Source organism: Microtus oregoni, unplaced genomic scaffold, assembly GCF_018167655.1.
Source record: "Microtus oregoni isolate MIOR12 unplaced genomic scaffold, Mior012 000040F_ref0000088, whole genome shotgun sequence".
Classification (NCBI taxonomy): Eukaryota; Metazoa; Chordata; class Mammalia; order Rodentia; family Cricetidae; genus Microtus; species Microtus oregoni.
In genome coordinates, this window is record NW_024543207.1 from 21,864,153 (window position 1) to 21,934,786 (window position 70,634).

The 70,634-nt window shown below is 48.7% G+C and overlaps 2 protein-coding genes across 4 annotated transcripts in view; both read left to right on the forward strand.

The window, feature by feature from the left end:
• Positions 1-6,161: 6,161 nt before the first annotated feature.
• Lpcat1 (lysophosphatidylcholine acyltransferase 1) lies at positions 6,162-56,086 on the forward strand. The gene is made up of 14 exons (XM_041632226.1): positions 6,162-6,424; positions 26,147-26,289; positions 31,417-31,631; positions 37,456-37,568; positions 38,713-38,773; positions 41,039-41,097; positions 43,304-43,338; positions 44,594-44,648; positions 47,042-47,124; positions 50,445-50,570; positions 51,120-51,273; positions 51,589-51,687; positions 53,006-53,147; positions 54,049-56,086. Exons 1-14 carry the CDS (start codon positions 6,290-6,292, stop codon positions 54,231-54,233), a joined length of 1,605 nt encoding a protein of 534 aa, XP_041488160.1. The 5' UTR covers positions 6,162-6,289; the 3' UTR covers positions 54,234-56,086.
• Positions 56,087-67,505: 11,419 nt separating this feature from the next.
• Slc6a3 (solute carrier family 6 member 3) overlaps positions 67,506-70,634 on the forward strand; it is a 33,019-nt gene continuing 29,890 nt past the window's right edge. The window contains exons 1-2 of one of the 3 annotated variants that reach the window (XM_041632166.1): positions 67,506-67,581; positions 69,225-69,553. In XM_041632166.1, the coding sequence (XP_041488100.1) occupies positions 69,268-69,553 (286 nt within the window). In that variant the 5' untranslated portion in view covers positions 67,506-67,581; positions 69,225-69,267. Of the gene's footprint in view, positions 67,582-68,732; positions 68,898-69,224; positions 69,554-70,634 lie in introns of those variants that run through there. The other 2 variants (XM_041632165.1, XM_041632167.1) reach the window with 2 other exon arrangements.

The window sequence follows — 70,634 nt, forward strand, 5'->3', positions numbered from 1 at the left end:
TTAAGGCCATTGTAAAGTCAGTTTGTACTCATCTTAAGGTCTCATTGCTGGAGGGTACCCCAGACCCCAGCCTTAGTGTGCTGAAGCCTAGGCAGCAAAGGGCCACACAGAGATTCAAGGACTACATTTTATCCTCGAGATCCGTCTACGACTTTAGATTTGCCTGGATTAGATGACTACCTTGATTTGGAATGTGCCCCTCCCAAAGACGCCCAAACGCAGACTGTGAATGAGACCCCCGGGAAAGGATCTTTGCAGGTGTGGTGGAGGAAGGACCTCAGGATGTGACCACGCTGAATTTGCCCTCCAGGAGAAGGGAAGTGTGGTGGGGAAGCACAGACTCAGTAAAGAAGGCCACAGGGCAGGGAGGCAGAGGGGGAATGTGACGCCTCAGCAAGCTGAGGAGCGTGGTGGGCAGAGGCAGGAGCCCAGCTTAGACAAACTCCCTCAGAGACTCAGTTGGAACCTCTGGAGTTCTAGCTACTTGGTATTTAGACCTCTCACACACAAGCGTGGTGCACACAACCTGCTCCACTTCCTGAAAGACGTTTGCAAACACAGAACACGTGCTGGTTCACCTTCCTTGTCAGCTTGATTGGATTTAGAGCAGCTAGCAGATACATGCCTCTGGGTCTGTCTGTGAGACTGTTTGCAGAGACCTTTACCTGAGGAGGAAATGCTGTCCTGAATGTGACTGTCACTGTCCCAGGAGGTGTGATCCCGAACTGAACAATAGGGAACAGGGAAGAAAGCAAGTCTCATTTCTCCATGTTACCAGCCACACCATACCTGCCAAGATGGACGGATTCTCCTCAAACCATTAGCTTTCTTTAAGTTGTTTCTGCTAAGTATTTTGTCACAGTGAGAAGAGTAATTAAAACAAATGTCCATAAATTTAAAGAACACACTAAATATGTTCTCTGACTACTATGGAATTAAATAAGCAGCCAGTAACAAATCTGGAATATTTCTGAATATTTATGTGTTTGGAAGTTTTATATGAGCATGTGTGCACGTCAGGGTGGGTACACTTGCCTGTGTATGCTCTGGTGGCGGCCTGAAGTCAAAGTTGAGTGTATTCCTCAATCACTCTCCACCTAATCTTTAGAGAGAGCCTCTCAGTGACCTGGTTCTTCCCTTTACGCCAGTGGTCAACCTATGGGTCGAGACCCCTTGGAGGGCATTGAATGACCCTTTAACAGGGCTCACATATCAGATATCCTGCATAACAGATATTTATATTATGATTCATAACAGTTACAAAATCACAATTATGAATTAGCAACAAAATAATTTTATAGTTGGGGTCACAGAGACAGAATTAAAATGGGAAACAAGCTTGTTTTTGTATGCTCGCAATAAACAGTCAAAAATTAAAAGGATCGTCTATGATAGCTCAAAGCTACCACACATGGCAGAAGTGAACTGTCTATGCATGGCAAGTCACAGAACATTGTGGAGTGAAATTTTAAAGGCCAGACAAATTGTGTTTTGTCTACTGGGTAAAGAGTCTTTTTCTTTCAAGATTCCCATATGACAGCCAGGTGTGGTGGCTCAGGCCCACAGTGCCAATTACTGGAGGCTGAGACTGAAGGATCACTTGACCTGTGAGTTTGGGGTCAACCTGGGCAACAGAGTGAGATTGTGATGTTATTCAAAAACAAAAAAAAAATACTGTTCAAAAGTTAAAAGACAGCTAGAGGATGTTAGAATCTATTGTTAAGTCATATAAGTCATAAGGAAATGAATTCAGGATATATTAAACGTCACAGGGTGTCTGTCTGTAATCCTAGCACACAGTAAGCTACGGTAGAAGAATAATTGGGTTTCCGGCCACCTGAGCTATACAGGCAGACTCTGTCTCAGAAACAAACAATCTCATCAGATCCACTACAAAAAAAGGTATCTGAACAGATATCTCATTGAAGGTGAGTTACATATATAAATAAATACATCTAAAGAGGCTCCCACTGCAAATCCAGTCAGGAACCACAACAAGGATGCTGGTCTAGGGACTGAGTGTTGGCAAGGACCTGGGAGTACACAGAAGCATAAGACACAAACTAGCTGCTGCAGAACTGTATGGTCATCAGAAGAAAACTCACAGAAACAAAGGCAAGCTAAAAAAACACCTCAGATAACTTCAGTGCATAAAATTATAAACAAACAGGTCTACACTTCAAAATATTTAGTAGAATTTCCTCAGGAGAAAGGAAAACAGCAACAGAAGAAAATTCAGATCTGCACAGGGCAATGAATGAGCTTAAAAGACAACCATTGGCACAAATACAAAAGTCTTTTTTAAATTCTCTATAATCTCTTGGAAAGATAATTGACTGTTCAAAGCAAAAATAATAATAGTGTGCCGTAGAGGTTTAGAGTATATAAAATTAAAATATACAAGAACAGAGGCAGGAAGGGTGGGAAGGAAACGAAAGTGGATATTGTGAAATCTCACATGTTAAGTGGCATCATAGTACTTGAAATGCCTTCAGAGAATGCATGTTGAGCCCTACAACAGATACTAACATGTTAAAGGAAAGATGTATAGCTGATGAGCCAACGGTAGAGATAAGATGGAAAGCCTGCTAAATTGGCCCAAAAGAGAAAAGCACAAAGCAAAGCCAGAGAAGTTAATTAGAAAGCAAACAGCAGGACCGACTATTTAAACCTTAGTCTGCTGGCACCTCAGACACAGGAGATCTAAACACGGCTGTTTTGGTTTGCTTTGGGGAGTGTTTTGTTTTGGTTTCGAAACAAGAGTCTTGCTATGTACATTAGGCTGGCTTTGTACTCACAGAGGTCCTCCTGTTTCAGCTTCTCAAGTGCTAGAATTATCGGATGAATCGGCAAGCCTATTTGTCTAAACACCGTTGTGAAAAGACTAGATTTAGAGGTTGATTAAAAAGCAAAATACGTAACAAGATGGGGAAACATGCCAATAAAAGTGAACAACAATAAAGATGGGCCAGAGGCTCCATCGTAATAAAGAGGTTGATTAGTGGAGGAACAAGCCCTCTGAGGATGTATGTACCTAAAGACACTGCAGGAAAATACAGAAGACCAGAGCTAAAAGTAAAATAAAAAAGTGCCTAAATAAGGTTGGCTTCAGTAATGAGCAGAACAAGCAACACACGTGTAAAAAGACATGGAACCTGCACAAAACTATGCACCGATGTAACCCACCCGCATTCACAGAACTCTCCACCCCAAATGCATAATTACAGGCCATAAATGCAATGAGATCACGGAGCCTGTGTCGGGACCACAAAGGAGTTATTAAAATTAATGGCAGAAATGTGTCTGGCACCTTTCCAAATATTTTGGACATTTCTTTGCATCTAACTAAACAACACATGGGTCAAAGAGACCACCAGGAAAAATAGAGAGTGAATTAAAAATCAAAGGAAAGTAGTAGAAAACCAGCAGGCCAGCGTTCGCGGGACACAGACAAAGCCGCGCTTACAAGAAAATGAACAGTGTTGAATAAGAAAAGTCTGCACTCCTGCCTTACAAAGGCAGTGAAAGAATAGCAAATTCAAGTGAATGAGAGGGAGGAAATAATTACTGCCACTACAGCTATAAAAGGGCTTGCGATATCCACTCAGCCTCTCTCTTGCTATGTGAGGACTTGGAGTCCCCTCTGGGGACACCATGCTCAAGTGGAATCTTGGAAGCAGAGATTGGTTTCTCATCAGATTTTAAACCTGCTGGCTCCTATTTTGGACTTGGAAGTGCAAGAGAATCATTTTCTGTGTCTTATAAACCGCCTATGTTTGGGTGTTTTGTTACAGTGGTACAAAGGGGCTAAAACAGAGGACTTCCCACCTTCCCCTCCGATGTACATTCATCTGTGAGCAGGATTGGCTCCCTTGACAGCCACTTCCTTGCCTTTGTGTCTCATCAAAACCTGATCTAAACAACTCATTTCCTTCCCCCAGCCTCCTCCAAACAAGCCTCATTGACCCAAGGATCCACTGTGGGTTTCCACCAGGCCATGCATCTCATGGGGCTTCCACAAATGCAGGCCAGGGCAGGTAGCTAAGGCAAGTCCTCTCCTAGGACTCGAACACGGATCCTGCCTGGCCTAGTCACTCTGCATTGACTGTGGAGCTGGGACAGGGTGCCCAGGGTGTCCTTCTCACCTCATCCTCTCGAGGATTTGTAATGTACTTCCTGGGGGTGTGAACAAACAGCTGTATCTTCTCACAGCCCAGAAAGATAGAAGTTCAAGATCCAGGTCTAGGCAATTCTTCCTGATGTCCCTAAGGGAGAACCCTCCCAGCTCTCTCCAGCTCGGATGGCTGAGTAGCCTATATCAGCAAAAACTCTGTTCTTACCAGTGCTCCCCCCCTCCCAAGCGCCTGTCTCCTTGTTCAAAACTCCCACTTATAAGGACATCAGTAATTCTGGATGGGTCCGGCCAACCTATAAGATTCATCTTGATCATCTGCAAAAAGGTTTCTTCCCACATAAGGTCACCTCCATAGGTACTGCATAGCAGAACTTTGTGGAACACACTACAGTTCACAACATACTCTAACAGTTCCCCAAGCCAAGAGCTTTAATTGGACTTCTGTTCATCTCAATAGGCATTTCTCTTACACACTGTCAAGCACACTACACACACACACACACACACACACACACACACACTGTGTAGCTATTTTGATTTTTGAGACGGGTCTCCTTATCTAATTCAGGCTGGTCTGGAATTTGTAATCCTCTTACCTCAACTTCCTCACTTGTGCAATTACAGTGATGAACCATCACACTTATATCAAGCAGGTAACTCATCCTGCCCTCTGTGGCTGGAGGACCTGGGCTAACACACTTACAAGACGTCCACAATCTTGAGACCCAACTTTGAGGCTACAGGAATCCTGACGCAGGACACCCTCAGGTCTCTTTGCCTACAGACTTTAGGGGGCACCTAGACAGTCTGTCTTCCTTAGGGTAAAGATCTGTATGCAAACACGCCTTTTGGTCCTGGGGTTTTCTTGACAAGGAGCTGAATGTCCTTAGACGCTGCACTCTTGTGTCTAAGGCTAGAGCAATGAGAATTGAAAGCTAGGGTCAGTGGAATGCTCATGGCTCGGCCACAGGGCAACACAACAGAGCATTAAGCCTGTTCATAGTTCAAGGGCCTCCACAGGCTTCGTAGCCCAGAGAAAAAAGCTGTGTGAACTGCTGTTTCTGCAAGGCTCATCTTAGAGCAGACAAAGAGAGTCTCAAGGTGAAGGAAGTCAGGTGTGGAATACAAAATGAAGCTTTGAAGGGACAAGACCTGCAAGTGCACTTTCCTCCTAGCCAACTTCTCAAAACACAGAACAGGGCTCAGCCTGGTCCCCACTTGTCAGCAGGTATCAGAGGCTCTGGTCACCCCATGAACAGGCTTCTGTGAGAGGATGTGGTGGGGTCTCAGAGCTCTGGTATCCACGGGAACACAGGGCTTTGCAGGAGGTAAGACAGGAAGCCGAGGGGGTTCAGAATTCGGCAGAACTTGGCTCAATCTGGTGACTGAGGCTGGACCCTCAGTCTCCCACCACCTGCCTTTTGAGGGTTCCACGATATACAAATAAATACACCTGGTATTGCTACAAAAGACATTTTTTGATCAGAAAGCTATTTTGTGTCCTGGTTAAAAACAGTGATACAAACTACAAAAGGCATTCAGGGAGTCAAATGTATATATTTTAACAGGAAGGCTATTTTGAGCCCTAGTTAATAGCGTAACACAAAGTAGGGTCCCCCAACGCAACCATTTCACCCACAATGGCGAGTGATAGATTACAGTGGTTAAGGGAAGGAAACTGCCTGCCAGGACAGTGCTGCGCAGAGAAGCGGGCCTGGCACAGTCTCGGGTCGCTCCGAGAACCTCTTTCCAGGGTCGCAGGTGCGGGTGCAGGCGGGCTCAGATGCGTCGGTGGGGTCCTAAGCGGCCGCTGAGCCTACAAGCCTCGTTTCTGTGGTCCAAATCTCAGGGTCTCCCCACTCATGGGAAACCGCAGGTTGCCCCAGGTTCTAGGAAAGCCCATGAGCCTCGAGCCGCGCAGGCGCAATCATAGTCCAGAGCGGTCGGGGCGGGGCATCCCGTTGGCCCCACCCACGTCACGCCGCCCCTCCCGCGCCTGCGCCTCCGGGCGGTCGCGCATCCTCGGCCCTCTCCCGCGCGCTCTGCTGCTACCTCTGCCGCCTTCTGCTCCTCTGCGCTCGGCTCTGCTCCGCTCCGCTGATCTCCGTCGGCTGTGTTCCGTCTGCGCCGCTCGGTGCTTAGGCGCAGGCCGCCATGAGGCTGCGGGGCCGCGGACCACGGGCCGCCCCCTCCTCCAGCTCAGGGGCAGGCGACGCGCGGCGGCTAGCGCCCCCGGGGCGGAACCCCTTCGTGCACGAACTGCGGCTGAGCGCCCTGCAGAAGGCCCAGGTGGGTTCTCCGCGTTGCTTCTGTGCTCTGCCCAGGATGCGCCTGGGATGCGGTGGGGAGGGGCTGGGCGCCGCCCGGTCCTTGGAGAGCCGCGCCCCTCCCCTGCAGCACCCTTTGAGCCCGCGCCAGGGTCCCGCTTCCCGCCGCCTGCGCACATGCTGACTTACACCCTCTGTGGTTTAGGTACCATCCCCTGAACTCCATCCCTTGAGCCCCACAACCTCATCCCGGGCCTGGCGCGGGTTCCCGCCAGTAGGAGGCCTGGTGGTGGGCGGAGGGCGGGGGGTTGTCCCTCGCGTCAAGCAGCCCCTTTTGAGCGCCTCCGCACAGTTAGGAGGCCGACTGTGTGTCTCGGTGGCCTAGTGCCCGAACCTGGATGGTCCTCTTGTTCAGCAGCGGACTGCGAACCTCTTGGCATAACCTGGCGGGAGGATTTCCACATCCATGTTTGCAGATTGTTTCCTGTGTCGAGTACACTATTTCGGCTGTTAGTAACGCTCCCTGAGGTGGTTGTGCCCGGAATCAACTTTATACAACCTAGTTCCCACGTGAGAGGGAACCGGTGTGCTGCGGTTGGTTGGTGGGAACCTGGATCCAGGCACAGTTACCATCTGTTCCTGTGGCTCTCCCTGTGAGACCTGGCACGCGGAACCTCTCCTACTCTGGGACCAGATCTGTGGTGCTATGGTCACTTTGGGGGCCTTTCTTTGCTTAATGAGTAGAGCTCACGGTTTCAGACGTCTGTGACCCTGTGGTTTATAGGCTGAATAGTATTTCCAACTGTGAGGAACCAGCTCTGAGAGGAGATAGTGTTTTTAAATGTGTAGCTTATCAGACGTAATATTAAGGTGAAGTCTGTGAAGCCCGTTGAAGTTGTCACTTTCCCAGGCAAGGGCTTCTTCTCAAAGCCTCTAATGGGGTTGGTTATCACCCGTGGGAGCTTGATGGTCGACAGAGTTGAACACGGAGAGGGGGGAAGGCAACCTTCATATCAGGCCCCAGGTCTTACCCCGTTCCCTGCTTGTATCTGGAGCCAGACAGATATGAGACAAGGCAGCTGCCTGTGGGACTCAGCAAGGCTGCTATCAGTTGGTCCCTACTGCCAGGGGCTGTGCCCAGCAGGAGGACTTAGGGTACATTCATCTCTGAGCCTAATTATCCCTCTGTTCCATTCCACAACCTCCTACCCTACAACTCTTTCCAGAGTCACTTGTGGAACCAGTGGGTCTTCTTCTTCCTCCTGGATCTGCTGCTTGGAAGCCTAACTGAGATTTTCATCTAAGGGAGCCTTGATCCCTTCCTTTGGATTTGGGGGCTCCTCCCTAACCAATTCCATTCTGGTTTACCCTACCCCAATCCAACCTGGTCACCCTGCTGCTGCTCCACTCTGGTCATCTTAAACAACCCATCCCTAGTAATTCTTTCCAATCCTCACCGTATTAGCCTGCCTCTACCCCCATCCTGATCTGGTCTGCCTTATTCTGTCCTGTTGCCTTTCTGTTCCTGCCCCTCCCCTTTCTACTCAGGCTGCATGAAGCATCTTCCTCTCCGAAAGCTAGCTCCTCACTCCTTATGCACCCGTCCTTGCTGCAATCTTAACCCACTTTGTTTGATTTTAGGGCCAGGTCTTTTTTGTCCAAAAGCATGTGCCCATGAGGCTCTGTCCAGAACCTTGGTGTGTATAACTGTTTGGGCGTCTGCAGCCTGTGGCTAAAGAACGTATTTGTACTTGTCCACAGAATTCTCTGCTATACATCCCCCAAGCCATGCTTTGCAGAGCCTTTGCCTGTATGGAAGGCTTTATTGAAAAGTTTTTCTAGAGGGTAGATGGATAAGCCGTCAAGCTTCCCTTTCTGGAGGAAGTCCCTTAAGTCTGAAGCTCAGACACTTCCTACTCCAAGTGACTCTGAACTGCCCTGGGAGGGGTAAGTATATAGCTTTGGATTAAGGACACACAAGCCACCTCAGCCCCTAGCAGCCCATCTGTCACTTAACTACAGATTTAGCAAGCAGCTTAAGCATTTAGTGGACAGAAAATAACAGGCTAGGATCTGCACACTGGAGTCTGACGAACTCGCCACTTCCTGTTACAGCAAGGATACAGATGAAGGGCAGGCCCTAGAAGGGTTTGGGCTGTCAGCTAAGATTCTTCGCAGTTCGCAGTTTGTTATTTTTGAAGTCATAAAGTGGTTTTCTGTCACAGGGTTTTTGGGGTACTCCCCATGGACTCTGTGGTACAAGCATTTCCCGTCCCAGCTCTGATGGGTTTTCCCAATTGTGAAATTTAACTAGATCCGAGTTTGCTTCCTGGACAGCAGAGCCACCCTCTACTAGAGCCAATCCTAGTATGATGCAGGTTCGGAAGCGGCTGCAACCCCACCACCCAAGCCCATCCCAGAGAAGGCGATGGTGTGGTCAGGCAACTGACAAGTCTCTTCCGGCAGGCTGTCCTAGTGTCTGAGTTAAGGTAGAGCACAGATGGGCTGTCACTGTGGCCTGTCTCCCATAGGAATGGTGATGCCAGAGCAAAGTCCCGACAGCACACATCCTGCCTCTCCTGCACATGACTCCAGGCCCCAGGCATATGGGCACAGGGAGGTGCCGCCCACTGGGCACCTGGACACTGCAGGAGACCTAATAAAGAGGGGTGCTCTGTATTTAAAAGGTCCTGTTGCACACCAGCATGCTGTGTGGGGTGCAGGTGTTCTACCGACTTCTGGACTAGGTGAGCACTGGACTGGGGAGATTTATGGGAGGGGAAGAGAGACACTGGACCAGCTGGCTTGGCTACACAGTGCTTAGCCCTTCCAGGAATGCTTGGAACCAGTGTCAGGCTTGGAATGCATACTTCCTGCAAGAAGCATGGCATCTGACGGCCCACCTCTGTTGGTGCCTGTGTGTCTCAGGAAGACCCAAGCTTGTTTCCCTGACTTTTGTCTGACTTTTGGTCACTGTTAGCTACAGCCCCTAGACTCGTAGAAGGCCAGCCTGAGTTCCTGTGTCACAGATGAGGTCTGAAGTATCAGGTGAGGTTCTGAACTATCCCTGTCTCCCAACAGTGTGGAACCTTCGTGTGGATGTCTGCCTGCTGTTGTAGGGAGCCCTCATCTGTAGCCCACCTGTAGTCCTAATGTTCTAGATAGTGGTAACCAAACAGTGGGAGAGATGGTGTCCAGGGAAAGGCCTAACTTTTATAGCCTTGTAGAATTTGGGCTTTTAGCCTCATGCGTGTTTATTTATATGTGCATACTTTACATGTAAATGTACACTTTTGTTTCTCAGCTGACTGGAAAGCACATGTGTGTGCAGTAAGTAGTTAAGGCACGGAGCCCGTTCAAACCCAGTGTCAGTCACTATGTCAGCTTATAAGGGGCAGCAGGTATCTTTGCTGTCCTCACTGATTTGGTACTGGTGTGTGTGTGTGTGTGGTGTACATGAGGCCAGAGGTTGACATTTGATTGTTTTCATCAGCCCTCGCCTTACATTTTGAGACACAGTCTCTTACTGAAGTTGGTATTCACCAGTTCGGCTAGACTGATTGGTTAGAAAACCCCAGAGAATGTCCTTTCCACCTTCCCAGCACCGGGATGACAGACACCCACTGCCACCACTAGCTTTCATGTTGGTGGGTGCTGGGATTGAACCCAGGTCTTCCTGCTTGTGCGGCAAGCACCGTACTAGCTAGACCATCTGCCCAACCCCAATCCTTCTGCAGCCCTTAGTGTTAGCAGTGGCCGCTGGCTTTTGTCCTGCTGTTGACTGTGCTCTGTGCTTTTCTGCACACACAGCCTGGTCCCCATATAAGGCATAGGTAGAGTGTCATCGTCCACAGCACAGCTGGGAGCTGACCCTGGAGAGCCTCCTTTCACTATGGCCTTGGTCATAGCACCCAGCAGAGTCCAGCAGAGCACATACCTTTGATAGTATGAATATAATTTGAGCCTTTTGCTGCCTGGGGCTGGCCTGGAGATTGTTGTAATGTCAAGGCCTACCCCCTCTCCACAGCATCCAGGGCTTGGTTCCCTACTGGATGTAGCTGGTGTCACAGTTTCCTCCACAATTGTTTAGGTGCTAGTGTGCCAGGGGGAACCACAGGCTGGTGTCTTATATTGTGTTCTTTTTCAACTGCAGCTCCAGCCCTTTCCAATTAAGTCTCTTTCTCTCTTTCTCTCTTCCTTCCTTCTCTCCCTCCCTCCCTCCCTCCCTCCTCCTCCTCCTCCTTCTCCTTCTTTCTCCTCCTCCTCTTCTGTTTCTTCTGCTTCTTTTCCTTCTTCTTCCTCTTCCTCCTCCTTCTGTTTACATTGAACGTGACCCGTTCCAACTACAAGTGCTCAATGAGTCAGCTGTGTGACCCTTGGTCATCACCACTCTTAGAGAAGTAGCAGTGACCTATACCTAACCTCTGAAATGCACTTAAGAGTATTCAGCCTAAGGGAAGCTGTGGTTCCTGGAACCCCAGGTCAGCCACCAACCCTCTAGGCCTGTGCCAGTTTTGTGCAATCAGGCCCCACTAGCAATCTCCGTAGGCTGGTGCACATTGCAGCCTGATACTTGCAGGACAGACATGGAGCCCGAGGCTGTTTGCAGGCTGCTCCTGGAGGCAGCTCTCCTGTCAATATCTCCTTGTGGCAACATGTGCCAATGTTGATGTAACTGTGTAATTGAATTATCTGTTTCTCATTTTCTTCTGTTTTCATTTTTCATGTGTGTATGCATGTTTACCTATGTCAGGTGTGAGCATGTAGGGGTACATGCATGTGGAGGCCCAAGGATCATCTTGGGAATCATTTTTAATAGCTCTTCCACCTCTTCCAGTGAAGTAGGGTCTCTTAATCATATCCACGGCTCAGCAATGTGGTCAGCTTGGCTAGTCAGCTCACTCTGGGGAATCCCATCTCTGCCTTAGGAGGCTAGAGTTACAGCTGAGCTGCTACACTTACTGGGTTTCTCTTGGGTTCACGGAATCTCAAACTCTATTCCTCATACTTCAGTGGCAAGCACTTAATCAGTGGGCCATCCCCCTAGCCAGCATTTCTTGTTTTTAAAGATTGAGAACTTTGTGCCTTAAATAGTGGCCTTCTAGACCCAACCACAGACCCCAGACTTGGGGCCCACCTGCTGGCCTTATCAGGCACTGTGTCCTGTGTGTCCCTTTCCCCCATGTAGCAGAGTGCCCGTAAGCCCAAATATCTACATTGTTTGTTCCCCGGACTTCCTTTCCCAGGCCTATGAAGCTTGCGTGTTGAGTGTTAGGGAAAATCTTATATCAACTCCCATCTCTTGAAGCTGCATTCCAGCATGCCTGACCCAGTGATCCAGGAAGACTTACCTAACACGAACCCAGTTGATATCTGGTTTCATTGACCGTAACCCAGGGAAAGTACAGCCAGCCCAGATGACCAGGGCTGCCACTCAGCACTCTGTCCTTGTGGGTCTGCTGCAGTACTTTAGAGTATCCTTATCACTCCTGACTGGAATTCCTAACATCTCTTTTGTTCCTCAAGCCTGTAGTCCAGATGTGAATGATGGTGGAAGTAAGCCCAGAGGGACGTACCCAGTGTTGGAGAGGGGATGCACACGTACAACGCAGATGTGAATGATGGTGGAAGTGAGCCCAGAGTGATGTACCCAGTGTTGGGGAGGGGGATGCACATGAACGCCAATAGTGTGATGAGGCCCATATCATATTGTATTGCTATGGCAATTTTCTAATGCGTTTCCATGCGATAGCCCTTCAGCATGCTATATGGACCACTGTGGGAGGTACTAGCCGTGCCTTAACCTGGGACCAGCCACTGGAGTAGGCCATTTGTCTTGGAGACAGCTCCTTTCCTGAGCCACCACAATACTGTTCAGTCCTGTCTGCTGCTGTTCAGTCAGAAGAGTGACTTATTTTCCCCAAGAACTCATTTGTCATCTGCAGGCTTTCCTCCCCCCCCCCCCATCTACAGGCTTTTTTAAACCACAATTTAACTAGTAGACAATAGAGCTGGACTAACCTAAAGTCTGGGAGGATAAGAACTGACTCTTGCCCAGTGATGGAGAGGAGATCATGTGCTGGTCTGTGTGTAGAGATCGATGCCTGTGGGCTAGGCTCAGGCTGGATCAGGTAGCAAGTGCCATACTTTTCAGGAGTCTCTTAGGGTCTTTTTGCCTACCAAGTTATCAAGTAAGGGGACAGCTGTGGACAGAACAAACCCTGGGTCCACTGGTCCAACAGGAAATCTCTCACCTGCAGGAAGGGGTCCTTGATTACTTTGTCGTATGTCCTGCCTGTTCTTTGACTTTCTCATACAGCCTCAGAAGTCCCCAAAAGCTCAGACCCCTCCTGAACTGACTTTATCTTCCCCTACTCTTCAGAGACCTCTTCATTCTGGCCAGCACCATGAGACTGTGTACCTCCTGTGGTCAATGAGGTGGTAACCTTCCCTCTAGCGGCATGGGGTCAAGTCAACTCTACCCTTCAGAGGAACAACCAACCTCAGGGACACAGTCCCTGTGGTGGTGGAAATAGGAATGGTCCCCATAGACTCATGTGTTTGAAAGCTTGGCCCACGGGAAGTTTCACTATTAGGAGGCGTGTGTCATTGTGGAGGTGGGCTTTGAGGTCTTATATGTTCAAGCTATGCTTGGTGTGGTACACAGTCTCCTTCTGTTGCCTGTGGATCAAGATGTAGAATTCTCAGCTCTTTCTCCAGCACCATGTCTACCTGCACACTTCTTACCATGACAATAATGGACTAAACCAACCTCTGAAACTGTTAAGCCAGCCCCAATTAAATGTTTTCCTTTATAAGAGTTTCCATGGTTATGGTATCTCTTCATAGCAGTAGAAGCGCAAACCAGTCCCAATACACGTCCTTCCCTGTCCAGCTAAAACAAATATGATGTATATACGTGGTATAGACTTGGTGGTATTTGTGGTCTTCATCGGAGGACTCAGAGCGTGCTAGGGGCAGGGGTTCCCACCCACAGAGGTTGTATAAGCTTCCCTTTTACCAACATTAGAGCATGTGAGCCGCCTCCTTCCCAGATAACCTTCCTGTGAACAGTGAAAACAGCTAGAACACCCCTGGGCTTGAATCTTCTGATTCCCTCGCTCAGCCGAAGACAGTCACAGATTCAGGTGGGTCTTTCTCCCGCCCTCAGCTGAGTTCTGACCGCGCAAGGAAGATGGGACCAGAGTGAGTTCCTACACAGCTCTCAGGCCTGTCTGCCCCGCTCATGGTGGACTTCAACTATTGATGCCCTCCTAGGGGTCCCCTCCCTGTGTTGTCTGATATGTGTGGTCCCAGCCCCCATGATCACTGACCTAGAGGACACATTGCTGTGGAACTCCCCCTGCATCTCAACACTAGGGTTGGGTTCATCCTGAGCCCTTTCTGGCTGGTGTCCCTAGGCAGGGCTTCTATGTCCCGGACACTTCCAGGAAAGACTTGATGAAGGAATAGTGTGTTAATACGCAGGCACTTCCCTGCCAACTCATACTGGAAGTACCTCTTCTTGGAGCCACCACCCTCAGCAAGCAGGGGCAGGGGCAGGGGCAGGGGCAGGGGCAGGATCTGTGGGAGCCCGTAGAAGCAGGTCCTTTAACTCAGGTTCTCTCTGGTCCCCTGAGGCCGGACTGTTCGCCTATCAGAAGCTGGAGCCTCCTCCAGCGTCACATACCCTGGGAAGCTGTTGGCGGGGCTCCTGCCTCAGTTCCACCTGATCCTGGTAGCCTTGGGCTGTTCGCACACGTGGTACTGAGTGCCTGGAAAGCTCTCTTGGAAGACTGTAACTATAGGGAGTCCTGCCCCTGGTGTTCCCTAAAGTAGGTCAACTGCTGCTAAGTCTCTGCAGCTCTGGAGAGGGACTTAGAACCAGTTTCTGGTTTTGAGTCTCATTCTTAGGAGGTAGTGCATATAGCCCCCAAATATATGTCTTCAGGACTTTTCTGTTTTGGCAGAGCCCTTGGGTGGAACGCCACCTTGGCAGGACCCCAGCTTCAGTCTGTTATGCTGTAGTGGTTTACCTCTTAGACTACAAGATTGTCAGAGCAGAACCATGGGGACCAGAGAAAGGACAGAGCCACTCCCTGTCACACACGCGCGCGCGCGCACACACATACACACACACACACACACACACACACACGACGTGTGTTAACCATCGCATGTGTAATAGGAAGGGTGGAGAAAGCAGCCCAGTCAGAGACCCCTGAAGCCAGATGAGAGGCTCCCGTCATGCCTGCCAGGGTGCTCCTGAATCAGAGAATAAGCATTGTCCTGGTATGCTGCTCAGCCTGGGCCTTCCCACCCAAGAACTCTGCACTTACTGCTCCTTGTGTGGGACACTGTCATCTGCCCATTTTCTCCAGTCCATCTGGAGTCCTGTAGCCACTGCAGAGGCTGTCTACACATGTGCTCTGTGTGCCCTCTTCGCCTCCTGCCGCACCCTCCCTCACATGCTCATCAAGGCAGATGGGATCTGGTCGGTGTAGTTCTTGGTCATATCAAGTAGACTTCGACATCACAGGTATCGATATGTGTCTGGTGAGTGCAAGTCAGCCTTCCATCATATGTCTCTGTTTAGTCTCATTACCCATGTGTTAGCACAGGGGTCTGCCAGCAATGAAGTTCTCTACTGGTCTTTTAGGATGCCGACTGTCCAGGCAGCCTGTAAGAGGCTGGAAGTGGCTCCCAGCTGAAGGAAGATAACACAGTCTGGCCAGAGGGAGGGGTGCCTAGGAATCTGTATCTATAAGACACAGGGCTTTCTAAGGGCTGGGCATGTTCTTGACTTTGAGCATAGCTATAGGGCTCTCAAAGCCCAGAGGCCTACATAAGGAGGCTAAAGAGTAGAGTTAGAAAGATCTTGTCCAGTCGGGCGGTGGTGGCGCACGCCTTTAATCCCAGCACTTGGGAGGCAGAGGCAGGCGGATCTCTGTGAGTTCGAGACCAGCCTGGTCTACAGAGCTAGTTCCAGGATAGGCTCCAAAACCACAGAGAAACCCTGTCTCGAAAAACAAAAATAAAAAAGAAAGAAAGATCTTGTCCATAACCCTCTCTTGGCACTTGGTCTATTTTACCCTCTGGCCTCAGGGGAATCCTCCCCTAACCCCTGCCGTAAGGGAAGATAACTGTTTCCAGTGTGATCATTTCTGAGATGCCTGCAGCCTGGGTGTTTAGGGTGTTACTTCTAAACTTATCTATGCTCTTGTATTCTTTGACACTTCAGTGTCTCTGATAGAGCACGTTCTTGGGGGTTCCCAGGCCTGCACTTACTCCCCCCATGTGTGAGTGCTTTGCTTCTTCCCTGCCAAAGGCTGCACTGTGTGATTATGGAGCTTTTCCCCTGACTGCACAGGTGTTAGTTAGGGCCATGCCTGGGTCCTCCTGCTGAGATAGACGGCTACACAGCCTACACTGCTGTGTGTGGGGCTTGCATAGGGTGAAGGTTACCTGTCACATTAGGAGACATGGTGACATAGCGTGGTGTCGTTACCTGTGCCGTGGAATCTGCTGAGCTAGATGGATGAGCAAATGCTCAGTGGACACCAAGTCCCAGCACCTGCCCATAGGAGCACAGCTGTGAGCAGGGAATGGCCAGGTGGCTACGTACAAAACGGCCTGTGGAGACCCTAGTGGGTAACCAGGGTGACGTCCTAAGTCCTTGTTTGTTAAGTTATGGAGTTCCAGAGCCATCTCGGGGCCTGAGGTTTTCTTGACTTAGCCCTTCGCATGCTCATAGGGCGTCTCCAGCAAGAGGTGTGTTCCCAGTCTGTGTTGTAGATTGCAAAAAAGTCAACTATGTGTGGTTAGCCATGGGGAAACATGTGCCTGAGACAGAGTGATCATCCCCCTTGCATCCACATGAGCAGTGTGCCCTTCTGTAGCCTTACTTAGTCCTCAGCCTTCCATGGTCACACACCAGCGTCACCAGGATCTAGAGCAAATGCCAGGATGTTGTGGCACCACCCCAAGGGTGCTCTCCCTAATAGTGCCATTTCTGTCAGTGAGGCACTATACACAGGCCTGAACTGGGGGGATCCAGCTCACCGAACAGCTTCTGGGATCTTCCCACCAGACCCACAAAGGTTGGTGAAAGCCATCTACCCAAGGTTAGTCAGCTCTCCATAGTTCCATACTGGGTACTAGACTGATGATTCTGTAAGACCAAAGAGGCTGTGAGGAATGTTCAACAGCGGTGTGTAGTAGGGATAGCCCTCTAGGAAATCACTCCTAATGGCCCATGTGGTTCTGAAGGTGTTTCTGTAAGTTTTGAGTGTTTCTCCCAAAGACAGGCTCACATCAGTCTACACCGAGAACCGTCTGGATTGCTCTGATAGGCTGAGGCTTTACTGGGCAGCCCTTGCGTGGACCTGGTGTAGACCTGGGGAGTTGGGACTGAAGGTTTGGAAGAAAAAATAGCTCCGTCTTAGAAAAGCTATATTTAATTTTAGATTTGAGTGGGAGAACTAAGAAGCACTTATAAATAGCCGTAGGCACAGCCTCCGAGGAGAGTTCTGGTGGAGACGTGGACGCTGGCTGTGCACGAACATCTGAATACTCCAGTCCAATACACAACTGGGAACTAAGGCCATCATGACAGGGACATTAACATGTTAGTGAGAAACGGGTGAATGAACGCAATGTAAATATGGGCGAAAGATTTAAATAAATGGGCAAATCACAGGAGAAACACAAACATCCACCAGACAGTATAACTGCTAAAGCCGTTCTTCAGATGTCCCCTGTGCCCTGTATCAAGCCTCATCTTGGGCCTCTGGGGTGTATAGGATACTGAGCAGTGGGCAGGTGCTATGGAATTGCTTTTGCACAGTGGCTAGTGTCAGATGAGCCTGTTTGATGGAGCTGTTTGTGAAAAGATAAAACTGCCCAGAACAGCTTAAGTATCCTCGTCCTCTTCTAGCTTCTGTGTGGCAATAAGCTTTGGTTCTGAACGTGACCATTGAATGCTCCCTGCCTCAGAACCGTGTTCAGCTAGGACAGAGTCACTCTGGACCTAATTAAAGTATTGGGGCTACACATAAGGCAGGAGGTGCCTGTTGGCTAGTCCGTGTATGTGCTTCTGTGTGGTCTGGATCTAGTTGAAGTCACCCAGGCTTCTGGATGGCTGCGTGGTGTTAAACACTGGACTGTGGACTTCAGCAAATGTGCCTTGGGGTTCCAGCTGAGGGTTGTGTGTGGGATTTATAATGCTTTTTAAAGCCTGCCTGTACTTTAAAAGGAAAGTGTATCTTAAATTGTGTGTCTTTCTTGTCTAATTTGGGGCAGCGGGCTCTAGTAGATAGGTTTTAATGTTCACACTGCTGTTAAGAAAAATCCACATGTGTCTTTTAAAGAGGTATCAAGGATTTATTAAGATATAAAGGGGGGGGAAATATACTCACGAAATATACTTCCTCTCTCTCTCTCTCTCTCTCTCTCTCTCTCTCTCTCTCTCTCTCTTCTCCCTCTGACCAGATAGCCCAAGGTCATGGATAGAGCAAAAACCTAATACCCATTGCTCCAGACATTGATCATTAGTTCCTGATTTGGGTTGTTGGCCCACAGTTGACCCCAGGGCTAATTTTCCCAGGTGTCTCAGTGCCCTAGAGACATCCCTGTAGTTTTTACCTCTCATCTCTGATGCATTTGGGAGGTCCATTGCCATATCTTCAGAGCCTCATCGACTACCAGCCTACGAGGATAGCTTTTTTGAATGCCCAAGAACCATATCTGCCTTCCCTTCTAGACTTATGTAAGTCCTTTCAGGACAGCTTTGCTTACATCAGGGCTCTGACCTAGACACCTGCTTCTGGCTCCTGTCTGGTACTGAATGTTTCACCCATTACTTCTTGTCCTGGGGTCATACAGACCAAGGACATGTGACATTTGCAGCCTTGTTTCCACCCCCTCCTTGGCCACTGTAGCTGTCCCAAACCCAAGAGCCAGAGGCCCATCTTGGGCTGTGTTCTGAATTTGTTTTATAGGAGAAATCAAAAGGAGCTGGTAAGTGAGAAAGACAACTGTGGCTGTTTGTCCCTCAGGTAGGATCTGTGGGACAGGACAGCCGTACCCTAGAGAAGGGAAGCTGGGAGGAGGGAGGACTCAGCCACCATGCTGGTGACTCTTACTTACTCTGCTGACCACAGGGGTCAGGAGGTCCAGGGTGGTGTCATTGTGGTAGTACTGGCCCTGTGTCAGAGATGGGTGCATCCCGAGAAGGGCAGGGGTCCCAGGACCTGATGCCTGTTGTGTCCCCAAATGGTTTCTCCTCTTGCTTGGCCTTGTGCTCTGGTCAGCTGCTGCCTTGTTTCACTCCTGGCCAGATTCCCCTCATTTCCTCCCCTCCCCCTTTGGTTTGAAGTACAACACTTCCTCCCAGATAAGATTTTATTTGTCCTCTGTGGGCAGGCTGGTTCAGTGGCGTGAGGGTACATGGTCAGCTGCCCCATCTCTGTTTCCTACTCAGGGTAGCCCACCTGAGTTTCTCATTCCCCCTGGTGTGGGTGAGAGTTTAGGGCAGTTCCTCTTGTTTTGTATTCAGGCTTCTTCCTGTGGTTGCAGCAGCCCTTCATTTGCATATCATCTCCTCTAATCCCTGAGCAAATCTCCTAGCTCTTACCCTGAATTTCTGGGTGAGGAAATAGCATGTGAACCTCGGGCTTCTGATACATCCCCTCAGGAGCTGGTAGCAGGTCTTTGACACCAGGTGCTTTGGTGACACTCTGAGAGTGATGGCTAGCTCCCTGTTACAGTTCTGCATGCCCTGACTTGGATGTTGGTTCATTGCTGTGGTTGGTTCATTGCGATGGTCTCAGTTAAGTTGCTGGCTGTGTTGTAGCACTCCGTCCAGTCTCTGTATCCTGCAGACTGCTGCACCTGTCAGGGATTCCCCCAGTTGGCCATCTCTGTGACCCTTGAGCTATGCTTGCCCCAAATGCTGAAGTCATCTAGGCCGCTGGAAAGCCATCTCTGTTTGTTTCACCATCTCTATGCTTGCTGCCTCGGATCAATCCTTGGTGCTTTGTGTAGCTTGAAGCTCCACCCTCAGCCAGCCCACAGAGAACCCAGACTCACCTATCTTCCAGTGGTGCCCCTGGGGTGGCATCCAGCTCCGCTGCCACCAGCAACAATAAAGTTGGCAGTCTCAGACTGTCTCCATGATCGATGGAGGAGTACAACTCCCCCGAGTACAAAGCTCACACACATCCCCACTGAGCATACAAGGCCTGCATCACCTTCCGCACGGAACCATGTAGCATGAAGTACTGGATGCTCACTTGTCCTGGAACCTTCCAGGCTTTTCTTCACGGATCACAGAAGTTTGCCCAGTCAGGTGGGATGGTGACTTCTTAATAGAACTGGAACAAACTTGGTAGTCAGAGAGAGACCTTCAAGGCTGTGGGACTATGGAGACTCAATGTATGGAAGGGCCTTTGCCCAAATACTGGACAGTGAGGCAGAGAGAATGACCACCGTCAGAGTGTTTGGACACCCTCTGCCAGTGGCTCTGGGTCATTTTGGTACCAGCCTAGGGCAGGGACAGAATGGGACCTTGTCCATCAACCTAGTTTGGTTGATATCTGCCCTAGACAAACTGGGAGAATTCTAGCAGCCTTCCAGGAAGGATTGCTCATGAGAGTGTCTGATTGTGACCCTTGGTTGGTTTTTCTAAGGAGTCAGAATGTGGGCCAAATTTTTAGTACTATAGTGTGTGCATGCATGTGTGCATGCATGCATATGTGAGTGGGAGTGGGGGGTTGCTGTACAGCATGCTGTGGAGATCAGAGGACAACTTGAAGAAGTTAGTTCTCTCCTTTCACAGAGTAGGCCCTAGATATCAAACTCAGACTGTAAAGCTTGGGCATCTTTACCATCGAGACATTCTGTTGGCTCTCAAAGATTATCTGGCCTCTGGTTTTTGCCTTGTTGGTCCTCAGGACCATATCCTCCTGGTTTCGCTCTGTCTAGCATCCTCCCTAGTCATTCTCCAGGCTGAGCCTTGTTAACTGCCCCCTACATTACACTTTAAGCACCCTGTTGTCCTCTGCTTTGCCCTAAGATTCTCTCTCCTCTTTTGACGTATGACAGGATTCAATCTGTCAACTGCTTGAGGAGGGTGTAGGCAGGGTGAGCCTTCAGGAATGAAGTGTCGCCAATCTTGAGCACATCTGAGTCCTAACTTTTGGGCAAATTGACCACAGGGGAGGCTGGATGTCCCTGGGAGTCTTTGTGAAGTATTTTTAAAATAAGATAGAAGCATTGATCCTAACACAAGTCCAGAATAGGTCACCAGCTGTTCCTATCTAGTGAGCCTAAGCCACACCCACAGCCAGCCATTCCTCGGGCACCTTCTTGGAGCCCAGCTTTGTAAAACATCTGGAGGAAGTGAGGGCTCCAGAGGTTCTCAGCAGGTAGGCAAGTAAGAATCACCCAATGGCCCACAGATTATTGCTGGAGCTTGTTGGGTACCTGATCCCAGCAGCCAGGCAGGGAGTCTCTGTGTGTGATCACCGCTTGGTCACTTCACTCCAGTTTATCCTTTTGGATTTGTGGTGCCCTGCACAGATGGATTGGTTCGGGATGCACTGTACACCACCAAGAAGCTTTCTGCTTCTACTCACTTACTATTAAACACTCTGAGAAGAAACAGCAACTTAGACTGTGCGCAAGGCAACTGATGCCGTCTTCATCCATGTGGAGGATGTCATGTGTTTGCAGATGTCCTCAGAAGTCCTGCTAGTTTCCCCTACAGTAAACACACGGGTGTTGGCGTGTACTCTGAGGAGAACTGTCTATGTCAGCTGTCCCTGCCAGACTGACTCAGGGTGAAAGGGCCTGTGCTGGCTGCTTGTGGTGTTAGTGCTTCATGCTGGAGCACCTCACTCTAGCAGACTCACTCCTTGTTACAGGCCGCTGCATCAGGATGGCCCCACTTACATACAGAATAAGAATCCTTGCTGAGCAGTGGTGGCGCACCTTTAAAATCCCAGAACTCAGAAGGCAAGGCAGGCGGATCTGAGTTCGAAGTCAGCATGGTCTGCATAGTGAATTCCAGAACAGTCAGAGATGTTACACAGAGAAACCCTGCCTCAAAAAAAAGGAAGGGGGGGAGGAAAAGAAAAGAATCCCTATCTTAGCTACCCTGGCCACCAAGACAAAGTATCATGGCCAGCCTGACCATGATGTGTCATACTCAAGTGTTACAGAGCCAGCTTCTTTTGAGGAGAAATATGGCATTCTGGGTTCACTTTGACCTACTTTTTCTCCATCTTGTCAGTAGCTGTAGCGTGGCCACAGACTGGGTGGCCCAAACCACAGAACAGTTCCAATGAGTAGGGGCAGGAGTACTCCAAGAGTCCCTTCAGGCCTACAGTGGACACCTCCACAGTATCCTTGCTCTTGGGAGGGGCAGGGAGTTCTCTAACTGACATTTTACCTGTCTTCTCAGAGCACTGATCCTAAAGAGAGTCTCTGGTGGTCACGCTGCCTCCTACTTGGGCCCCAAAGCCTGCTTATCCTTCTTTGCTTCAGACCTGTGTCTATAGGAGACTTCCTGGAGAACAATCCTCATGGGAGGGGTACCCTAGGTCTCCGTGTCCCAACTGTGACCAGCTTCATATATAAGAGCTGTATCTACCAGGGGTAGTGGTGAGAGTGGAGTGTGTCTGTGTATCCATGAGTTCAGTGTGTGAGAGAATGTATGTTCATGTTATGGGTAACCTTGTATGTGTTATATGTGTATACCAGATGTACATGTATAACCATGAATGAGTGTGTGTTCAGTGTATGTGTGAAGGTCTGACTGTGTGTAAATATGTATCCATGTGTCAGTGTATGTGAAAACATGTGTGTTCAGTGTGTGAATATGTCTACATTGTGTGTATGTACATGTGTACTGTGTATATGTGTTAAATATTTGAATGTCCACATTGTCTGTATTGGTATTTATGTGTATCATTGTGTACATGAATATTTGTGCATATGTATATTTGTTTAGTGTATGTATGAATGTGCCCATATCGTATTTATTGGTATATGTATATGCACGTATATCTAATGTTATGTGTTCAGTGTATATATGAATTAGACTATGTTTGTACATGTGTATCTATATGTATGTGTACAATGTGTATGTGAATGTGTCCATGTACATACTGGGGTGTGTGTGCACATGTGTTTGTACCTCTCTCTGCCAGTGGGTATGTAAATATGTATCGTTCTGTGTATGTCTCTGTGAGCTCATGTATGTATGTATGCTATAGAAGATGCCCTTGAGTATGTCATGCCCCAGCCCTTGGTCCCATTGATGCATCGCAGCTCTGTCCTGGCCTGTGGGCTCCTGAGTTCTGCCATTTTTTACTGTTCCTATATTTTGCTACAATAGATACTGGGGTTCAGTCCACACTTTCTGCTCTTTTTCAGACCCAGCCTTATACAAGGAGACTAGGTTTGTTGGGATTGTTATGAAGTGGCTGCTGTTGGACAGAATTCTTCTGTGGAGGCAGGTCATAGCCCTCCTCCCAAGGGGGCCCTCAAAATCTAATTTAGACTGTCTCCTGTGGTGCTGTGATGGACTGTGTGTGTATACAGTCCTGTTCATCTAGACTATCTCTCTCTTAATGGGTTGGTTTGTTATAATCAACCCTCAGAGGGCAATTGAAGTCAACACAGCCCTCAGGCCAGTGTAATTCCTTACTGAACTGTGGTGCAATTACTCCCTTCTAGCTCACAGGCAAGATGACCACATAGTTTGCCTGGCCTGGTACCTTGAGAGTAATGTGGCTCTTTATAGTGAGTAGGGTCTCCACTTTCCACAGCTGGACTTAGAAAGGTGGGGCTGTGGGTACCAGCATTAGTGGCCCTACACCTGTGTCTATAGACACATGGAGCCCAACCCTTTCACTCTTGGGAGCATAGCTGAATCCTTTACTCCGTGTCCCTCCCCTCTTTCATTCGTCCTATGGCCTGTACCAGGCTGTCCCCTCATTTATACTCTTAGCCAGCTCTTCACTGGCCAGTTCCTGTACAGGGTATCCAATCTGCTAACATACTGTCTCACTGCTGGACAGCCATACTGCATGTAATTTTTGTAAAATGGGCTCTGGAGACTTTCCCATACCCTTTATAAGTTGGCATCCAGCATGGCACTGGGCCTCGTGGGTGTGGAGAGTGGACTCCTGTCTCCCTCCCAGCATCTTACCAGCACCCTATGCTCTTGGTGTGGGCAGAGCTCTTGATTTCATAAGCTACAGCAAGAAAAGGTGCCTGGGGCTTTAGTAGAGAGGCGGCCCTGCCTTCCCTGGTGGTGGCCACCCACACCTGGAAGATAGTGTGTTTGGAAAGTTGTCAGGTATTTTGTTGCTCTTCATTCTAGTCTGTGTCCAATACTTTGTTGCTCTTCATTCTAGTCTGTGTCCGATACATTGTTGCTCTTCATACTAGCCTGTGACCGATACTTTGTTGCTCTTCATTCTAGCCTGTGACCGATACTTTGTTGCTCTTCATACTAGCCTGTGTCAGATACTTTGTTGCTCTTCATTCTAGCCTGCCTGTTCCTGAGTCAGATACTCTGTGGCTCTTCATTCTAGCCTGATCTAAGAATGGTCCTCGTGAATGCCTAGAACTTTCCTTCTCCCCAGACCCCATACCATCACTACCAGATTCAGCTACTCTGGTGTCTTAGCCTTTTGGCTAGCTGCTTCCTTTGTTGTGTCTCAGAAATATTGATCTCTCCTACGTCTTTGGTCCTCTGAGTCTGTTCAGACCAGTTTGCATCCAGGTGGGCACTTATGAAGTAGGGACCAGTGGCTAGGCTGAGAATGCATGAAGATGGCAACCTGTGGAGATGTTGGGAGATATAAGCAAAAGGTACCGTAGTAGGTTCCAGAAAGTTTGTGGCAGGCCCCGCTAGTCCTGCCTTGCTTACCTGGGGAAGGGTTCCCTGCTCCCTGGGATACAGACAAAAGCTGGAAAGCCAGCAGTGAGTAAAGGTGAAGGCGGACTATAGAGGAAGCTGGTCCTGATGCTTGAGGCCTCTCGACCCTCCCCAGTATGTTGTACATCACCATAGTAAGCTGTCTCCCCAACTTCGTGTACCCCCACACTGCACTGCTCCCCTCTCCGATGCAGCACACCATTCTACAACAGGTTTCCTCCCTGGCTCACACTCACCCTGCATACTGAACAATGCTGCAGAGACTCCCTCCTCCACTCTCAAGTTTGGTGTTGTTGGGAAGCCTGCTAAGGGCTTCTAGGAAAACTCAGGGAAAATAAATAAGATTAACCCAGGGAGAAAAACATAGTTTGCAAAGCGGGGATCCTAGAATCTTGGAAGCTGCAGCCAGCTAGCCAGAGATGTGTCAATGGGAAGTGCCAGTTAAAACTGCACGGGGTCATTGGGGGATTGATTATAGGAGTCTTCCCTGAAAGTCAGAGAAGGGTTGTTCCAGATCCGTCACCGGCAAGCCAGCACCCCTAATACAAGCCCAGACAGGTAGCCTCCCGACACCCCTAACACAAGCCCCATCATGTTACTTCCTAGCTAGCATTACAGGCAAAAATTTGACATCGGAGAAACCCTGGTCACAGCACTTCAGTATGTTGCATAAGAACAGGTAGTATGTCCCAATAGAGACAGGTGAAGTGGTTTATGTTCTTACCTCCAAAGACATCTCCTGACAGCCCACTGCTCTATGAGATGTCAGTACATAATCATTGGTCCCAGTGAATGAACTGTGTATTGGAGCAGATATTGGTACCTGGATCTGCCTTGCCCTCAAGGCATAAGTGACTATTGGGCCTTTAAAAGGTGTGAATGCTAATTCATTCTCAGTGTCAAGTCCACACTGATTTCTAAGGCTGTGAAAATGCCTTCCATTGATGCAGCATTTGGCTCTGCCCAATGGAGCTGAACTGCCCACCGCCTGTCTTCCAAATTCAGAGCAACTGGCAGCCACCTGGTCCTGTAGCTTCCTGCTGCCCTGAGGTGAGCACTGGTCAGTGAACCATGCTTCCCTTGGGCTCTGGCCTTCCTCCCAACTTAATCTTGCCTGGAGAGGTGCCCTGAGTCCTCTGCTGTCTGGTCCAAGGTTGGTATTACAACTCCACGCAGCACCCTCACTACCTCATGGACATTTGGGACTTCATATACTATCTCTGCACATCAGTAATTTGTGTATGTGCATATGTGCATGTCAAACCCAGAGGTCAGCCTCAGATATAATTCCTTAGGCACCGTCTGCCTTGTTTTGAGACAGGGTTTCTTACTGGTCTGGTACACACCAAGTAGGATAGGCTGGCTGGTTAGTGAGACAGCCCCAGGCTTCACCACACCTAGCTTTTGTACTTGAGTTCTGGGGTTGAGCTCAGGTCCTCAGCTCTTTCAGAAAGCACTTTCCAGACTGATATATCTCCCCAGCCCCGCCTTAATGATTTGAGGGAGAGGCAGGAAGGTATGATCATGTGTTGAGCGAGCTGAAAGCCTGGCTCCAGCTTAGAGTGCTAGACCCTCTGGTGGATATGGCATCAGAGTGAGAGTAGAGCCAAGTGTGCCCATCACACTCTGCCATGCCATTTCCTTGAGTGTCTTTGTCAAGAGTGAGAACATGGGGTCTACAGCGATGGCAGTGCACTGGCTAGCTGTGACCCGGCTCTGCAGGACCCCAGGGTGCAGGTAGCTCCAACGTGTTCTCAAACAGGCGTGCTTAAAAAATAACACCTGTCTTCCCAGGTGGCTTTCATGACGTTGACGCTGTTCCCTATCCGGCTCCTGTTCGCTGCTTTCATGATGCTACTGGCCTGGCCCTTTGCACTTGTGGCCTCCCTGGGACCGCCTGATAAGGAGCCAGAGCAGCCCATGGCCTTATGGAGGAAGTAAGTAGCTGTGTGTGTGTGTGTGTGTGTGTGTGTGTGTGTGTTGTGATCCTTGTCACAATGTTACTGGGCTCAGTCAGTATGGACCTGTCTCTCCCTTTCTAAGCATGCTTTATTGAGACCTGTTGTTCACCAGGGATTAGTGCTATCTTCTTGCTGTTTCTATTGAAACCAGCTTCTCCCTGCCTGCCTCTTCCTCTGGTCCTGAGGCTTCATCTTCAAGGTTCTGCGAGTCATGGGGCTGTTGTACCCATGTCCCAGAGCACAGAGATCCTCCCACCACCATGGCCTGCTGTGTTCCAGAACCTCTTCTGTCTCTTGACAGCCTGAAGATGAAAACCAGAGCTCCCAGGTGACCCTCACTCAGCTCTGGAGCTGCTGGTGGGAGCTGGGGAGCGTATCCTAAATGGACAGCTCTCAGGCTGAGTTGACCCAGCACTACAGTGATACAGGTCCCTGCCTCAACCCCCACAGTGTGGGTGCTGTGGGCGGAGAGAGCACATCTTCTGGGTATACTTAAAGCAGTTTCAAGGGGAACAGCTTTTGAGTGTCGGGTCATGGTTGACACTGATCCTGCCCACTCAGGGTCACTGAAAGTAGACAAGCCCGCACTCTTTATACCAAATCTCACTTTCTTACCAAACTTGGCAAAGCTGAAGCTCTGGCTGGCACACAGTCCAGGCTTCCAGAGTGTTGGAGACTGTTGCTGCAGGCTGGGTCTCTCTTAGACCTGAGCTAGCCCCACTTTTAAGTGTTCGATATGAATGAACCTCAACTGTGTGAAGATGAATATGTTGGGAACAGAGCCAAACTGAAGTGCCATTAAAACCACAGTACAAGATGCTATAGACACTAAATATTTTCTTGTGTCTTTCCACCTGCCACAGGTGCCTTAGCCAGCACTCTAAGAATGCTCTACTGTTGTCTCTAGAGCTCCCTTTGCCGGCTCAGAAACACAAACAAATCCTTGCTGGAGATGCTGGCAGAAAGGTCTACAGGCCAGATTGGCTGCTGTGCAAATAACCTTTTCCTAGAGCATGGGCACCCCAGGGCTTCTTGCACAGAGGGCTGAGTTGTGTGGGTGTGGGGGGCTCTGTGACCCCAAAGCCTAAAATATCACAACCTGATACTTTGTGACCTGAATGTTCACTCAAACTTCTCAGCCTTTCTTTCTTGTGAGGTGCACAGGATGTTTGTTAAGGAGAGACTTCAGCTCTCTGGGTGTCAGGTTCCCATCAGATGATGGTGATCATGCAGTGTGGGTGTTGAATGAGGCTGGGCATCCGTGAAGTTGTTGCTTGCTCTGTTTTTTGTTTGTCTGAGATTTCCTAATCCTCTTTGAACAGCATGCTTTATTGTGACATCCTCTAAAAGGATTTTAAAAACCCAACATAACTATGAATTTGGTATGATATAAAACCAAGCATGCCAAATCTAGGCCAAACCAAATCCTGACTTTGAGCTTGCTGAATGCAGTTTGCTTGTGTGACAAGTGTCAACTCTTGGTGACAAGCCGCTGAGGATGTTGCCATGGCTCTGTATGCTACCTGCCTGGCATCACAAGGGCCTGATCACCCTTCTTTCTCTCTTCCCTACACCAACTCAGAATCTCTGAGCAGCAGGACCATCTTCAAAGTGGGTGACTTGGGCCTTGTTCCTGGCCTCCATGCTCCCTTGAGACTGTCCTGTATGCACGCTCAATGAGCTTCTGCAAACTAAAAAGGGCAACAGCAGACTGGTTCCAAAAGCTCTGTCCCTGTGTGTCCAAGTCACTCAGTCTGTTAACAGCTTCTTTCACTGCACAAATGTGATGTGTGTGTTTCATGTGCATTGAGTGAGAAGCTGAGGTTTCTTATGACCACAGTTTCCTTTGAGCTTTGTATGGTCTTTGTCAGCTCAGGGTGCATTCCATTCTATGTGAGAGAGAAGGATGTGTTTATGCTTGGGTATATATGTGCATGTGTATGTATGTATATGTATGTGTATGTATGTATATGAGTGTATGTATATGAAGCATGTACATATATGAGTGTACACAAATGAGAATATGCATGCATGTGCCTATTGGAGTGTGCATTTAGATGAGCATATAGATGGATATGTGTGTAGGTACTGGAGTATATTTGGCATGTATTTGTTGATGTATGTGTGTGTGTGTGTGCACCTGTTAGAGTATACATGTGCATATGAAGATGAGAGTATCCGTGGAGGTATTGGAGTATGTGTGTACAGGTAAGTGTGTTGGAATGTGAACATACATGAATGTGCTTGTTGCACTATACATGTATGTAGATAAGAGCATGCAAGTGTGCCCATGCTGACATGTACGTATGTATAGGGTGCATACATGTTGGTGAGAATATGTGCAGGAGAGTGCATGTATGTGTGCACAGATTTGATTGTGTGATTATGTAGGTTGGATTATATATAGATGAGAGTGTCATATGTACAATATACACGTGTATACTGAACCTGCATGTACCGCGCTGTGCCTCCTGAAGCCGTAGACACCATCATTTGGTATCTATGGGAACTAAGTGTGTTTGTGGCCCCGGGCACTCCTGAAAGGAGACGTAGTGATGTTATGGGTGCTTCTGACTCCTGAAAGGAGACGTAATGATGAGCTGTGCAGCTAGAGTGGGGCAGAATCAGGAAAAAGCGGGGTTTAAAATAACTTACGTTCTGCTGAGTTACAACAGCAGATCCATTCAGCCTCAGACGGCGTTACGTTCGCACGGCAGAGCTGTTGTGAACAGATTGGTGTTAGAGACGACTTTTTTTTTTTCCTGGATGAAGTTGGTAGCATTCAGACGTTCTTTAAAATCTCAGGCTTTCAGTGACTGACACGGGTTTACAAAAGATGCTTCTTTCAAGTTTCTTTCAATGCACACTGTCGTGAAAATCATACTGCTGCCTTTTGATAGTACTGACCCTGAACTGGTTCTTCTACCCGCCAGAGTAAGTACAGGGGTGGGTCAGGCAGCTAGCAGTCCAGGTCCTCTGCCTCTGATCCTCAGCCCACAGGCAGCTCCTGGGTTAACCGTGAGATTGGAGGACCGACTGTCTTACCCCCACCCTCAGAGAGGAGTCCCCACATCCTGGGTATGAATACAACTTCCTCTGTGTGCAGAGGTACAGCCACATCCTATGATTTAAAGTTTTTAAATTACACACATTCTTTGCTTTGCATTTGGACTGTAGCCTTTTTTTTCCCCCTTGAGTTTCAGTATCTCCATTTCTTTCTTGTGGCAGAAAGAGTGTCAAAATCCCAAATTCAGCCTCAGTTCCCTAAGCCCTGTGGTCAAGCCACACTATGGGCTGGTGCTTGCCTCCTGGGGCATCCGAATGACCCGCTGTTTGGTCTTTCATTGTTGTTGTTAAAGAAGAAGACTTTCTGGAGTGTCAGGTTCTCTTCCCAGAAAGAGGATTTGCAGGAGGAACTCAGACTAATTGATTAACTTCTGACAGCCAGCTTGCTCTCGCTTGCCTGGCTTTCTGATTGGCTGAAGTATAGCATGAATGTCCTCCTGGAGAGTGTTGGTCTAGGGGCTCATGCGCCTGTGTTTGGAGGCAAACAGCTTATATTCAGAATCTTCCTTTCATCCTGTGCCCAAAGCCCCAGGTCTTCTTTAGCACTGAGTAAGCTATTTAGCCCGGATTCCATCTCTCTTCTCCTTCATGTTCCTGTAGCTTTCTTTCCTGGCCTTTACTTGACCTCCAGCTTTGCCCAGAGCTCAATGTCCTCCTTGCCCCTTGTGACAGTACCAGCAGGATGAGGGGCTTCACCTTCTCTGAGCCCACAAGGTCTATCTCCATTCACACCATCAGTCTGTGTGCCCCCTCCCCATGCCCCGCCCCCATGCTGTCTCATCTTTCCCTGTGAGGGCAGAAGGGCATTGCTGTCAACAAGACTGCAGGGTGATGGTGATGGTACTTTCTTTCCAGCTCCCCTCTTCCTCTTGCCCTCCCAGGACCGATTCCTGTTCCAGTGCAGCTCCTACAGCTCCACTTCCTCATTCTCTGCAGCCTCTTCCTTAGCAGTTACTGTACATTTTATTTTTGAACTTTTTATTGTTGAGTCCATCTAGAAGTGTCCAACTGACATTGAGAAATGTGTCCCCATCTCTCACACCGTCCCTAGAAATAGAACCTTGAGTCTGCTCCCCAGTGTCTCATTGTAACCACAGCAGCTGCTCATTCTCCGAGTAAGCAAAGGTCTTTCCAAGGTGACTCCTCCAGGGGCTCTGCATTCAACAGTGATTGGCCTCTACTCAGATCTGCTGGGGCTCCTCTCGCAGAACCTCCAAGGGAGTTAGCACTTTGGGAAAGTCAAGTAACAGGGCTTTGGGCTTTTTTTTTCTGTGTTTTTAATCACCTGGTTAGCCCACAGTCAATGATATCTGGTGTGTTTTGTAGCAAGTCTCTGGGGGCCAAGCTCCTCCTAGGGCTGTCCATGCTACATGTCACTGCAGGGGTGTCCTGAGGAGTGTCTGAGTGGCGACTGAGGTTTGTTGTGGGTGAGGAGAAAGGAAAATACCAGGGTTGGATGCCTGAATTCTCGTGTGTTTAAAAAGGATATCGTAGGAAACCAAGATGGATGACCTCAGCCAGTTTTTTTTTTTTTCATTTACATTCATGTCCATCTTGGTCCTTCCAAAAGCTGTATTGATTCATGTGGTCAGCCTCCAAGCTAGGGAGACCTGTGAAAAGGTCTAGAAGGCTTGCCAGGATACTGCCTTTGCTCTCAGCTGCTTAGCATGCAGCTTCTAATGGGTGTTCTACACGCCTTGATGGTTTGTCTGCTCCTGCACGACTGAGTGCTAACCTGAGCTGCCGATATCAAAAGTGTGGGTGTCTTTGACCTTGGCGTGTGATCCGCTGCCAAGGCTGAATAGCTGTGCCCACTTGCAAGACGCTATGTGGTGGGAAAAAACCCTCAGTTGTTTGTCAGAGGTGGGAGCCATTGGCTGTAGGTGCCCCCAGAATCAAGCACACAGTTCTCCTTTAAGGGCGTTTGCTGCAGTAGCCTTCAATGCCCCACTGCCAAGACCCCAGCATCACTTTCCCAGGCCCCCTGCATGCCCTTGTTGTGGCAGGAGCCAGATTGACGTTGCCTATCTCTTACAGGGTTGTGGACTTTCTACTCAAGGCCATTATGCGCACCATGTGGTTTGCTGGCGGATTCCACCGTGTGGCCGTGAAGGGGCGGCAGGCCCTGCCTGCGGAGGCCGCCATCCTCACGCTGGCTCCACATTCCTCCTACTTTGATGCCATCCCTGTCACCATGACCATGTCCTCCATTGTGATGAAGGCGGAGAGCAGAGACATCCCAATCTGGGGAAGTGAGTGAGAGCACTTGAGAGTGGATGAGCCCCTGGGAATGGGTGAGACGATGGGAGTGGGTGAACCTTCTGAGAGCAGGTAAAACTTCAGGGGTGGGTGAGCAAGGAGACCCTGAGAGTGGGTAAGACACCTCCCCGGTGACAGGTCCCTTCAGGCTACATTGTGGTTCCCCAGTAGCATGAGCCTTTGTGGGTTTTATCAGTGCCTGTGTGTCCTCCGGTACTGTCAAGTGCAGACATACATGTCCAAGGTCTGTCTTATAGGCATGTTTCCTGTATCACAGAGCAGTTCACAGTCTCTGGAGCTTCTGGGAAGCCTGCTCCTGAGCACCAGTGACTCCCACAGGAATAGCAGTGTCTTGGGACTGCTGATCGGATCACAAATCTTGGGTGCTTTGATATAGCACGAGGTCTTTCTGTCTCATTCTAGGAACCACAAGTCCAAGGTCATAGTGTGTGCCAGGGGGATCCCTCCAGAAGCTCCATGGGGGATGTCCTGCCTCACTGGTTGCATGGCCAGCTTTCCCCTGTTCCCCACCTGTGTGTGTCTTAGCTAAGAGCCATGCCAGTGGATAACCAATAGCCTCATTCTAAGGTCCACGATTTCATCTACATAGACTTTTTGTCTGAAAGGCCATTTTACGGGGTCTAGGGTTAAGGCATAGAGAGAACACAGTATTGACATTCAGTTGCTTTTCACACCCTGGCTGGCCTCTTTCGTGGTTCCCAGGCATCTCAGTAGATGATGTGGGGTTGGAGGGGGGCAGTGTAGGGTGATTACTGGGTACTGTGGTTATTGTGGTGGCTGTGGTACCCTTGAAGAACAGTGGAAGGAGGAGATTTCAGCCCGACACCTGTGGTTGAAGAGCCACAGTTCTGAGCCCACATCTTGACAAGAAGAGAAGACGTGGCGGAAAGGCTCTATTCTTTGTTCCAAAGCTTTGCTCTGGTGTCTGGGCACTCTGCTGGGGTAGTTCTGTGGGTCTCAAAACACCACAGGGCATAGTTTTGTATCTTCCAAACTGTACGGGCCCCGGGAGTGTCATCTGAAAACAGAGGTACCTCGTGGTGTCTTAGTTAAGGTTGCCCTTGCTGTGGTGAAACACCATGACCAAAAGCAGCTTGGAGAGGAAAGACTTTATTTCAGCTTACACTTAAACACCTCAACCTATCGCTGAAGGAAATCAGGGCAGGAACTCAAGTCAAGGCAGAGAACTGAAGCAGAGACCATGAAGGAGTACTGCTTACTGGCTAGATCTTCATGCTTTGCTCAGCCAAAATGGAATGGGCCCTCCCACATCAATCATTAAATCAATGTTTGGCTTGCCCAGAGGCCAAGCTGGTGCTGGCATTTTCTCCCTGAGGTTCCCCTCTCCATGAATGGCTTGAGCTTGTGTCAAGTTGTCATAAAACTAGCCAGTGTCCCTGGTATCCCAATCTCTCTGTACATAAAAGTCTTCTGCTCTGTGAGAGACCTCTGAAATCTTGAGGTATATTTACCTGGAGGTGGGCAGAAGAAAGGATGTGGCCGTCACTCCGGATTGACCCTTCTGGTCTGGCCCTGACCCAGATGTCTGTCCTAGAATAAAGTGTAGAAACAGCCTGCTTACACTTGGCTAGATTATGAGGAAAAGTTTCTCCCAGCTACCTAAGGGCACAAGAACTTTTGTGTCTGTCCTCACCTTCATCTCCTTCTCCTTCTGCTGGTGAGCAGGCATTTCCCCATTGCATGGAAACACTAAGGAACTGGCTCATGGCCACAGGGAAGCAGGTGGTCAAGGAGGCTAGAACCCAGGCCGATGGCAGCAAGGTCCCCAGCCCCTGATCAGCCCCTTCCCTCACCTGTGCCTGTGACTTTTCAGAGGCACCTGGCCGTGGCTAAGTCCGCTACAAACATGGCCTCCATAGCCCGTGTGCCTCCCGTCTGAGAGGTGCGGTCATTCCCTTCCATGGGAAATGTGAGTCTTCACCATGGGTTCAGGTAACACTGTGGTCAGTATCCTGAACCAAGTGCTCCAAGGCTCATAAGCCCTCCATGAATTCCTTCCATGCACAGGGTGCTGGTACGGAGTTGGCTCATATGGAGGGGAAGAGACTAGACTGGGGCTCAGCTAGGGGTTCGCTCAGTCTCCTGATTGAGATAGCCAGGACTCTGCAGAGATGCCAAGCAGGAAGGCAGAAGGCGGGGCTGTATGTAGCCCTGTACCCATGAGAGGCACAATAGATCCTGTAGGCAGAAATGAACTGCAAGGACATTGGTTATGAAACAGCTCTGTGCGAGCATGGTCACTTCCCTTCTTGACGAGGTTCCTGGAGGGAAGCTGAGCTATTTGGGTCATAGACTAGATTTTATCAGTCTGATTGTCAAATAAAGGATAATACTCCACATGCCTGGAAAGTTGGGTTGAATTCCAAGAATTTTTTGGACGCTAGATGAGGTTGTAATTGGCAGATATGTACTCCACCTCGATAACCCTGAACGGTGTCACCAGCCCCAAACGTCACTGCATGTGGCCCTGGCAAGGCTCCAGGAGGCTGTTGGGTTTTATAGAATTATTATCGCTGTGTACAGAGGTTCTTCCTGTAGCTTGTACATTTCCTGGTCCACAGAGTGAATGGTGGTGGCAAGTTTATCAGAAATGTTCGTTATCCAGGTCCAGTGATGTGTGCCTGTAGTCCCAGCACTCCGGAAGCTGAGGCAGGAGGATCCGTTGAGCCCTGGCTAGAGCATCGAGACCCTGTCTCTGGAGGGAGAGGAATATTGATTAGGCTCCAAATTTAGCTCATCTCAGTTGATTCCTTACCCAGATAGCTACCATGGAAGGCAGTGTGCCACATAAGGTACTGACCTGGGCATGCAGCCAAGGGTCCTCTTCACCCCTTGAGAACCCAGGATGCGTTCTGGTTCCTATCTCAGAGCAGGCTTAGGTAGGCAATGGCCTGTCCCAACTTCCAGCCCTTCTTTGGAACCCTCTGACAGACAGCTCCTAACTCTGTTGAAGAGATAAATGTTGAAAATACCTAATTTTCATATTTAGGTCTGTCCGTGCCAGGAGTGTGACCAACCTTATACCTTTTCCTGTTTCTACATTGTCAGAATTCTGTGAGTCAACTTTATGTGTCTTAGTTAGGGTTAAGGTTGTTCTTGCTGTGATAAAAACCCCGTGACCAAAAGCAACCTGGGGAGGAAAGACTTTATTTCAGCTTGCACTCCTGGTAACAACTGTCCATCACCTAGGGAAGTTGGCGAGGCAGAAGCCATGGAGGAGTGCTGCTTACTGCATTGATCCCCATGATTTGCCCAGCCTGCTCTTTTAAATCACTCCAACAGTGTGCTGGGCCCTCTCCCATCAATCATTCATCCAGAAAATGCCCACATGGCCCACAGCCTTCAGGGCAAATTCTTCCCCCCAAGACAGGGTTTCTCTGTATAGTCCTGGCTGTCCTGGAACTTATTTTGTAGACCAGGCTGGCCTCGAACTCAGAAAACCACCTGCCTCTACTTCTGGGTCCTGGGATAAAGGTATGCACCACCATCACCTGCTTTGGACAGAGCAATCTTACGGCAAGTCGTACCAACCAGTACTCATTCATACATTGAACTGGCCAATTAATATCTGGAAGTAAAACAGTAAGGGAATGCCATCGCAGGTGTGTTGGGACTTCCAGCAGAGTTGTGTTGGCCATTTGCATAGCATGGCCTACTGCCAGGGAGCTGTGGGCTAACTTGTCCATCAAGGCCCAGAATCATTTTGTCTGATGGAATGAGGTGTATCTAGGAACCCTCAAAGATAACCTCCTGGTGCCCAGATGATCACTGTTACCTTGTCCCATCCTTGGAATGCTTCTTGCCTCCCTGTGTCCATCCTCAGATTCACCAAAGGACCGGAAGGCATCTTCCTGTTGTGTGATGTTTTACTCTTTTGAGGGGCCCACCACCCAACTCACAAATAAATCACACATGGAGGCTTATTCTTAGTTATGAATGTCTGGCCTTATCTTGGCTTGTTTCTTGCCAGCTTTTTAAAAAATTATCCCAACTGTCTTTTACCTCTGGGCTTTTATCTTTCTTTATTTCTTTATACCTTTCTTTACTTCTTTCTCCATGACTTGCTGTGTAGCTGGGTGGCTGGCTTCTAGCATCCTCCTCTCCTTCTCTTGTTCCTCTTCTTTCTCATTCCTCCTTCTGTTTATCCTCTCTTCTGCCTGCCAGCCCCGCCTATCCTTGCTCCTGCCTTGGTATCGGCCGTTCAGCTCTTTATTAGGACCATCAGGTGTTTTAGACAGGCAAAGAATCACAGCTTCGCAGAGTTAAACAAATGCAACATAAACAAAAGCAACACACTTAAAATGATATCCCCCAACATCTTCCACTATCCGAGACAGTTTTCTTATCCTTGATGTCATAGACACAGAAAGTTTCTGTACTCAGCCCCATGAAACATACTAGACAGCAAGACCAGGTGAGCCTCAGCACCTCTAGGAGATGATGGCGTTTTACAGAAAGGCAGATGAAGTTGGGATTGTGATGTCACCCTCACAGCCTTCTGGGCAGGTTCTGTCATTCCTCTTCCCTTTGACTCTCGAAGTCATTTTAGCACCGTCATGAAGTTGACAGAAAAGGATGAAACAATTGCTAGAATGACAAAAACAGCAAAATGATTCAAGACCTATAAAGACATGTCACTGCCCCTGTGTGTTTGGCTCTTCGGAAGAGTTATAAAGACACAGTGGGTTATTACAAGATTGAAGGGATTTTTCTCTTTTTTTTTTCTTCCTTTTTTTTTTAAATTGTTTTCTTTGCTTTTTTGAAAACCACCTAGAAAGAATCACAGAGTAATCTTTTCAAGTCTCAAAATGATTTAAAAAGAACCTCCAGCTAACATAGTCCTGGGAGATCAGCTGTAGCTGCCTGTTCCCTGCTCCATTTTTCCTCAGAACATGGACTTACCTGAGGGCAGTTCATCTTAAAACCTCTTCATAGTTTTGTTTTTTTTTTTTTTGTTTTTTTTCTTTTTTTTTTTTTTGAGCACTGTCCTATTTTTACATGCTCTTACTTTGGTGGTCCCCAACATTTTGGTCAGTTGAGCCCTGCAAGTCATGGCCATAGAACCTAGACCAAATGTAGAGACCCTGTGATGTCGCGATTACTCCATGACTGTGTGGGATCTCTAGGGTTCTTGCAGCAAAGAAGCAACAAGAGCCTGTTCTCGCCACTCTGGAAGTCCAAGAGAAGGGCATTGGCAGCCGAGCACATGGTGGCAGCTGGCATTCCTTGGCACTCTCGGGCTTGCAGGCATATAGCATCCTTGTCATGCATGCAACCTTCTCTCCCCCCCCCCCCCCCCCGTGTTCTCTTACAAGGATGTCAGTTGTTCATTAGGACCACCCTAGTTAGGGTGATACCATCTGAACTTGATTATCTGCAAACATCCCCAGTCAGGGTCACATTCCCAGGTGCCAGGAGTTAGGGCTTCATTCTTGACTTTCAGGAATGCAAATTCAGTCAACAGTGGGGTCCAGGAGCACTTGAATCTCCTTGTTCTGCTCATAGAGTGACAGACAGATCGTCTGTGTTTTGGTAGTGTTAGGTTTCCAGTATGTCCTGTGTGTCCTGGCTGATGGTCTCGTGGACTGTATTGCTCCTCCAGGGTACTTAGGTTCTGGGAGTTCACTGAAAGGTCGCTCACCCTCCAGGCATCAACATGGCCTAGGGAGGTAGGTGTCTTTGGGGTTTGCAGCTCACTGTGGCCCCTGAGAGGTCTTTGTTCTAACCCTGTGGTTGGAAGCTATGGGTGCTGATAACCTGTCTTACCTCCTACAGCTCTGATAAGGTACATTCGGCCAGTGTTTGTGTCCCGGTCTGACCAGGACTCTCGCAGGAAAACAGTGGAGGAGATCAAGAGACGGGCACAGTCGGATGGAAAGTGGCCTCAGGTAGAACTGTCCTGCTTGCTTTTATGGGCTCTCCCAAAAGATGTGTAATTTGAGAATGGGAGGAAGAGGAAACCACAAAGTCTGCCATGTCCCTTTCTGGTGCTGAAGTTGACATTGTTCTGTTTGTGTTTGGGGAGTGTGTGCATCTGAAACTATACTTGATGTTGGGCACTTTGGGTTTCAGTGTCTGGGCTTAAATGAAAATAGATTCCCTCAAGTACCCACTTGTTTCATTGTGTGGGGTGGTGCCTTGCTGATTGCTGATTGAATTAACTGTGAGCCTGAGGAATTCAGCACTTCCAGATCCTGACCGAGCCTCTTGTCCTGTTGTCTGTCTCCTATGTCTGCATCCATAAGGTTTGCCTTTGCCCATGGCCCCCGTAAGCCTGAGATGCCTTAATGTTACTCATGTTCAGTTTTTTCTTGCTACATGAGCCAACTGGTAGAGGCTAGCAGTTTTGAGGATGCCCTCAAAAACTCGGCAGATCTGGCGCTTAGGACCTGTGCCCACAGGCAGCCTCTAGGGAGGCTTCTGACTTGTAAAATGTGGCCAATGCCCCCACCTCCCCCTATACACAGGAGTTGTTCCCTCTTCTCCAAGGAACTTACCTGTGTTCTTTAGGCATGGCCACTGAGTCCATCCAGCCTTCCCAATGGATTACCTTCTCATCGGGGCTCAGATCTGAACGCTATATGAGCTATGCTTTCTTTTCTATCATGGGGAGTTTTAGTTTGTATATCCTGCCTTGAGCAGTGAGTCAGCCATTGACATGTCCACAAGGACGGGAGTTTCTTCACGCTATAGTTGTGGCCAGTGGCTGCACAGTTTTCTGCTTGTTCCCAGTGTCCCCTTTCCTCATGATGTGGTTCCTCATCAGTGCCTCCACTTTTGGCTTCCGTTCTCTCCTGTGATGTACATGTGACTAAGAACCACGGTGTCCTTCACTGCTCCTTACTTTGTGTTTATAGCGTGTTTCGTGTTCCCAACCCTGAGGGGGGCTTTGGAGGAAGACCCTCCCCTTCCCAGGAGCCATAGTCTAAAATTACGTTAGTAGTAGAAAAAACCACGTTGGTAGGTGGGCTTCTGTGGACTCTGGATTTAATTAAGTCCTCTGATTTAATGCTATCTTTTTCCTATTTTAAGATAATGATTTTTCCAGAAGGAACATGTACAAATCGGACCTGCCTCATTACCTTCAAACCTGGTATGTAGGTTTTTGTTTGTTCTGTTTTGTTTTTTATCTTTGTCAGAAAGAGGAAACCAGCCATGACTTTTAAAGTAATGGCATCTGTGGTGATGGAAATCTTTGTTGTCTTTTATGACAAGTTCTTAGCGGCATTTCCAGAAGTCACAGGAAAGTCTTGGTGTCTGAGCCAAGAGCTGGAGTGTTTGCAGGAGGATGAAGAGGTTATGACTATCGTGAGGTGATAATGTTTGCCTGAGCTCTGAGTTCCTGACCAGTGAGACCCTCATGTGCTGAGATCTCTGCCCTCTGGCCTACAAGCTGCCCTGGGCCCTGGCAGCTCCTATTAAACAGGCGAGGTCTTCCAGCCTGTAGCTTGCTCTTAGGTTGTAAGGCCTTGAAAGCTGGTTCCAGCGCCACAAGAGAACAGTACTCTTTCTCCAGGGACATGAGCAGTGACCCATCAGCTGGGACACCCCCTCATGGCACTCCCCAAGCCCCGCATTGGGATTGAGCTCCTGGCTTTAGTAGCACAGTTGTTACGATGGGGTACAAAGTCCACTCCTGACTCTACCTAGTTAAAGTTCTGTATACCTGGGAGGTGTAAAAGGTTCACCCCTTGATCCTGCCGTAGCTCTTAGTACTGTTAAGAGGTGGACTCATCAACTCTTTGCATGAGGTATGCACACCATCTCCCACAGACTAGGTCACCCTGGGTACAGCTGCTAGTATTCTGCTCTAGGCCACATCAGACTGCCGTCTTCGAGGTTGTCCAGCTTCATGGTCTTTCCTTTCTTTTTAGTGCTGAATGGAGTCTTCCACCTTTCCAGGCCACCCATTTGTTCTGCTCCTGTGCACACGACCGAGCCCTCCCTTTCTTGACATAGATAGTGGTAGCAACTTTGATGGGCAGAGATATAGTACAAGAAAGTGAAATCTTTCACTCAGTGTGCCCTGGGTTGCTCTTTCTAAAATACACGTAGGAGCTAAGGGAGCGTGTGTGGCCAAGACAAGCCTACCTGCAGGAGAAAGTCCATAACCCACCTCAATTGGGCTCCTCGCCCTGGGTTTGGCCCATAAAGGCCCCCACCAGGCCATGTCCCCAAAGCCATGGGCAGAGAATATATAAGAGCCTCCCCAAGGGTAATACATGTCACGGGGGAGGGGGAGGTTGTATGTTGTATGCCACAGTTACCAACCAGTGGTGTCCAGATATGGTTTACTCCCCAGATACCTGCATCCAACCAACTGCTGTACTCCATGACACACATGAAGCCTCCATGTGGCCTCAACTTTTGTGCTTTGGAGTCTGGGAAGAGCCATCACCTCCTGTGGGTATCCCTGCTGCTAGTTGCTGTTTAGGCACATGACACCATCCCAGCTCCTGTTTCTCCCTCCTTATACTTGCCTTCATGGCTATGCGTGTTCAGACGCACACATTCACCCAGGTTCCAAGACTGGAATAAACATGCAGAAAATTTTCTAGGGCTACAGAAATCCTAAACCAGCACCATCACCACGGCCCTGAATTAAGGAACAAAGGGGTGTCCGGAACAATCAGAGAACATTCCTCTAGGACGTTCTCCTCCCAGAATGGGCACACACCCTGATGAACAATGATTTCCATGAGACTCTGCACTGGTCCAGAAGAGCAGCACAGGGCCCCTTGGCTAGGTCCATCCTGCATGTCTGGGTGCTTCTGACACCTTGGTTTTCAGAGGTGTGGGCCTTCAATCAGCCATTATTAAAATAGAATAGAACTTCATAACCCAGTCTTGTCAACTTATCAGGGAATGCATAGCCAGGATATAGATAGGATAGGAGCCTGGCGGGGTGATGCTGGGGCCTCTCAGGTGATATTTCTCCAATGCTCAGAGTCACACTTGGGGACAGGGCTTGACTAGAACGTCTTACCCCAGATGAGACCAGGTCTGCCTCATTCTGCTTAGTGCCCTACCCTAGATGCAGGTAACGAGCAGTGTGTAGAAACCAAGGTCAACAGAGCAGACCCATGGAGAAGGGTTCTGAGGTATAGACACACTGGAGACCCTCACCTTTTGTCTGGGTCTGTTTATTTAATGCTGTCACGCTGCACAGCAGCTCCTCTCTTCATGGGCAGTGCAGGGGCGTAGGAAATAATCCAGGAACCCAAAGAATGTCTTCACTGACCTGGAAGGCTGGCACAGAAAAGCTGTTTTTACCAAGGCCAGCAAAAGTACCACAGCTAGGTCCCACCTTCTCATGCTTCCTGCTGCCAGCAATGAGACCCTGTATTTTCCTTGGCAGGTGCGTTCATTCCTGGAGTTCCTGTCCAGCCTGTGGTGCTACGCTACCCAAACAAGCTGGTGAGTCATGTTCTAGGACATGTGTTGTGGCGGGGAGGGGAGGCGTTCAGGAGGAGTTAGAGCTGGTTAGGTGTTTTGGTTGTATCTGGATTGCCTTGTCTCTACGTCCTTTGTCCGTGCACAGTAGTTAAGAGAACAGTTGGTATCATCACATGGCCTCAGCCCAGAGAGGGAGGGGCTGGCCCAGCAGGTAGAATCCCAAGTGTTATCCAGCTCCATGGTGTATTCGTGACAGTTCTGGAATAGTCTCAGCAATGGCACACAGAGTTGCACCTTTCACAGGCCCTGAAGCAGTGCCCTGCTCCATGACCCATCCCAGCTTTTAGTGAGACCCCACACAGACAGCACTCAGAAGCTCCAAAGCCTGGCTCCCTCTGGGCTGTTTTAAAATCCAGGGCTGCTTACATTCTAGAAGACTGAGCAGTAGGTAAGAGATCTGGTAACTTGGTTATGCTCCCTCTGCTCTAGTTGGAAGTCTCGTTGACTTGTTTTAAAGAAACAAGATAAGGCAGGACAGTTGGTTCCAGAACTCCTGGGTAACCTGGAAGGACCCCAGCTCAGAGGAGGGAAGAGCCAGATGAGGGAGCTAGTTTTGCCATTGGGCCTTTCTCCCAAGTGTCTTTAACACTCTCCCAGTCCCTGGAGAGAGGCATGAGGTCCCACCTGTTTCACAGATGCCAGCCACAGTCTCTCCCTTCTGTTATGACTTTTGGAGCAGGTGTTCTCTGTCTTGATGGCATCTGCAGTTAGAAATGGCCAGTCTAGGGGCTGGAGAGATGGCTCAGAGGTTAAGAGCATTGCCTGCTCTTCCAAAGGTCCTGAGTTCAATGCCCAGCAACCACATGGTGGCTCACAACCATCTGTAATAAGGTCTGGTGCCCTCTTCTGGCCTGCAGGCATACACAGAGACAGAATATTGTATACATAATAAATGAATAAATATTAAAAAGATTAAAAAGCTATTTAAAAAAAAAAAAGAAATGGCCAGTCTATGAATGTGAGCCCCAGGGCCCTGAGTTGGCATTTCTTGGTGGAAACAGTAAGGTGGTGCTTACCACAGTGGGCTCTCCCTGTCCCCAACAGTTGATTACTGTGACAGCCGAGGACAGTATGGAAGGAAACCTCTCAGCTCACAACCTAGTGGCAGCAATGTAGGCAGCTCACGGACACAGTCTCCTTCCTGCCCGTGTGGGAACCAGGCCTGCCTGCCTGAGCGTGAGGTCACCTGGGGCAGATGGATAGGCAGTGGAAGCCGTCTGGACCATCAGTTACTAATACTAACATGACTCTGTCACGTACTGCTGAACCACGGAAGAGTCCATTTCCTGTCAGTTTCCTGAGGAAGGCCCTGCCCTCTGCTGGACGTCAGCACACCCAGGAATAGAGCGGCCTGCCAGCCTGTTTGTGGGAGTGAGGTTTCCATTCTGAGTTGATTCGTTGGCCTGGTCAGGCCATAGTCCTCACTGGTCCCCCCAGAACCTTGGAAGTTTGGTTATCCAGAGAAGCAGGACGTTTGCCTGTGTTCATGTGAGCTTCCTCAGCTCTGTAGCTGCAGGATGTACCCCCGCTGCCAGAGTTCTGAGCACAGAGTCTGCCCCAGGGAGCCAAACCAGGGTAGTAAGAGGTTGAAGATGGCAAAGGAAAGAAACCGTGTGAGGTGCTTGCCTAGCTCCTGTGAAAATGTTTGGTGTAACTTCTAAGGTAGTTTCTGAAGTCCTTCTGGGCACACATACAGTGAGATACCTAAGTTCCCTGGTGGCAGGGCCCCCCTTAAAGCCCAGGGTTGACCTGGGAGGAGCATGTATGTAGTAGTCATGGTTGGACATTTGGGTGCAGGTTCAGCCTTGGAATGAAGCTACAGTGAGATCATGTGCTCAGGTCCAGGCAGACTTTGCCTGAGGAAGCATCTTAGAGTGGGCAGGGGATACTGAAGGGTTGGGAAGTACAGACTAGAACACTGGAGAGAGGGGTAATGGGTACCAGCCCTACTTAGGCCACTGTTAGAATTGGCACCCTCAGAGGTGCTACAAAAAAAGATGGCCATTTGAGAGATTGGGTTATTGAGGGCCCTGGAAACCAGGGCACCAGCTGTTTTTACTCTGGTTATATTAGTGTGGGAGGAAAACAGTTCTGCATCCCTGGGCTGGATAAAGATGGCCCTCATGATCTGGCTCTGTTTTTGATTCATCTGCTTTCTCACTCCCAGGACACCATCACATGGACGTGGCAAGGACCCGGAGCGTAAGTTGGGCCCCGTGTCATCCTGTCTGTCCTCTCATTCTATGGCTGCACAGACCTCTAGTGACTCCCTGTGCTCTCATTGCTTTTGCAAATGTGAAAATTACTCTTGACAGCAATTAGGGTTGGCCCATTGTGAAAAAAAACTAAGTGTTCCGTGTGGCTGTGTAATTAACTCCTGGATTTTGGGGACGTAAGTTCCTTGGCGCCAGCACCCATGGGAAGGTAGCTGAGCCCTTCCCTTACCTATCTAATACACCTAGTACTATCAATCTGGCAGCACTTGGTGTTTGGGGATGGGGACTTTTGTATAGGCAGTAGGATTCAGGGGGTGCTAGGTGAGGGAGGCCTTCTAGAGTTGGTATCCTATCCTCCCGGAACAGACACAAGGAATCAGTTGTCCTGTGATTATCAACCCCATGGAATTAGAGAAACAAAAACTACAGCAGCTGAACTTGGGACACCAGGCTGCAAGGCAACCCACAATACTGGAGCTGCCATTTGTGTGCAGGGAGGAGGAGCCAGCTAGGGATAAAACTGGCTCAAGGGCTTCAGGGAGGAAGTGAAATCAGGTACCAGCCCCTCCCTAGCCTTTCAAGGTATTTGTATCACTGGCTGGGGAAGTGCCCCTGCAGTGACTTCAGACCACCACTTCTGAGGTTGGGTGGGGTGGGGGGGTAGACTGGAAGGATTACTTGGAACTGGGCTCCAGTGTCTTGTCCTGTGCGCAGACTGGCATGTTAGGGCAGAAAAAGATTGGCTCAGAATTAGGGGGTGACTGACTGCCAGGAAGAGAGAAGGGAATGTGACCTCAGGGATGGGGACTCCAGGAAACTCTGTAATTCCATGCAGTACAACAAGTACCAGCAATACTACTGAAGATCCAGGATCCTGGAAATCAGGCAAACCAGTCATAGCATGACTTAAAGCTGAAAGTCTACCCTGCATACATAGGGAGATGGGCATCCTGGAGACAAGGCTGTCAAAGCAGGAGGGCAAAGGAAGCATTATGGCCTTCTAAAATAACCAAAGACCAAAGCAAATATCTAACCAGAAAAGTGATTATTTAATAAAATCATCTTACTACATTCTTTTTTTTCCTTGACCTTTCAACTTTGGAAGGTTCCCCTTTCTTCCAGGTTCACTACCCAGCAGCACCTCCTAGAGGCTTTGGTCAGAATTTGGAGTTATTCAGCTATAAGAATTAGGAGCCTAACTTTGTAAACATGTTGTAAAATTATTCAATGCTGTTTTTAAGGTTGAAAATCCTGTGGCTCACTCTGTGCCAGTTTCAAAACCAGGTGGAAATTGAGGTGAGTGGACATAGTGTTATGTAGTGTGGGCAGAATGCAGTATGGGTGTGGTGGGAGTGGCATATGGCCCAGAGTCAGTTCTGCTAAGCTTTGTGAGATACAGGGATCCATTAGGGTTTAAACTGATGCGGTGTTTGAATAGTATTAGACTTGGGGCTGTGTGATACGTTGTCACAATATTACATAAGGGTCTGTATGGATACAGTGTGCTACACTGGGGTCTGTATTACAAAGTATTAAACTCAGTTGTGTGGATACAGTGTCACACAGTGTTACATTGGTGTCTCTAGAAATATAGTGTTACAGTGTTAACCCAGAGGATACAATGTCATATAATGTTGCACAGGGTGTCTTTTTGGTTGTATATCATACAATGTTACACTGGAATAAGTTTGATACATTGTTAAAAAAACTGTTAGACCAAGAGCTGTGTAGATAGTTACATAGTATCTAACTTACACAGATAATGTTACATATCAGTCCTTGAGTATCTTTTCATTTGTCTGGGTCCAAGAGGAACTTTCTGGTCACTTCCTCTCTGTGGCTTTATGTGCTCTGTGTCATTTAAATACATTTGCATAGGATTTTTTTTAAAGATTTGTTCATTTTTATTTTGTGTGTATGAGTGTTTTCCTGCATGTGTATCTGTGCACCAAGTGTATGTATTGCCTACAGAGACCATAGAGGTTGTCATGTCCTCTAGAACTGGAGTTACAGGAGGTTGTTAGCTGCCATATGGACGTTAGAAACAGACCCCCAGATCCTCTGAAAGAGCAACACGTGCTCTTAACTGCTGAATCATCTCGTTAGCACTTGGGCAAGGTTTTTAAAAATTAAAAGGAAACTAAATCTGCCATTCGTTATTTAGGTGATTGTTACCTAGAGTTTATAAAATTGATACATATACATTTTTTTTTTTTTTGCTGGCCACCAGTAGTGGTATACACCTTTAATCCCAGCATTCAGGAGGCAGAAGCAGGTGGACCTCTTGAATTTAGGCCTACGTGATCTACAGACTGAGTTCTAGGATAGCCAGGTCTACACAGAGAAACCCTGTCTCGAAAAACCAACAAAAAGGGAAGAGAGAGAGAGAGACCGGGACAGACCAATATTTTCTTTTTATCTTCGCTACTGCCTGATACCGATACAGCTAGATTTGAATGGCTAAATTTCATTCTGTCATCATCCTGTTTAGCATTGGTCATGGAATATAACCTACACAGCTCTGAGCTGCTGGCAAGTTCCTAAGTCCTAACCCACACTCTTGGCTAAATTCAACAAACACAGTCATATATGTATAGTCTGTAGAACTTTCTCTGAGTGAAGGGAGTGGTGATTTTATGGGGGGGGGGTTGTTTATATATTCGGTTTTGGGGTTTGTTTGTTTCTTTCTTTTTCTCAAAAAAAAAATTCTGATGGGCCTGCATCTGAAATCAGAAATGAGTCATACACACCTTTGTATTTGGTGAAACAGCCTGCTCACTTGCCGTAAGTACTGCAGAGGCATACAAAATGGACAGGTGAGCTACTTCTCCAAAGAGCCTAGCCCAGAGAGTGTGTTCTGCTGCTCTGGATATTTTGGTAGGCTCTTCTGTCAGCTACCAGGAGAAAGCAAGACCAGGCCTGAAAAGGAACATGATCTTGTCATGGCTGGGACCCCTGTTTTGTGGGCAGGCCTATTTTAGACATGGTCTCTCCTTTTCAGATAAAAGACTGAGAAAAGTCCTGCAATATGTTTTACATGCTCTTCTTTGCATTGTTGGTATGTGGTGCCAGTGTTAATGTGAGGACCACTGTAATTTTTAGGAATTTCTGAAATGTGAAATCTTACATGCACATAGTTGGAATTGACAGGCTTTTGGGATGCTTCTATATTCCTAAATACCTTCTATTTTAAGAATAGGAATCTGGGATGGTCTTTTGCTCTTTCATGCTGGTAAAGTTGGCATCTGCATGGGCCACTAAGTCATTTAAAATGCTACGTTTTTAGGCTGATTTATCACAGAGATGTAGTAGATGCTAGCTGCCAGGAGGGCTTCAGGTGTAGAAACTGCAGAAGTACTGTCTTGTGTAATACTCAACACAAAACTGTCACTGAGGGATGGAGATATGCTTGTGATTAGGAACTGGACATTGTGGCCTGGGACAGTGGGTTCTCCAGCTTAGCAGTGCTGGGCTGTAAAATTTACAGGTAGATGTGTATGTGTGTGCACAATGATGTGCATACATACATGTGGGTCTAGATACATGTGTGTGCAGTGTGTACATTGTGAGTGTGCAAGCATGTATGGCCGGGCTCTTCCCGTCTTAAAATTGTCACAGTTACCATTTATGATGACCCATGGAATCAGTGTCTTGTACTAACAGAGATAACACAGTTTTTCTGTCCTTAGTTCCTGCCCGTGTATTGCCCTTCTGAGGAGGAGAAGAGAAATCCTGCCCTATATGCCAGCAATGTGCGGCGCGTCATGGCCAAGTGAGTGAGCAGCCGCCGGTGGTGCTGGGGAAATGGGTTTGTGCAAGAGTGAACAAGCAGGTCCTGCGTATGCTAGCAGTGGAGTGCGCTCCGCCTTGGGTTTGTGTCTCCTACTTTTATCTGATGGTGTTTTGACTTGTTTAACATTTAAAAGATGGTTAATCTGTGCTTCATTTCGCAAGTTTCAAACATGCCGTAGTCATCAGTGAGGCTGCTGTGTTTTCTGGGGCATGCACTGGCCTGGGCAGGTGTCAGCCTCAGGTCACAGCCACCTAAGACAGTGAACAATCTGCTGACACTCTCGCTCCCCCTGCTGGAGGAATCGTACTGTCCGTGTGTTTAATCTTCTAGGGTGACCTGGGCAGCCACCTGACTCTTGGGCACAGTAGAGAACTTAAGCATTGTTTTTGCTTTCTGGTTCCCGCTAGTCTGGACAACAATCGTGTTACCCGAGATTCTCCCACCTTCTGAGCCTCGTTTCCCATACATGTATTTAAAACTAGGCTCCCGTACTACTTATACACACCAGACAGTGATTACCCCACTGCCACTGCAGCCTCAAGTGGACAGCCTTGTTGCTCCCCCCAAGGGACCGTGAACATGGAGCTGAACTCTAGCCTCTGCCAATGGCAGCTCCAGGAACCTTTGAGGCTCCTCCGCCTGGGAGTGGGGGACAATCCTACCCCTAGTTCTTGACACAGACCTGGAAAAAGTGTTCTGGGAGCACCTCTAATGAGCCTCCAGTGTTTCCTGCCTACTTCCCCCTCATGTCTCTTGACGGGCATGCGCCCAGGCTAGAGCTGGGTTGCTGACCTGCAGTTGACCACAGACAACTCTGAGCACGTGCTAACTAAGGGAATGCTCAAGCCAGGCCAAGATCCCTGCATTCCAGTCTTCGATAAAATAATCATTTTGAGGAGGCCGACGCCTCCTGAGTTTCCCCCATCCATGTTGACATGTCTGTTAATGTCATCCTTGCGTTGATGAGATGTCATGGGTGTAGCTTCTCTAATAGTTCTAAGAGACACAATCTTACAGCAAACTCCCTACTCCTTTGACTTTTACAATCTTTCCGCCTCCTCTTCCACAATGATTCCCGAGCCTTAAGTGCAGGAGTTGGTTGTAGCTGTATCAGTTGGCACTGGGCTCCACAATTCTGTATTATGACTGATTGTGGTTTTCTATAGTAGTCTGAATTGCAAAGAAAAGTTTCTTTGATGAGGGGTGAGGACTGCACTTACTTATCTGTGGGTATACGAACATATATCTAGAATATAGTTAGGGATTATGTCGGTTTAATAAAGTAGCCATTCTAAGTTCTCCTCCGAGATTCATGGCTGCAGTAGCCCTAGGCAGTTGGCTAAGTTTCCAGCACCAAGCATGGTTTTCCTCTTGTTGAGCAGGTCTGGTTGCCACCAAGGTATGTGTGCCGCTACTGCACCGTTAGATGCACCAATCCAGTGCCATGCTAGTCAGCGTTGTGGTTCCTAGGCCTCATGGCTGAGTAGGACTGATGGGTCCAGCTCTCCAAGGAAACTAGTGTTCAGGAAGGAGACTTTAAGGTCAGATCCAACACCTGGGCGTCTGGGCCCTGTATGCAAAGTTCCTGCTATCTTCAGCAATGGGGACTTACTCGCTACCTTTGGGAACAACCAAAGGCAATAACAGTAGCCTGTGGTGTTTTGGAAGTCTCTTGGACAACCCTGACCAATAGCCCAGAGTGGAAAGCCCATTTTCCTAAAAAAGATTCTCAAGGAAGTTTTAATGAGTTTTCTTCCATAAATGTGTTTAATACAGGGGGGGGAAATTTTTTTTTTTGCTTTGTTTTGTTTTTCGTGAAATCTGACATAGCCTTTATAGACAATTCAGTTCTTAGGACAGGACCTGGACCTCTTGCAGCGACCCTGTGGGGTGATTCTGTATGGCTCCTCTGAACCCAGTAGAGCTGAGGGGCTATGCTACACTGATTGCGTGTAGGGTGTACACACATTACAGTTGTACAGACCACAGTCATGCATGGTATCAGTGGGATGGTAGCAGAAACAAGCAGCTGCAGATCTGGACAGCTTGTGTGCCAAGAAAGGGAGGTTTGAGGTAGCCATCAAACATACATGTTCAATGCAGATTGTGGATGTACCTACAGGGCTCCTGTGGGGCTGGGCATTCTGCATCGCCACTCCTGGGCACTCAGCACTCTCACCTACGCCTTCCGTCAAGGCTTTTGCTGGCCACAGACGGTTTCCTCTTTCCTAGGACTCTCTTGTAAAAGTCCCATCCTGGCTGGCTCTGGGGAGCATTCCAGCTGCAGGGTGTCGGTTCCTGTTTGGGACTTTCTTGTGGTTCCCTCACCCATTCTCTCCATGTTCCCGTTGACAGACCATGGGAGGGACCTCCTTCCTGGAGAGAACAGTGGCTTTTCTTGCTTGCCTGTATCCAGCTCAGTAACATGGTGGCAGAGCTGTCCACACCCTTAGACCCAGAAGAGTAAGCCTGGGATCGAGGCCCCTCCCTTCCAGCTCGCCCCACGTTCCTGAGACTCCACTGGGAACATGCCATGTCACCACAATCCCAAGCTGCTGCTGGATGCCAGACCTCGTCAGCTGTGTGCACCCAGAGCAGGGTCTGATGAGCACTGATGCATCTGGGGACAAGAGTTGAGAGGTTTCCCTGCTAACCTGAGTGCTTGGTGTGTGTGCCTCTGCAGTGACTTTGCAGGAATCCCGTTGGTGCCTGAGCACTGCCAGCCAGTGTGCTCACAGCATGTGCCATGCAGCAGAACTCATTGTTTTCAGGTGTCCTGGGCAGGGTATATTCTTGGGAAGTGATAGTCACTCTTGTTTTGACTTCTGTGTTCATAGGCAGTGATAGTCACTCTTGTTTTGGCTTCTCTCTGTGTTCATAGGCATTTCCTTTCTTGATATATAAGTTAAAATAATGTTTTCTGTGGCTAAAATAGCACACCAAGACATCAGCAAAGGCCTGGTCTAGAGCTCCTATTATACTCCCAGGAGGGAGGACGCACCCATCATGGTCTCTGGCAGGCAGGGGTGTGTGATGAGGCTCAGCAGCTTCCCCCGAGGGGAGGTCCATGTTAGCCTGGCATCTGAGAACTGGGTGTCCTATAACTTTGTGCCTCCGTGACCTCTAGGCTTTCTTCTTGGCCTGGGCCAGTCTGTTAGAGCAGTGCTCCCCTGAAGGCCCTCAGGAGCTATCCACCCCGGCTGCCCTCGGACCTTCTTCCCTTGCAGCTGCTGTGGTTCCTCCTACTGGTGGGTGAGGGCCAGTGGCATGGAGCCTGATGGCAGGATCCTCTCTTGTAGGGCTCTGGGAGTCTCGGTAACCGACTACACCTTTGAGGATTGCCAGCTGGCTTTGGCAGAAGGACAGCTCCGCTTGCCCGCTGACACCTGCCTACTAGAGTTCGCCAGGCTCGTGAGGGGCCTCGGGTGAGTGGCCTGTAGTTCTCAAGCCTTCGTGAGAACCAAGTGTTGCTGAGGTTGCAAGGGACCTGTTGGGTTTCAGATGTCATCAGCAGGCCACATAGAAGAGCTTTAAGAATCTTTCTGGCCGGGCGGTGGTGGCGCACGCCTTTAATCCCAGCACTTGGGAGGCAGAGGTAGGCGGATCTCTGTGAGTTCGAGACCAGCCTGGTCTACAAGAGCTAGTTCCAGGACAGGCTCCAAAACCACAGAGAAACCCTGTCTCGAAAAACCAAAAAAAAAAAAAAAAAAGAATCTTTCTGGATACCAGCCGGGTGTATGGGTGCTACCCCTGTACACTATATGGGAACACACCCAAGGAGCAGACAGTTAGATGCAGAGACAAAACCTGGCATCTTGTAAACTGTGAGGACACGCCAGGCTCAGAAACTAACTTGCTGCTTGTTAAGAAATTTTAAAACTATTTTGATGAGTCTCCAAGCTTCGTAGTAAGTCTCCTGTTTTCGTTTCTGTGCTATGGTTTTATCAATGAATCTTTCCCATGTTTTTATTTAGATTGAAACCAGAAAATCTTGAGAAAGAGCTAGACAAATATTCAGAGAGTGCAAGAATGAAGAGAGGAGAGAAAATTGGGCTTCCAGAGTTTGCAGCCTACTTGGAGGTTCCTGTCTCAGATGCATTGGAGGACATGTTCTCACTGTTTGATGAGGTGGGTCCACTGGGGAGCTTGGGGCAAAACCTCTGGCTTGTCCGCGTGTAAGTGGTCCTCAGTGGAGTAAGTCCAGCAAAGATGCTGGCTAGCCTGTTCTGTAAGTACAGGCAGGCCTTGGCTTGCTTTCTGGCGAAGCTTCACGTTTGAGAACCGACTGGGGTTTTAGCAAGCATGCCCGGGATTCATCTTCCAAAGCATGCTTTTCACACATGTAGAAGTTGCCACATCAGTCTGGGATGAAGCAGTTAGCCAGAAGGTCCCTTGTGACATGCTGGCAACCGAGCCATCACCGAATGTGCTTTTCTTTTGCAGAGCGGTGGCGGTGAGATAGACCTCCGTGAATATGTGGTCGCCTTGTCCGTGGTGTGCAGGCCATCCCAGACCCTGGCCACCATCCAGCTGGCATTCAAGGCAAGTAGATTCCGAGTGGGATGTGTGTGTGTGTGTTAGTTATTCTTTTTATTACTGGGACAAATTCTTGGCAAGAAGCATGTTGTAAGAGGAAAAGTTCATCTAGGGCTGTGGTTTGAGGAGATACAGTCATAGTGGAGAAGCCATGGAGGCTGGGCTGTGAAGGGCCTGGTTGACGAGCGGCTCTTGGTCCAAGCCTCTCACAGCCGCCTGAGAGCAAGTGTGGCAGGAAACCAAATGTCCACATCCCCACTGTGGTAGGATAGCAGGCACCTGCTCCTTGTTGCCATAGATAGCTTTGCCCCGTTGCACCTACTCCTTGGGCCAGCTGCTACTTCTCAGGCTTCCCCAGGCTCCCCACCTGCACCCATCCTTGTCCTGTAGCCCTGGGAACGTTAGACAGTATTGGCAGGGACAAGGTGTCAGTGGGGTGTCCTGTAACAAAACTCAGTGTCCCATGACTTTCTGGAAAGACAGAGTCATCTTTTCACTCGGTCTAACTAAAACCCTAGGCAGACCAGTGAATGATTCCACCAAGTTCAGCTTTGCAAAGCAAATGAGTTCATTAGGTTCCTTGTACAGCACTGCAGCACCCTGGGATCTGGTGTAAGGATTTCGATGCCTTCCTCACACCACAGTTAGGGCCAAATATCAAGGTGTAAAACAGCTTTGTGACCGTGAGAAGACCCAAGAGACGTTTACCCTCCTACATTCTCACCCTCCTTGGGGGTCCCTTCTTGTTTTCCATGTTTGTGCCACTCCTGTAGAAAAACTTTCACGTAGGGGCTTTGGAGACCCCTTGTCCATTTTCCCATAGAGTGTAGTTTTCTGGTTAGACATGTATGTAGACTTTTAGTCCTTGCCTTCATCAAAACCACGGCCTCCCAACCGAAAGATGCTGCAGTTTATCCTTTGGCCACTAGGTGGCAGGGAAGGCACACTGTTCTGCTTGCCTGGGTCTTGCTACAAGAGCCCTGCAGCCCCAGTTTGGCCCTAGCTTTGCCCTGGCACACTGAGTCCTTCTGCTGCTCCCTGCTAGAGCTGAGTCTTCACTTCATCTCTCTCTACTTGTTTCTCTGCTCCCACAGTTATGGCAGCATCCATGTCTCACCCAAGACATGTTGCATGTCCATGAGGGACCTGCAAAGGACAGTAGAGACAGACATGCATGCCTCTGCCTGGTACTTGTAGGCACCACCCTCTCAAGGGTGCCAGCTGTTTTGACAAGGTGGGAACAGGACCACTGGGGAAAATGTACCAGACCTGATGAACACCAGAACAAGGACCCCCCAGGGTAACTCTTTGCTGTCCCTTGCAGATGTATGGATCACCTGAGGATGGCAGCATAGATGAGGCCAACCTGTCCTGCATCCTCAAGACCGCACTGGGTGTATCAGAACTAACAGTGACTGACTTGTTCCAGGCTATTGACCAAGAGGAGAAGGGAAGAATCACATTTGGTAAGTGGAGTCAGAACAGTGTTGCAGCTCACAACGCCTGTCTGCGCTCTATGCGCTACCATACAGTTTCCGAGCTTCAGGCAAGGGGCTGGAGGTTGAAACACACAAACACACAGAGACAGACAGACACATGGACCTCTAGTCACTGGTAAGAAGCCCCTTATTCAATAGTACCATGAAGGCTTATACACCCCAGTCAGGTGGGCCAGCAGGTGAAAACCTTATCCTCTGATCCTCAAGGCCAAGGCAACACGTGCTCGCTCGTGAAGCAGAGCTGGTAAACAACTTTGACACAGCTTTCAGTAACTCAAATCAGAAGGAAAGTAAAGATCTCTAGCAGAGAAGAGCAGCTGGAGGCCAGGACTCCAAATGGTCCCAACACAGTGTCGTTCCCAAACAGGGGTAGGATTTTGTGGACACTCCAGCCCAGGTATGCAAAAGAGAGCATGGCCTCAGGAGGCCTGGGGATGTGAATGGAACCCCTTCCCCATCTCCATACCCTAAGCTACCCCCTCCCCACATAGTAATGGATCCCCTGAAGAAGGTTTTTCTGAAACCCAGAAAGATACGATGATCATGGGTCCAGTTTCTCCCTGTGATTTAGAAGCAAGCTTAAAGTTTAGAGCCCACAACCAGGCAAAGTTGCAGGGGCTTCTGACCTGGGTACCCTTGTGGGGAACACCCACCCCAGCTGCATTGGAGGTGCTCTCCAGGAAGCTTCAGCTGGATGCCAACACCCACAGCCTTTGTCTCAGGCCCCTCTGCCATAGCCTGCTCTTAGTCCCTGACCTGAGGAATTCCCGGTCATCACACGGGTGTTGACCTTTCTGGGGCAATCTCTGACCATTGGCTGGTGATGAGGCTCTCTCGGTCCCAATAATCAACTTCCTTGTCTTTGCAGATGACTTCCGCGAGTTTGCAGAAATGTACCCCGACTTCGCGGAGGACTATTTGTACCCTGATCAGACACATTTTGACACCTGTGCACAGACACCCCCAGCACCAACTCCCAATGGCTTCTGCATTGACTTCAGCCCTGAAAACTCAGACTTTGGGAGAAAGAATTCTTGTAAGAAAGTGGACTAGAATGGGCGATTCTGGAGGGATGAGGCCCCTCCTGCATCACCGCCCGACTCCAGTGGCCTAGAGCCTGTGTGTGTGCTGTGCCATCTGCATCTCCCTGTCTTCCCACGCCATCTCTTTCTGTCTGCAGACCCGAGGTCCAAAAGACTTCTGATGTATTTGTTTTCTGTCTCAGGGCCCAGCTGGGCATTTGCAGGGAAGCTGTGTGTATATCCCACCTGCCTATTGCAGGCAGGCAGGCGGGTGGGTGCTCGGGACCTCCCTGTGGAGCGGGACTCCACAGGCTGAGTGGGCACAGGTCTGGCCGTGTGACTCACCTCGAATACGCTGGTCTTGAGTGTGTGTCAATCTTTCTCCTTGTTGTCTGTATGGTGTGCACAGTGTGGGGGTCTGCACACACACGCTGCACACACCTATCCTAGAACAGTCACCTTGTCCTGCTTCTGTGCCTCTGCCATCTCTGGCTCACCATGTGAGGGGACATCACCCGATAAGTGTTTCTGTGTTTGTGCAGGAGCCTGTGACTATTTTATAAACCTCACTTAGGTACTTTGGAAAACATTCAACATTTTTTTAAAAAAGAAAGAAAATTGGTTTTCTACTCCATTTTTTGTGTTAGTTTATGGATATTTATTTCCAGGCTTGTTTTTGATAGCTTCTGAGGCTGTCTCCGGTGGCCACAGTTTAAAGGGTCTCTCTGCCTCCTCCCATTTAGGTCCATGGGACACTTAGCTGCAAAGACTGGCCCCAGCATCCTCTGCTTTCCTTAAGCCTTCCTGAATCCCCATCTTTTTTTTTTTTTATATAAACATTGCCAATTCGGTATTTCAGTTTCAATATAACAAAATCTACTTCATGTAACTGAGAGCATTGAATGTGAGTAAAGAATCAGGCAGTGGGAAAGAACTGGAAGGCATCCCCTTGTCTTGATGATGTCATTATGATGTCATTCTAGACCTCGGAGCAGACATACTGAGATGAGCCAGGAGGTCCTCTCCTAACATGGTGACTAAGGAAAGCAGCCACCCTCTGAGCACAGGTGTCCTTCTGTGGGGATGACAGCTGCAGGGGACAGACCACACAGTTTACTGCGCTTGGCCACCCCTTGAAGTCAGGAAGGAACAGGGTCCAGGCTGTCCCCTTTGGCATTACCTGGTTTCATCTTTTTATATGACAAACTCATCCTTAAAGCACAACAGTGACCGTAGGTTTAGTTTGTTTTGTAAGCAATGGTTGCTTTGTAACTTTGTTTTTTACTCCTAAATTAGATTTTTACATCCGGGGCATTGCTATAAAAAATGACCACCAGGTTAGTAAGTGCAGGAACAGGTGTTTACTAACTTTCTCAGAGAGAGTGTTAGTGTGTGCTTCCCCCAAGAGAAATACGTAAACAGAGCCCCTCAACCTCAGCCACACAGCGCCACACTGCCGCAGGATGGGCAGGGAGCTTGGATTCTGGGCTCTTAGCTTGTTAGGTATGAATGAAATGTGAACACAGCCTTTGTAGCCAACGGGTTGGTTTTTATAACTGTAGAGTACAAATTTCCAGAAGAGAAAAGCCACGAAAAGGCCAATGAAGGAGATTAATGAACTAAGATGTCCTGAGGTTGGGGCTCTGCCCCTCCGTCTGCAAGTGAAGGATTCCTGTGGAATGCCCCTGGGCACATTGAGAGAATCCTGAGCAGACCTGGGATGGAGTTCATTCTCCTGATTACTCTTGATAGCAACCTCAGTCCGCGCTCAGAACTGTGAATGTACAGAGCAAGCAGGGGCTGGGGCTGTGCCCGCCCTGCCTGCAGGCTCCTTTGGGGTGCGGTCTTCAGGTTTTAGGTGGAATAAACACAACACAACGCAAAGTTCTACAAGCTTCGGTGTGTTTTGTTAAATGCCTCTCAGTGGAAAGACAACAGATGGAAAGCCCGTCAAGGTGAGCTCATCTTTTAGGCTTGGAAAGTGCCTGCAGCTGTGTGCGGAAGCTTTCCTGGCAATGTTGGAGCCAGGAGCTCCACCTCACCCACATGACACGCGTGCATCTCTTTGATGCAGCAGGCTGATTCTGTGTTTCTTATGCGCGATGCCTGTGTAACTCTGAACACGTTTGTCAGCAGATTCATCCCGTGGGACCACTATAAAAGATGGAGAAACAGAAGTAAAAACAACAGCTGAAGACCTACACCCTCGAAAAGGTTTGGTGAAGGCTGAGGGGATAGCTCAGCCGCTAAGTGCTTGCTGCAGAAGCCTGAGACCTGAGTCAATCCCCAGAATAAATGACTGGTGTTTGCCAGAGCAGTGGGATACTAGGATGTCGGCGTGGGCCCCATGCAGTGAGAAAATAGCGTCTAACCTGATACTGTTTCACAAGTTTTATTTACACCCTGTGTTTTAAGATTCATTTTATCAGTTTTATTATGTTTATGTGCACATGAATGCAGGTGCCCTTGCAGGTCTGATCAAAGTGTCAGATACCCTACAGCTGAAGTTACAGGTGGTTGTGAGCGGTCCCTGTGGGCGCTAGGAAGCAAACTCAAGTCTTCCAGAACAGCAGCGCTCTTTCCTGCTGAACCATCTTTCCATCCCTCTCCTTTGTGTTTTTTGATGAACTTTTTTTTTTCTTTTTGATTTTTCGAGACAGGGTTTCTCCATAGCTTTTGGTTCCTGTCCTGGAACTAGCTCTTGTAGACCAGGCTAGCCTAGAACTCACAGAGATCCGCCTGCCTCTGCCTCCCGAGTGCTGGGATTAAAGGCGTGCACCACCACCGCCCGGCGAACTTGTCATTTTTTAAATGACCATCAGCTCTGACACTAAGTATATTTAAGATTTTTAAAATTTGTTTTGACTTATTTCTTGAGACAGGATCTCACCAGCTTCAGCTGTCCTGGAACTCATTATGTAGACTAAGCTAACCTTAAATTCACAGACGTCCGCCTACCTCTGCCTTCAGGTGCTGGGATTAAAGGCATGCACCGCCATGCCTGGTTTGTTTACAGTTTTTTTAAAGAGTCAAACCAAGACGTGAGCTATATGCTTTCCTGGCAGGCTGGTTCAGGAAGTGGTCACCTGTAATCATTTTGCTCAAGAACACGGGAGATACTGCAGCTCCAAGCACACACTGGCCACATACATGCAGGGCAGCAACCAGGCAAACTACGTGTTCTACATGGAACCAGGGTAGGGAGAGCCAGCACCTATCACTTGTACCCCAACCCCACCCCCTAGATTTGCAGATTGTAGGTTACATTCCTGTGCATTTTCCAGCATGGTTGCTGAAGTCATACCTATTAACATGAGGCTATACCTTCTCCCAGGAAGATGAATTCCACGAGCCGTGTCTCCACCTTCGGATGAGCTGAGTTTGGTCAGGAGCCAATCTAAACATTTTCTTAGGGAAAAGCTGAGTAAAAGTCCATTTCTGCTCACCATTCCCTGTCTAAAGTGATAGGGGTTCCCAAGAAGTGGGAAGAATGAGTTTAACCAATTACCCATCCGATGTACAAGTTCACACACAAGCAGGGCACACGTGTGCACAGGTATGCACATGCCCAGTCAAGTACTGCACAGTACCATGGCTGACCCGTCCTCATCCCTATGTCTCAGCATAGGATGGCACGTGTTCACAAATCTCCCAGTACCTATCTACGCTCCCCTGACCCCAGGTTTGGTAGCACCCTAGTCCCAGTCTTAATCATGACAATGTCAATAGGCACGTGGAGAGATACTGGACTCCACAGGCAGTGATGGCTCTCCCCTGCCTATTCTATCCAGTTGCACGACAGTGGCCCTTTGTCATACCTTGAGTCAGGAGAGAGGCAACACTCCAGGGCTGACAGCAGTTTAACTTGGTACAGCACTTGTCTTGGGGTCCCAGGTAGAAACCTCTGGTCTTGGGGACAGAGGCTCTTAAGCAAAGTATTCCAGCATGAAAGGAGAAGCAGAATCTTGGGCAGGGCCTGTGGATTTGCCCAGGCCAAGTTACACAGTAACAGATAAGGGCCACAGAGAGCTGAAGTCAGCAAAGAAGATCTGTTTCTCACACAGACAGGGCAGCTCTGCCTGCGGCTTTGTTTGATTTTGAGACTGTAATTTAATGACAATGTTTCTCCCTTTCTTCCCTACATATCCTCCCAGATACCCCTGCCCACTGTTACTATCCCTGTCCCAGGCTGACAGACCATCCCCTCCCGAGACTGCCTGTCAGATGGCAGGAAAGTGAAGGGTCTTCACTGTGTTGGTGTTTATCAGTCACCCTCCTGCCTCACTGAACAGAATGGTCACCTGGCCATACCCAAGGTCGAAGGCAGGAGTACATCTGGGTGGAGGAGGACTTTGAGAAGGCAAAGGGAGCACAGTCACCAGGGCATCCCCAAATATAACTGAGCCATTGCTAATTTCTCAGTTACAGGTGCTTTTCTGGCCACGGTTAGCCATGTGCACCAGTCCTCAGTTATGGCACCATGCTGACTGGGGAAAGGAGACCTCCAATGTCAGCCCAGCCCTGCATCCTTCAAGGCTTATAGCCATGCGTGGGGGACGAACAGTCACGAATAGGCCCCTCACTGCACTTCAGGTCATGTTGGCAGGAAAACCTAGAAGCCGAATCTGTACTTGGGGTTCGTATCAATCAAGGAGCCTTTCCAGTTGTGATGGAAAGGCCAGAGCAATCAGCCTACTTGGGAAAGCTGGCAGATCTGAGAGTGGTGCCCACTTTAGGTCTGGGAATTGAAGCACGACTTTGACCAGGCTAAGCAGTTACTGACCAGCTCCGCAGCTATTCCACATTTGGTCCCCTTCTTTTCCAGCCACTTGGAAAGGATCTGTGAGATGCACACTGGAAGAGACAAACTCTTGCGTACCATGTTACACCTGAGAAAATCCTATTGGATGGTGTCCTGAAGGAAGAAACAGGAACCTGGCTGGAGCTTAGCAATGTGCAGTCCCAGCAAGCAAGGGCAGGAAATACAGAGAAAAGAAATGAGTAGCCTGAGAAACATGGTCAGATAACCTTTCAGGGACAGAAAAAAATATTTGACAAGATAATAACCATAATTTCCCCAAAATCTATAAATGCAGGCATAAAAGAGGCATCTCAGTGAGCACCCAATCGAACAAACACCAAGCAAGCCAGGTTTTGGAAAAGGTGCTTGTCACTAAGCCTGATGATCCAAGTTTGACCTCCCATGACCCACATGGTCGAAGGAGAGAAAAACTCCCACAAGTTCCCATGTGTGCCTGGCACGGTTTCACACTCACACGCCACACAAACACACAATGTAAAATAATTTGAAAGGAAAACAAGGGTTTCCAGGAAAAATGTGTGCGCTCCCAAGGCACAAGCCTGCCCAGGTGTTTGCTGAGTGCCCACTGGCTAGGGTCTGATAGCTGTCAGCCAGCTCCTAGGTGAATACCAGCTGGCTTCTCAATGGTAGTCCACTTCTCAACGAGAACCAAATTCTCAGTGACTAGCAGCCAAATTTTCCATGACTGGCAGATGATTTCTCAATGACAGCCAAACTCTCAGGGACAACCAATTTCTCAATGACCAGAGCCGCCTCAGTGACTGCCAACAAGTTCTCAGTACCTGCTGATTTCTTGGTGACTGATAGCTGTCAACTCCTTGATGGCCACCAACTACTCATTGGCCTCTGACTATGCTAGCTAGATAGCTGGTGGCATCCTCAAAATTAAAGAGAGAAAGAAAAAAAGCCAGCCTGGAATTCTGTGTTTAAAAATACCTTTCTATCGTCAAGCAAAATAAAGACATTTTTAGTAAGCAAAAGCTGAGTCGGTGAGCCAGTTCATCATTGCCAACAGTGTCAATCACAAAAATACAAGAAGCTGAGTTGAGCACAAAAGCTAGATATTATCTGAAGCCCAGCACTCGGGAGGCAGAGGCAGGCCGATCTCTGTGAGTTCGAGACCAGCCTGGTCTACAAGAGCTAGTTCCAGGACAGGCTCCAAAACCACAGAGAAACTCTGTCTCGAAAAAAAACAAAAAAAAAAACAAAAAAAAAAGTGTGTCACAGCCAGGAGAGGCCAAGTGCTAGGATTAAAGTTGGGTCAGGATGAGTATGTCTCTCATCTACATGAAGCTGCCCACGGACAGAACTGAACTGTGCAACCCACTCAGCAGCAAGCGATGCAAGCTGCGTGCCAAGAAATGGTGACAAGAGCCTCAGAATGGTGACCAGTGCCTGCCTGTCCAGTTCTGTGAGAGCTAGTTGGGTGCTGGCTCACTCCTAAGCTGCAAAAAGTTGCTTCAGGTCAGAAGGAAGTCCAGGTCATAAGGATCTTTTTTTTTTAAAATATTTTATTATTTATTATGTATACAATATTCTCTTTGTGTGTATGCCTGCAAGCCAGAAGACTCCATTACAGATGGTTGTGAGCCACCATGTGGTTGCCGGGAATTGAACTCAGGACCTTTGGAAGAGCAGGCAACGCTCTTAACCTCTGAGCCATCTCTCCAGCCCGGTCATAAGGATCTTAGGGGTGAATAAATCTATAGTGTCTGGTGTCAAATCAAATCGGCATGCAATCAGCAAGTCCTTCAGTCCCATGATGAATGAAAGGGTTTGGAAATCTGGGTTCAAACCAAGGAAGAAGAAAAGGTAGTTAGGAAGATAATAGCAAAAGTTTTCTTCACTGTTTAAATCTCTTTTGGAGGATGGTCACCTGTTGTCAAGTTGACAATGCATTCTCCAGTTCATAACGTGTACAGCAAAATGTTTGAAGCTGACAGCCCAAAAGCTAAAGGGAGTGCACTCTAGTCGAGTGTTCCTGCTGCAAGTTAGGGTAAAGCTATCGGTGAAAGACACAGTGAGATGGTGCCTACTACATGCAATGGAGCAACAGACAGACCAACATTTCAGTGTTGAATGAAACCACAGCTACCTGATCTGAGAAAAGACCGAGAACATATCAGAAAAACATAGAAAGCCAGGGGCAGCCTGTAGACAGAAGTCCAACCAAAGCAGTCTTCATGTCAAGCATTCAGGGTATGAATGCCTCGGTTAAAAAGCAGAAACTGCCACATTGCATAGGAAAACAACACCGAAAGCAATGTACTCACAAGAAACACATTGAGCGTAGGACAGCACGAGGTAGAAGGGACCAGACAGGTTAGGATGTGTTGGCCCAGGCAGCACTGTCATATCTGAAAGTCAGGGCTTCGGCTCTGAAGTGCAGGCTACTGAAAAGTTTGCATTACAGTAGGCAAGCAGAGTCCAGACGTAAACAAACAGCTGGACTGACTTCAGGGAAATTGCAGAGGCTATCAGGTAGAGGGAGGATCACACTTACAACAAGTGGTGCTCAAACAGTAAGAGATTGTGACGTGAAAGCCCATAACCTTGAATCCACTTCCTGCCGCATTGATTTAAAACGGACTATATTAAAAAAAAAAAAAAACGTACAGTATTGTGGGGAGGTGGTGGCAGTCTCTGAAGATTAATATACAAACCTTTATATAGTCTCTTGATCAGGTTTCTATTGCTGTGAAGGGACACCATGACCATAGCAGCTCTTACAAAGGAAAACTTCTAATTGGTTTAGAGGTATATACCTTTACTGTCATGGCAGGAAGCTTGGCAGCATGCAGGCAGACACGGTGGTGGAGAAGGAGCCTAGAGAGTTCTGCATCTTGACTGGCAGGCAGTGAGAAGAAAAAGAGGCACTGGGTCTGTCTTGAGCATTTGAAACCCCAAAACTAAGTCCCAGTGATACACGTCCTCCACCAAGGCCACACCTCCTCGTCCTAATCCCTGTCAAGTAGGTTTGCTCCCTATGAACCTATGGGAGCCGTTTTCATTCAACTGCTATACAGCGCCACCACCTGTCTCCTCTTTTCTTCCTTCCTTCCTTTGTTTTATTTCTTTATTTCTTTATTTGAGTTCATTATTTTTTGTGTTGAATGTTGGGAGCTGTGAACCCCCAGACCCCGAATTTCTTCTAAACAACTTGTTTTCTCCTGATTTGAGTGCCTACAGCTGCTCTGAGCACGAGACCCTCAGGAGTTCCTGATGGCAGGAGAGTGGTTTCTGGTGCGTTTGGCTGGAGCGTGGCTATCCCTATATAAGCTGCCCCAGGACACAATAAAGGGGGCATTCTTGGGGCATTCCTGTTTCCCACTGTGCGTGTGCTACAGTTGAACACAAAAAATACACTTTTTGTGTTTTGTCCTGGAGTGGCTGATATACCCAATGTCATTCCATTGGGGAAAACTGATTTTTTCTATCCCAGCAGTTATAAATGACAGCTTTGTTTTTGATCTTTACCCTAGTGGCTAGGTTTACATTCATTCATTTATTTTTTTAAAAAAGAACAAAATTAAATATAATAAAATAAAACAAAAACCATCATATTAAAGTTGGACAAACCAACAGAAGGGAAAGAGCCCAAGAGAGGGCATAAGAATCAGAGACTCACTCATTCATACACTCAAGAGTCCCATAAAAACACTAAACTAGAAGCTATAATATGTATGTGGAGGACCTGGTGCAGACCTGAGCATGCCCTATAGAAGCTGCTTCAGTCTCTGTGAGTTCATATGAGATGTGATCATGTTGACTTAGAGGGCCTTATTATCTTTTATGTCCTCCATCTCCTCTGGCTCTTACATTCTTTCTACCTCCTCTTCTTTGGGGTTCCCCGAGCTCTGAAGGGAGGGATTTGATGGCAGTATCCCATCTACGACTGAGTGTTGCGAAGTCTCTTAATGTCTGCATACTGTCTGGCTGTGGGTCTCTGTATTTGTTCCCATCTGCTGCAGGAGGAAGCTTCTCTAATGATAGTTGAACAAGGCACTGATCTATGAGTATAGACAAATACCTTTAGGAATCATTTTACATTTCTTTTTAGGCCAGTATTATTTGCTTTTGCCCTAGGTCCCTGGGCTATCAAGGCTTAGGGTCTTGATCACCTAAGCAGTATCAGGTATGGGTTCTATCCCGTGGTGTGAGCCTTACATCAGATCAATTATTGCTTGACCTCTTAGTTGGGGTTTCTATTACTGCAATGAAGCACCATGACCAAAAAGCGAGGTGGAGGATAGGGGTTATTTGACTTATACGTCCACATCACTGTTCATCATCAAAGAAGTTAGAACAGAAACTCAAACAGGACAGGAACCTGAGAGCAGGAGCTGAGGCAGAGGCCATAGAGGGGTGCTGCTTACTGACATGCTCCTCATGGCTTGCTCAGCCTGTCTTCTTATAGAACCCAGAACCACCAGAACAGGGATGCCACCACTCACAATGGGCTGGATCTTCCCTCATCAATCACCAACTAAGAAAATACCTTACAGTTGGATCTTATGGAGACATTTTCTCAGTGGAGGTTCCCAGCTTGTTTCAAGCTGACATAAGACTAGCCAGTACAACTGGCTACTCCCAATTTTGCAACATTTAGTTGCCCTAGCGTGTCTTGAGGTCATACACCATAGTAGATAAAGGATCTACGGCTGTCTTGTTGTTTACATTTCTCTTTTGATAGCATGCAGAATACCTTCTTGTAACAACGATGCTGGAACACAGGAGTGAAGGCTTCTGTGGGTGCCAGCTTGACACCTCCATGTTCAATGAGTTGTGTCTGTGTTGTCTTCAGCAATGGGGACTTTCTGACCATTTGCGGAGAGCAACCTATGAAGTGTTGGCAAAAGCCTGGGTTGTTTGGGGATTCTGTGGAATCCCTCTAGCCAACAACTCAGATGTGACCCAAACCTGCTACTAGAAACTTCATTTGGTGACAAGAGATGGCCAGGTGGATCTCTGTCTCCCATTATTTGTTGATTTCATTGAGCTCATCTTCACATATGCAAATGTTTTAGGTTTCTACTGTATTATGTTTCCATGCTACCCTTAATTCTAGCTGTCTTATTCCCTACCACTGCCCTCTCTCCCCTTTCCATCCCCACGTGATCGTCCCATTTCAGACATCCCCCAGCATCACCTGTTTTCATCCAATGCTCTTAGCCAGCATCCTCAGCAACAACTATAAGGAACTGAGCGCTGCGTTTAGCCCAAGTTCCAGCATGGAAAGTCTGGCTGTTCATCAGGCTCGGTCAACTCAGAGTCAACCACACTGCATCTACCTGTAAAAGCCCAGAAAGTGAGGTGGAGTGCATGCACCCTTAGCTCTCTGCCAATTGTGGTGAGGCTAACAGCCCAGCCTTCTTGGCCCTTTTCTCTGAGAACATGAAAAGTTCCATTGTCCTAGCTGCATGGTAAGTCAGCTGTGGCCAGAGTACTGAATATTGGATATTAACCCAATATTGGAGACATGTGACCACTCTCTATCACTGAGTTTCACACTACTTAACTGCTGTGTTTTGTCTGTATACCACGTCACCCCATGGTATTTTATTCCTCACACCATGGGTAGTCTAGAGGTCCCCTTGCCCCATGGTATTTATTTCCCTACACCCTGCTTAGTACAGACCATTCTATTGTATTCTTGGTGTTCAAACCTTCATTCTTCTTGGCTTTTGTTTCTGTTTTATGGGTTGGATGAACCTAAGTTCTGCTCTGTGTCTCTGTCCTTAAATGACCTCTTTAGTTATTCCCACTATTTCTTCCTTACGCAGTCATTTATTTTCTCGATGACTTCAACTGGGCCAATGATGGGCTCCTGCCCCTCTCTTGGCATCAGAATTACTACCGAGAAGTGTGCTGGTAAAATGCACTAAGGATTACCTCAGAGGCATTGGAGTGCTTTGGTGTCACATCAAGGAATGAAAATTCAGCACTTCCCCTTGGATTCGTTTGACTGATTAGAGAGCCCAAGTTTGGATCCTTTAATTCTCTACCTGTATCTTCTGTCTGTCCTGGACTCTGCTCTTTATTTACTGAACAGAACAGAAAGCACAGCAGGGGAAACGGAAGATTTGTTACAGAATTCAGATAGTTTTGCAAGGTATTTAGTAAGTGATTCTAATTGACCCTGAGATACTCAGTACTACAAAAATAACTTATCAAGTTATATCCACAGGTTCCTCCAGTGATTGTGATGGATATTTGCTATATACAGTCACTTCCAGGCTGTTGGCCACCTTCAGCAAATGATTACCACAACACGCTCATACGCACATCCATTACTCTGGATAGAGTCGTGGAAGAGTATATAACTTGAGAGCAAAGTTATGGATTAGCATAGCTTGTGAGAGTGCATCACACGGGAAACTGAGGCAAGTAAGGTCAGTTGTTACACTGTTCTCTTAACGGCAAGTTAAACTTCAGCATGCTAATTGCATAGTAGGCTAGCAAGTCACGTCTTCAGTGATCTCAAAGTGTATTATTAACTTGCTTGTGAGGTCCAGAAAAAAAAGCCAGTCTCTTTGAATGTAGGAGATACTTGCATAGAATTGGGTTGCTACAGAACAGAGGCAAAGAGACGACTCTTGGCATCAAAGACTAGAGGGGGCACCATCATCTCCTGAAGTCCCTGTTACCGTATGGTGTGTTGAGGACTGAAACCATTCCCCCACCCCCATCTACATGTAGAACTCATACCCTCTTATGTCAGACAGCATTCAGAATCAGGTCCTGGGAGGTGATCAGGTTTCAAAGGCTCCACTTCAGAAATGTTATTTGTGTCTTACAAAATGGCCACGGGGAGCTCTGTTCATCTCTGCCCTGGAGAGAACCTAGAGACCTATTTGTGACCTGGGAGCAGCCCTCCCAGACACCTGTGGCCCTGGGGATCTGAGACTACCGAGCATTTATAGAAATAAATGTTTGTTGTCTGATTCCAAGGCTGTGGTGTTTCCTTACAATAGCTCTGGCTGACCACACCAGCCAGAGCAGTCTACCCTCCCCATTCTAGTCTGCATGGAAGAGCATCTCTGGGGGAGGGGGTGTTCCTGCCTGGTGTCATCCCCATATTTGGGGGGCTGAAGGAAAGTGATGAGGCCACAGAGGCATGGGCACAGAGGAGTAAACAAGTAGGTGAGGAGCCAGGGCATTTGGAGGTCCCAAGGGTTAGAAGAGACACAGCTAGGAACTTGGTTCCGTGGGGCCTGCAGATGCGACACTCCTTCAAAAACCCCTATGTTCTGGGCAAAGCTCTCAGCTACTCTGGATGGAAACAGAAATGGGAAGGAAGAGAGAAGTGCAGGGAAGAGAAGGGTGTAAGAAAGAGTGAAGGGAAGGGAGGCAGAAAGGAAAACTGGACTTGGGTTCTGAGGAAGGGCTCACACTGCTGCTAACCCTAGGGAGTCCTGGACCTCCCTCGGTGTCCACACGCCATATATCTGGGCAGGAGAAATCCAGTTCCTAGTCCTTTGGGCCCCGGAGCAGGATATTGACCACACAAACTATATTATAGGTCGCTCCAGGTAAACTGGTTTCATAAGTAGGCTGACTGGAGGAACCCTCGTGGCTTGAATCAGATGGCTTAGATTCCTGTAAAAATAAGTTCAGGCGAGGCTCCCGGAACCAAGCTAGAGCACCGAGGTGGGGCTGGGAATAGTTACACACTACAAAAACCCTCTTATGGCCATGGTACCTGAGTAAGGTGGTAGAGGAGAATCAGGATGGATTGGAGGATATTGGTACTTTGGATCCTAAGGTCAGAGCTCATGGAATGAGGAAGAAGAATACCTGAGCAAACTGGCCAGGGCAGGGGTAGAATACGCTGTGATCTGACTAGGAACACAAATTGGCCACCAGCACAGGACCGTAAGGCGTGTTTCACTTGCTTTGCCCCCGAGGAGCTGGAGTTGGAGAATCTTGTCAGCAGGTTGCTCAGGACCACGGGAGCAGGGTGGGGTAATCAAACAGCATCGAAAGGAGAAGTGGGGAGACCTGGGTGAGCCTTGGGAACTCCGTGCAGGTCCCCACGCATTGGCCACTTCGCTCTCTTCCGGGGGAGGGGGGAATTTGCTCCTCTGCTCCTCGTGGCCTTGCTGGAGCTAGTTGCCTGGGAGCCCCTTGCAGCGCTGGCAGAGCAACCCCGAGGAGCGCAAGCAGGGGACGAGAGACCTGGACTGCTTCCTCCTGGAAGCCAACTGTCCGTCTGGTCCGCAACGCGTCCAGCCTAGATGCCTTGATCCCACGTGGCCAACGCTTTCTGGTCGCGCAAGATACCGGCCAAGGTCCTGGCCTGCCCAGGATCAGTGGCCTCTGGCACCCTGCAGCCATCCTAGTACCCAAGAGATGCAGGAGCTGTTTAGCCTGTCCTCCGCCCACCCAGGGCGGGACGGAGGCGGAGCCAGTGCCAGCGGGCGCCCCCGACGGCGGGCGGGGCTAGGCGGACCGACCCCGCGACTGGATAAGAGGTTGAGGCTGAGACCCGCTAGAGCTGTGAAGCTGGACTGGAGACTTACAGGACCTCAGAGCTGAAGGCCAGCGCAGGAGGCAGGTAAGGACCAGGGTTGCTCCTTGCGCATCCTTGGCAGTGGCATCCCCTGTCCCACTCTGAACCTGGACGGCTAGTCTATGGAGCGACAGGCAGGAACCCCACTCTGCCCCTGGATGGCTGTGCCATGGAATGAGGTGCAAAAACCAGAGCTATCCGGGTTCTGGGTCCAAGTCGCCAACAGCCAGGGCTTTGGAGCGCAGCTCCTTCCACATAAAACTAAGGGGTGTGTTCTCAGCGCCTGTCCTCAGAGTGTAGGGTTCCACAGAGTCCAAGCTCAAGACCTGCAAATGGAGGTTGCTCTTACTTCCCGGGGGGGGGGGGGGGGGGCATGGCTGTCTATGGCTGAGGCTGGGCATCGCGGACCCTCGGTGGTGGATTGACTCCACTTGGATGGCTGGGGTCTGAAAGAAGCACACCCCTTGGGGTTGTTTTCACCCCTTGCCAAAGCTCCATCTCCCCTCTCTCCCCACCCTCCCCCTTCTCAATTGTCTTTTCTGTAAGCAGGGGCTGAACTCGTGTTGTGGGAACCTTGGCTTATGAGCCACCTGTTTCCCGCTCCAGCTGGTGAAGAAAGATGTTTTTCCCAGGACTCATTTGCTGTCTGTGCCCAAACCTTGCCTCTGAACCATGAGTTGAGGAGTAGGGTGGGGCAGACAGGTCCTCTGTACCTATAACAGAGCTGGGAGCAGAGTCTGGGACCAGGTCCTTTGCTATGCTTCCTGCCTTCTCACAGCCTTCTCTGGCTCCTACCTGCTCCCTAGCAGCTGCAAACCCGTTAGCCCATTTCTAACACGTGTGAGGAATTTGCATTCAGGGTTGTCACCGGGGTAAAGAGGCCACAGAGAAGTGGTGCATAAAATAACTTCTGTCAGGAGTTTTTGTTTAGGGATGCAGAGGAAAGTCACCCCATTAGAGCAGCCACCCAGATGCCGGGCTTCCATCAGTGTGCTTGTCTGGGCTCAGTGGAAACAGGCTGTCACCGGGCATGAGTGCCATGGCCGTGGCTCTGCAGAAGCACAGAAGAGGCTTTCTCTAGGAGCACAGCTAGTGTAGCATTCTACTGTGGACTGATCCCTCCCCTGGTGACATTCTGGTAACTCCCGGTCAGCTCAAAGGCCTGGAAAGCCACGGTCACCGTCAGACATGGAGGTTTTGTATAGACTCTCCTTGGGGAAACCGATGACTACTTGTTTTAAACTTTCAGTTACTGTGGCTGATTTTGGTTATATTCATTTTGCTTTTTGTTTGTATTACTAAGTATAAAGAAAGCTACGCACCCTGACAAAGGCAGAAGTGAGTGGAATGCTATTGGCAAGGTGTGAAATTGCCCCCTGGGAATGTGGATAAGCAATGCATGCAGCACCTGGGATTGTTATTAGGAAGCAAATTAGAAGCCACACAAGCCTGCACTAATAGGAATGAGGGGTTTGGTGGGAAAGGGACCCATAGGGGTGGGTAGAGGTGTGTCTGGTCTCCACGGTCACTCTCTTCCATCTCTGTGAACATCCCCCAGCTGTCCTTCATCTTGGCTATGGCATCTCACATGCTTGGACAACCTCATGTCTCTGGGCTCCACCCAGGTACCCTGTAGGTATGGCTGCTGAACCTGTGTGTTGCTGTGTGTTTCTTTATATTGACTGAAGGCTAAGAAGAAAGAAGCAGAGTTCCTTGGGCTCCAATCTACCCATGAGTAAGAGCAAATGCTCCGTGGGACCAATGTCCTCTGTGGTGGCCCCGGCTAAAGAGTCCAATGCCATGGGCCCCAGAGACGTGGAACTCATCCTCGTCAAGGAGCAGAATGGAGTGCAGCTGACCAACTCCACCCTCATCAACCCACCACAGACACCAGTGGAGGCTCAGGAGCGGGAGACCTGGAGCAAGAAAATTGATTTCCTGCTGTCAGTCATCGGCTTCGCTGTGGACCTCGCCAATGTCTGGCGGTTTCCCTACCTGTGCTACAAAAATGGTGGAGGTGAGTGATGCCTGGATTCCGGTGCCTTATAAGGGTGGGGCCGTGGCAGGTAGTGTGGGAAGTGCAGTGGAGGCAATGGAAGCCATGGTATCGTGTGGGCTGTGGTCTCAAGAAATGCTCACAGTGAAAGCTGAAGGGATAACTAAGTCAGCAATGTGCTTTCTGTTCAAGCATGAAGACTTTGAGCTTGATCTCCAGAACCCAAATTAAAAAAAAGCAGGGCATGGTGTCACACATTTGTAATGCTACTTAGCACTAGGAGACAGGAGAACCCCAGAGATGGACAGCCAACTAGTGTCAGTCTAGTCTATGCAGAGAGCATCAGCTCAGTTACAGACACTGTCTCAAAAACCAAGGTGAGCCGCTCCTGAGGAACGATGCCCGAGGGTTGTGCCTGGTCTCCAAGGCTCATATGCTCCTGTACACATAGAAAATGCTGTCAGTGAGACAATCCTGTCCCTCCTGTAGGATGGTGAAACTGCTGCACCAGCTGCAGCTCTTTTCAGTCTTCCCAGGCTGGAGAGCTCAGAAAATCTGACAGCCAAGGCATGTGGAGCCCAGAGAGCAAAGAGGAGAAGGGAGTGGGTGGAGGCACCAGGTCCTGACTTCTATGTCTGCTAGGATTTTCACTTTGGAAAGAAAATCCTAAAAGACCAAAAGAAGAACGTTTTAAGACAACTTCAGCAGTGCTTATAGAGTTGAATTCATAAAATTTGAAGTTAAACTTAGAAGGGCAGAAGATGCCCCTGAACTGAAATATACCCTCCTCTCCTCTCCTCTCCTCTCCTCTCCTCTCCTCTCTCCTCTCCTCTCCTCTCCTCTCCTCTCCTCTCCTCCTCTCTCCTCCTCCTCCTCCTCCTCCTCCTCCTCCTCCTCCTTCTTCTTCTTCTCTCTCTCTCTCTCTCTCTCTCTCTCTCTCTCTTCTGTTCTCCCTTTCTTTCTTTAAATACAGTTATGGGGATTGAACCCAGAGACTTTTGCATGCTGGGAACACTCGACCACTGAGTCACATGCATAACCCTCTTGATTATTTTTTTTTTCAATTTGAGTTAGGATTTCACTGCTGCCTAGGCAATTCTTG

Excerpts from the sequence above, each read along its gene's own strand:
- Lpcat1 (XM_041632226.1), top strand. The coding sequence starts at position 6,290 with ATGAGGCTGCGGGGCCGCGGACCACGGGCCGCCCCCTCCTCCAGCTCA. Across the intron at positions 44,649-47,041 it reads AAAACCAGGTGGAAATTGAG|TTCCTGCCCGTGTATTGCCC; the intron begins GTGAGTGGACAT and ends TTCTGTCCTTAG. Across the intron at positions 51,688-53,005 it reads CCATCCAGCTGGCATTCAAG|ATGTATGGATCACCTGAGGA; the intron begins GCAAGTAGATTC and ends TGTCCCTTGCAG.